This window comes from Bos grunniens, chromosome 11 (genome assembly GCF_055505025.1).
Source record: "Bos grunniens cultivar Pamir isolate PY7600 chromosome 11, Bosgru_T2T1.0, whole genome shotgun sequence".
NCBI classification, from domain to species: Eukaryota; Metazoa; Chordata; class Mammalia; order Artiodactyla; family Bovidae; genus Bos; species Bos grunniens.
Genome location: NC_141175.1, coordinates 41,385,541 through 41,457,629, shown reverse-complemented (window position 1 = coordinate 41,457,629; position 72,089 = coordinate 41,385,541). Strand labels below are relative to the sequence as shown.

At 42.1% G+C, this 72,089-nt stretch overlaps 1 long non-coding RNA gene across 1 annotated transcript; it reads right to left on the bottom strand.

Moving 5' to 3' along the window:
- Positions 1–19,509: 19,509 nt before the first annotated feature.
- LOC147362992 (uncharacterized) lies at positions 19,510–62,274 on the bottom strand. The gene is made up of 3 exons (XR_015136686.1): positions 62,137–62,274; positions 23,790–24,127; positions 19,510–19,895 (listed from the first exon to the last, which is right to left on the bottom strand). It is a non-coding gene; the product is annotated as an uncharacterized LOC147362992 (long non-coding RNA).
- Between the last annotated feature and the right edge of the window lie 9,815 nt (positions 62,275–72,089).

Below are 72,089 nucleotides of genomic sequence, written 5' to 3'. Positions count from 1 at the left end.
GATTTCATTGTGCAGCCAGCGTTTGAGCACCGTCCAACTTCTTTTGCCAGGCAATGCCCATTAGTCCTTAAAGACCCTTTCTGGATAGCCTCCCTCATCTGATCTTGACACCATTCATCCTGTACATATATGCATTGTGTACATAAAGCATACATTGGCTTTTCCAGGCGGAATTGAGAATAATTTTTCATGTCTTAAGCTCCTGGGGGACAATCGTAACATCTTACTCACTTTGAGCTGCTGGTGTTGATCGTGGTGATGTACAGCAGATGCACAATAAACATTTGTGAAACTGAATTCCCTCCCACAGCTCCCTTGAGTCAATTCATCTTCATATGGTCTCCATATCGGTCCCCACCTTTCTAAATCCAGTACCATGTCATCATCTCTACCTGGCCTACTACCATAACCTTTGAACAAGGCTTTCTTTCTCTATTATTTCTCCTCTCCACTCAGTTTTTCCCATAATCTTGCTGTATGCTAGTACAGATCATATCAATTCTGCTAAAACTTACAAAGAATCAAATTCAGGTTCACTAGGTCCTCCAAATCCATCCAGAACATTTTTCTTTTAGCTAAACAATCGGAACCTTGGAAATTAGGGAAGATTATTGACTTTTCAAAGTCATTTTGGAGCATAGTGATAAAAGTCTGCTTTGGGGTCATCCAATGTTCTGGAAAAATGTGAAGTTTTTTTCGTCTTACATTTTACCATTGATTCTGGCCCAGATTCTATAGGAAAAAAGCAAAAGTTAAAACTGTAGAGAAGAATATAAAGCAAAAGTTTCTCTTCTAGTATCCTATATTCAATAGAATATCCTGTATTCTATATAATTGGGTGAATGTGTATAAAATTGGCAAGCTACAAATGATTTTCTTTGATCCATTATAATTGCATGAATACTGTCTGATAGAAAAAATAGTTCCACCGGTTATGGCTTTATTGCTCTGCAAAATATTAACCAGATTCATATCTAACTGTACAGTCTCCTTTCAGCTTCCCTTCTTTTATTGATTATACATGCTTTGATCTCTCCAATTCTTTGAACCAATTTCCCACTCCACTGGTCCCCTAATTAATGAGTCTTTGACATGGGTTCACCATATATTTGTATGAGAATTTTCTTTAAATTTTTTTAAAAGTTATATCTTTGACATTTCAGATCAGAGGCTCAATCTCACTGCACGCTTGCCAGTGCAGTTGTGTACCTAGAAGCCTTTGCTCTTGTCAATGACACTAACCAAAAATCCCCACTTGACCCAACATCTTTCAAAATCTTATCCTCTAAGGCTCTTCCCACAGTCCCCCTGTGTGATGATGCTCCTGGTCTCTCCATCTAATTGATTTTGTCTTCTGTGTTCTCCCTGTGGCTGGCTCATCTCCATTCCTGTTGTGGCAGCTCCTGTTCTGCATTCTACCAACTCCCTTGCATCTTTCTCCTACCACAGCATCCCACTCGATGCCTCACCAATGAATGTTCACTGACTATTTGTTTAATTGGGAATAATCAGTCTTAAGCAACCCAAGATTTCAACACTTGGCCTTGGCCAACACCTAAGCAAGCCAATAGAGGATGGTTGGGATGTTTCCAAACTTTTTTTCAAAACCACAAAAGATGATTGAAATTGAACAGGCATTTATGGAGCACCTTCTAGGTGCCAAAAGCAAAGATGAATAAGACATGGAACTAGGTTATCCTCTCAGGAGTCACTGAGCTTGCTTTCCAAGCCTTCTGTGTTCTGTTTTAAAAGAAGCATTAAATCCTAAATGAGTTACTGAGAGCTGCCCAGTCTAAGTTTACCAAGTGTTTTCCTTGGCCTGCAGTGTCTTCCTGAGATGGAGGCACTGGCAGCCACAACAGTTCTGGCCAACTGTGGCCCCCAACTTCCCTGGGGTAGTTTGGCTCATGGCGGAAGGTAGCAGCTGTCCAGGCCGGGGGATGAAGGCCAGTCGGGAGCCTGGGGACAGGATCTGGGCTAAGCCCAGTCTCAGCCTGGGGGTCCTTCTGTGGAATTCTTTAGTAGCCTTGTATTCCCAGAGTTCTCTGTACACCTCAAGCCCAACTCCAAGTTTTCCTCAACTGTGCCGAAAGGTACAACTCAAGAGTCAACACCCTATCCAGCTGCATCAAAGGGATGAGCTGGAGACTTCCTCAGCCTCCCACCAACGTTGCAAAACAGCTCTCTACTTGCTGCTCTGGGCTTCAAAGGGATATTATGTTTTAATGCACTGCTGTATAATTCATCAGCCCTCACCCCTCCCAGTCGAAATTACTGATGGAAATAAGCAAACACCCCAAATTTGCTATTTCCCTTTCCCAATGCCAACAGTGAGGAAATGTTCCCATGTAAATCAAAGCTGGGTGTGGATGGGTTCTGGGCTCCAACAAGTCTGCTGTGCAACCTCATAATTCAGACTCACTGCAGAGACCTCAGCTCCTCCAGGGGGATGTCAGAGGTCATGAACCCTGCCCTCATCCATCCACATCTACTGTGCAGAGGCACGGCTCTTGGTGCTGTCTGCCTGGACAGGCTGAGGCCATTTTATTCATCTAAATTCCCAGGACCCAGCCACACAAACAAGCGAGGAACACAGGATGCCAGCAGCTTTTAATCTCAGTTCTGTGCTACACTGGGCAAGTTATTTGTCTCTCTGGGACTCAGTTTTTCCATCTGTAATAATAATAACAACAATGATAAACTCTTTTTGAGTGGCAAGATAACTAAGAGTGAGTGCTCTGGAATCAAACAGCTTCACCTGAAACATGAGACCAGGATTCCAAGCCAGGTGCTTGGATTCCAGACTGCGTCTTACCACAATGTCTCAATGTAATAGCACTCACTGGACAAACTCATTTCAGATTACAGTCTATGAGGTTTGAATAGGTACCCAAATCCATTCAATCCTTATCAGCCATCTTGAACTAAAATTGGCCTCCACATCTCTAGCTAGTTAACAAAAGTAGCTGGTTGCTACTTCCAGAGATATGCATGTTCCTCTCACCTTTCTTTTGATCAAGGCTTCCCTGGTGGCTCAGACTGTAAGGAATCTGCCTGCAGTGCAGGAGACCCAGGTTCAATCCCTGGGTCAGGAAGATCTTCCAGAGAAGGGAATAGCAACTCACACCAGTGTTCTTGCCTAGAGAATTCCATGGACAACTGAGCGACTAACACTTTCATTTCGTCATCTTCCCCTATTCTGCTTTCCAGTCTTACCTATGTAGCTGCTACCTCCTTGACTCAGAAGAAATCCGGTAAGGAGTTGCCCAGGACCAATTTCAAGAACAAAAACCAAGCCTCAGAAGGAAACTTTGCGCTTTCCCAATGGTGTCCCTGCCTTGAACCCAGCCAACTAGGATGTGCTGTTTTCCAATAAGGCAAACACTTCGGACCGACATTAGATGCCTTCATGGGGCATAGCCACATACTGACAAAAGAGAGGGCCAAAACAAGTGTGAGGCAAGAACTGGAAAACAATTATGGTTTTCATCTGATTAAACTGTTGCCCAAAAGAAAACCAGAGGGGTTTTTTAGAGCCCTATTTCTGTAATTCCAATTTCTTCCATTTTTATAGCATATAAATAATTAAAATTACACCCACAATACATTTGGCTTCATTCAACAGACATATTGAAGAATATTACATTTAGTAATTTACATACACCAGAAACATAATACATTAGATTATCCAAAAAGCTAAGAGCAGCAGGCCAATGTGGACTAATCTCTTATGTAACGTCTGCAGTAGCCGATTGCAGGCACATAAAGGGAGCCTGGATTTTCCTCGGAACCATTTTCTTGCAAATGAAACATTTAATTATGGAGCTGGGTCCATAAATAGACCGTTAACACTGGGAAGGTGGGGGGAGGGATGCAGCTATATTGCTGGATTAGCAGGGGGATATCTTACAAGAAATTCATCAATGCCATAGATAATTAATTACAGCTCACCTTCTCCCCGCATAGCCATGCCTTTATCAGCCAGCGTTGGAAAAACAGCAGATGGCCAACCAAATACAGAATGCAATTTCCTGTCAACTCATTACTTACAGAATCACAGATTAGGTACAAAATTCTTGGAAGGTCACCTAGACCATTCCCCTGTGTCCAGAACAATCTGCACCAAAATCGTCTTGGTCACACGACTACCAATCTCCCTTACTCAGAAAATGTCCCCAGAGAGAGGCCTGTCACTGTCTGCAGAAGCTTTGTGCTCCACAGGCTTTGAGGCTTCCACTGGGAAATGTTCCCTGAAGACTAAACTTCTCAGCATCTTTTCTTCATTCATCTTTGGACCAGTGTCCTCAAGTGATGTTGACAGTCCCAAATCTGCTTGACCCCCTGGGTGCTGCTGGGATGTTCTGCTTGGGGTTCCCTATTCTCTTCTTGCTGAATGCCAGCTGGATGATATGACAAGGACTCTTATTCCCAGGCTATTTTCAGAAAAGTCTCAAAAGACAACTGGAAATTTCGAAAGACTTCATGACTATTTTAAATTTGTTTATTTAAGATTAAAGTTAAGTTTATTTATTTGAAAGTTCACAGCTTTATTTTTATCCATATGTATCAGGGTTGCTCTGTTATATCACAGTTGTTCGTTCAGGGAAATGAATTTTTTTTTTCCCCAAAAAGGGACTGCTCCTAGCTAGGCAGATGGGAAATTTTAACTTGAGAGATAATAGTACAATTGATCCTTGAACTACACAAGATAGAACTGTGATTTTTTTCACTAAATACATTGGAATTATATTCTGGAAATTTGCTACAATTTGAAAAAGACTTGCTGATAAACTACATAGCTTAGAAATATCAAAAAATATATATATCAAAAAAAGAAAAGGCATGAATGCATGAATATATGTAGATATATATATAACACAAAGACATATTTTAATCAACTATGTATGTTATTGCAAGGCTTCTGGTCAAAAGTAGGCTATTAGTAGTCAAGTTTGTGTGCTGTGTGCTCAGTTGCTAAGTTGTGTCTGACTCTGCAACCTCATGAACTGTAGCCACAAGGCTCCTCTGTCCATGGGATTTCCCCAGCAAGAATACTGGAGTCAGCTGCCATTTCCTCCTCCAGGGGATCTTCCCCACCCAGGGATGGAACACACGTCTCTTATGTCTCCTGCATTGGCAGATGTATTCTTTACCACTAGCCACCTGTGAAGCCCCCATACTACACCTGGTCTCAGCCAAAAGGCCAAGAAGTTAAGTTTGGAGAGAGTCAAAAGTTAGACTTGAATTTTTGACTGCGTGGTGGGGAGTCACAGTTCCTAACCTCTGCATTGTCCACAAGTCAGCTCTATTTCAGTTCTACCCCTTAGAAAATGTCCCCTTAGGCACTCAAACTTTTCAAAATCAAATTCCCTAAGTCAGATTCATTCAGATGTTCCCTTTTGGGTGTCATTGTATCTAGACAAATTTTGGTCTCTGGCTTTTCATCTCCCCTTTGCCTTCCCTAGAGGTCATCTTATATACAAAGGGATGCTTTCAGCCTCTTGCCAGAAGGGGAGAAGCTTCTCTGGATTATCCCTGATCCCGGTTGTATACCACCCAGAGCAGATTTGAACTCTAGAGTAGTGACAGTAGACGTGGTGATGAAAATGCTGTGCTTCTTTCTTGGGGGACGGGTTGGGGGAAGCACTGTTACTTGAGGCAAACATAATGTCCCTCACCACGAGAGTGTGTAGTCCCTGCCCTGTGCAGTCTCTTCACTCTGACCACAAGCCTCTCAGCCCTCCTCCATGCCCTCACCAGGTAGGTGGGTCCTTCTGGGCTCCTTGCATGCCCCAGTCACCCTATGGTAACCCGGACCATGGCCTCTGGTCTTTCAATCTATCCTTCTTCCATTGTCTAACTTCTTCCTCACCAGACCTCCCAAGTCATGCTGGAGGTCTCCTAGAGCCTGGGACCTCTTTCTCTCTCCCTCTCCCCTCTCATACACACACACACACACACACACACACACACACATACATCCACACACCACCAACCCACCAGCTTCTCCTTCTCCATCATACTTCTCTGAGCACAGAGGATGGGGACCAAGGAGGTGAGAGAAACAGACCCTTAAGTCTGCTCCCCCCATAGCTCTTCTAGGCTATGCATTTCATTAACCCACTACTCAGCCGCATTCCCTTCCCACCTTAGCTCAGTGCAGAGGGCAAGTTTTCCCTTTTACCCCAACCTGTCTTCTCCTTAATCTACGGCTGCAACCTCATGGCCCAGCCATCATGGCAGGAGAGCACCCTCCTTTAACCTCATCCTGTGGGCCCCTTCAGTTTCACATGACACAGAGGAGCACCTCAGTGACCTGATCCTACCAATGTAATGACTCTCCAACTACAAGTTCACTTGGAACAAGGAATTACTGAGGATAAAATGAGTTGACTCACCATCTCAGAATGGACTCTAATGATGTTTAGTTTTCCTCTGTAAATTCTGTGGCTCCTAGTCAACCCCTTCATACTCACACAAAAGCACCCAGGTGTGCACACATAACAGACATACACACATACACACACTCCTTGTTACCTTGGATGAGAGAAAAGGGCAGCACCAAGATTCAGACCGTCAGATTGTCTTTGTTTACTAACAGACCAAGGAGCAGGTGCATGTGAGTCGCTCAGTCGTGTCTGACTCCTTACGACCCCATGCACTGTAGCCCACCAGGCTCCTCCATCCATGGGATTTTCCAGGCAAGAATACTGGAATGAGTTGCCATTTCCTTCTCCAAGGGATCTTCCCAATCCAGGGATCAAACCTAGGTCTCCCACATTGCAGGCAGACTCTACCGTCTGAGCCACAGGTATGAACCCATAAATCCTTTTCCAGAAAATCCATCATCATGCTGCTAAGTTGCTTCAGTCATGTCCAACTCTGTGCAACCCCATAGACGGCAGCCCACCAGGCTCCCCCGTCCCTGAGATTCTCCAGGCAAGAATACCGGAGTGGGTTGCTATTTCCTTCTCCAATGCATGAAAGTGAAAAGTGAAAGTGAAGTCGCTCAGTCGAGTCCGACTCTTAGCGACCCCATGGACTGCAGCCTACCATCATGACAGAGGCATAAAAAATCATGGAATTGGTTGGTTTATTCCATTATTATTTATTTTGAACCTTGAGAGCTTATATTTCCCTATATGTGAAAAAGTGTATCAGATGCCTCCAAGCAATGTTATCATTAAATCCCAAAATGCATACACATGTGGATAGGATTTTCCATAGCTGGATCTCAAATTGACATGTCTTCAAATTCCATTGTCTTATCGATTATGTCTTTAAACTCCCAGTTAAACCTATATACATCCCCAGCACACAGTAGACTTTTTAAAAAATGTATGATGAATGAAATCAAACCTTTCATGCAATGCCATAGTGAATGGAGGAATTGACATCACTGACAAATCTTAACTTCTCCTATAGTTTCTAGCAAAATGAGATCAAGCCACTTAATCATCGGGTATTTTGTGAGGAGTTTTTTCCTCAAGTGTTTATTTACTAGCTCACTTCTCATCATTATGGTGTGGAATATACAGCATTATAAAGAGATTTATGGGACAGATTTTAATCTCAGCTTCAGGGCATGCATCAGTGCTTATCTCTAAATTGAGGTGTGTTTTATGTGGTCATTGTTTCATGTGATCATAGGGCTCGACCAGCCAAATGACTGCATACCTTAGGCCCAGGAGAAAGAGCAACCTTGGGGGAGCAGAAGGGGCTGGAACAGAGGTCAAGGTGTCTGAGAGAATGGTGTTTGTTATGAACTCTTAAACCATGGCACATAAATTCAATCCATCTCAAGCACAGTGGGTGGAGATGGGGAAGGGGCCTGAGATGTGAAAATCTCCTTGGTGTATCAGATGCTCCCAACCATGGAGTTTCCTAGGTGTGAGCTCTCGGCGGAAGCATAGAAACTCAGAAGGCAGATTCTTTCCTGGAAACCTGATTCCCTTCACTCCCTTCCTCTGCATTCCAGGCTGAGAGAGGAGTGTCACGGATGAAACTAAAGGGACCCACAAGATGTGGTTTAAAGTTGCCACAGGGGGAGTCTCAGTGACCTCCTCCTGCCCTCTGAGGCCCAGCCAGGCTGGCTTTCTCATCAGGGCTGTGGGGAGGGGCCATGCTTGGCTCCTATTACAGGGCCAAGGAAAGCCCTACTTAATGTCCCCAGGGCCTTTGACACTTGATCCTCTGTCACTGTCTTCCACTGACCTAATGGGCCAGAATATGTCTTTTAGATTGAAAAGATATTTTTTGAACTTGAGAGTTCATCTGTTTTGTTTTGTTTTGTTTTGTTTTTCCTGGAGAAGGCCCATTTTAAGTAGCCCTTAACTCTGCTCATTCATTTATTCATTCACTCACTCATTCAGTGTCTATTAATGGCCTATTCTACCACGTAGGGTGTATGATACTAATCAAAGAACAGAACTCTCTGAAGATTTCTGCTATTTTTGCCAAAATTTATCTTCAAAGAAAATAGAAGATGATATAAGGAGACAACTGCACAAATATAAACATAAAAGCATCCTAGGCCAAGGTCACTCCACCCCTCACCCAGCTGGGCTTGGAGGCTAGGAGCATGACTAAGTGGAAAGGCAATCCAGCCATCACAGACCACTTCCCCTCCTGACCTGCCATTATAAATCAGGAAGCAGATCACAGCCTGAAGGATGCTCTGGGAAGCCAGGGGGAAGTGTTAGGGCCAGGTGGCCAGCTCTGGTCCTGCCTGCCCCTCCCTTCTGTGCTATGTGTATATGTGTGCAGTGAGTTGAATCCTATCTCCCAGAAATTCTTGTCCACCCAGAATCTCAGAATGTGACCTTATTTGGAAATAGAGTCTTTACAGAAGTAATTAGTTATGGATCTCAAGATGAAATCACCTTGAATCTAGGGTGCTGCTACTGCTGCTGCTGCTGCTGCTAAGGCGCTTCAGCTGTGTCCGACTCTGTGCAACCCCATAGACCGCAGCCCACCAGGCTCCCCCGTCCCTGGGATTCTCCAGGCAAGAACACTGGAGTGGGTTGCCATTTCCTTCTCCAATGCATGAAAGTGAAAAGTGAAAGTGAAGTCGCTCAGTCGTGTCCGACTCTTAGCGACCCCATGGACTGCAACCTACCAGGCTCCTCCATCCATGGGATTTTCCAGGCAAGGAGTGGGGTGCCATTGCCTTCTCTGGAATCTAGGGTAGGTCCACCTTAAATGCAATGACTGGTGTCCTTATAAGAAGAGGAGAAGACACAGAGGGATGCACAGGGAAGGCCATGTGAAGCTAGAGACAGAGACTGGACTATGTCTACAAACCAAGAAATGATAAGGATTGCTAGCAGTCATTAGAAGCTAGGAGAAATGTGGGATGGTTCCTCTCTTAAGAGACCCCACAAAGAACCAACTGATGGGGTTCAGGGCAGGCTGCCCAGAATGTGCTACTTGGGCATGTGAATTATTTTGAGCTGAAGACAATTATGGCCCAACAGACTGAGGAAGGGCTTTTTACCTCTCCTTTAACTGCCTGAAAGAATTTAGATAGGGGGCCTGTACAAGAAAGAGAGTTATTACCAGAGATAAAATTTTACATCAGAAAGACTTATCTGTATGGCATGGCACACGTTGTTTACCATATATTGCTCTTCCCATCTTCTGGTGAATTCTCTTCCTCCCCTTTGAAGTCTCAGACCCCCACCCCCTTCTCCTTAGCTCAGATTGGCATATAAACCTCAATCGCCTGTCTGAAGCTCCCATATATTTGGGATTCCCATACCCACAAAATCAATTTTTTTTCCTCCTGTTAATCCATCTTCAGTTCAGTTCAGTTCAGTCATTCAGTCGTGTCCAACTCTTTGCAATCCCCAAATCTGTCTTATGCCAATTTAATTATTGGGCCAGCCCAAGAACCTAGAAAAAAGGAAAAGGTTTTCCTCCTCTACACAACCCTGTCAACACGTTTTTGTCAGAAGTCGGAACTCCGGAACTGTGAAAGAATACATTTCTGTTGGTCTAAGCCACCCAGTTTGCTACAGACCTAGGACACTATACAGTCCGGGAGTCATCAGCATTTCTCAGCACTAGATCTGCTTCCCTCTTGCTACTGTCTTCTTCTATGCTTCCTGCCTTTAAGCTCCTAACATCATATTTTGGTACTAGAGGTGAGTAAAGGACAGGAAACAGGAAAGCATCCTAATTTCTTTAGCCAGCAATATGGAGGTACTGACTTACAAGAGCCAGTTACATATTTCTTCCCAAATCTATGTTCAATGACATCATCTTCAGTTCAGTTCAGTTCAGTCACTCAGTCATGTCCGACTCTTTGCAACCCCATGGACTGCAGCACACCAGGCCTCCCTGTCCATCACCAACTGCCAGAGTTTACTCAAACTCATGTCCATTGAGTCAGTGATGCCATCCAACCATTTCATCCTCTGTCATCCCCTTCTCCTCCTGCCCTCAATCTTGCCCAGCATCAGTGTCTTTTCAAATGAGTCAGCTCTTCGCATCAGGTGGCCAAAGTATTGGAGTTTCATCTTCAACATCAGTCCTTCCAATGAACACCCAGGACTGATCTTCTTTGGGATGGACTGGTTGGATCTCATTGCAGTCCAAGGTACTCTCAAGAGTCTTCTCCAACACCACAGTTCAAAAGCATCAATTCTTTGGCACTCAGCTTTCTTTATAGTCCAACTCTCACATCCATGCATGACTACTGGAAAAAGCATAGCCTTGACTAGACAACATTTGTTGGCAAAGTAATGTCTCTGCTTTTTAATATGCTTTCTAGGTTGGTCATAACTTTCCTTCCAAGGAGTGTCTTTTAATTTCATGGCTGAAGTCACCATCTACAGTGATTTTGGAGCCCAGAAAAATAAAGTCAGCCACTGTTTCCCCATCTATTTACCATGAAGTGATGGGACCAGATGCCATGATCTTAGTTTTCTGAATGTTGAGCTTTAAGCCAACTTTTTCACTCTCCACTTTCACTTTCATCAAAAGGCTCTTTAGTTCTTCTTCACTTTCTGCCATAAGGCTGGTGTCATCTGCATATCTGAGGTTATTGATATTTCTCCTGGCAGTCTTGTTTCCAGTTTGTGCTTCCTCCAGCCCAGCATTTCTCATGATGTACTCTTCATATAAGTTAAATAAGCAGGGTGACAATATACAGCCTTGACGTACCCCTTTTCCTATTTGGAACCAGTCTGTTGTTCCATGTCCAGTTCTAACTGTTGCTTCCTGACCTGTATACAGGTTTCTCAAGAGGCAGGTGAGGTGGTCTGGTATTCCTGCCACTTTCAGAATTTTCCACAGTTTACTGTGATCCACACAGTCAGAGGCTTTGGCATAATCAATAAAGCAGAAATAGATGTTTTTCTGGAACTATCTTGCTTTTTTGATGGATGTTGGCAATTTGATCTCTGGTTCCTCTGCCTTTTCTAAAACCAGCTTGAACATCTGGAAGTTCACGAGTCACGTATTGTTGAAGCCTGGCTTGGAGAATTTTGAGCATTACTTTCCTAGCAAGGCTTCAACAACACATGACTCGTGATGAGTATGAGTACAATTTTGTGGTAGTTTGAGCATTCTTTGGCATTGCCTTTCTTTGGGATTGGAATGAAAACTGAGTTTTTCCAGTCCTATGGCCACTTCTGAGTTTTCCAAATTTGCTGGCATATTGAGTGCAGTACTTTCATAGCATCATCTTTTAGGATTTGAAATAGCTCAATTGGAATTCTGTCACCTCCACTAGCTTTGTTGGGAGTGATGCTTCCTGAGGCCCACTTGACTTCACACTCCAGGATGTCTGGCTCTAGGTAAGTGATTACACCATCATTATTATCTGGGTCATGAAGATCTTTTTAATACAGTTCTTCTGTGTATTCTTGCCACCTCTTTCTTAATATCTTCTGCTTCTGTTAGGTCCATACCATTTCTGTCCTTAATTGTGCCCATCTTTGCATGAAATGTTCCCTTGATATCTCTAATTTTCTTGAAGACATCTCTAGTTTTTCCCATTCTATTGTTTTCCATCATCTTGGTACCTTGTAATTCAGGCATACTGGGGGTATTTACACCATCGAAATTGGCAAATATTGCAAATCTGGGCTTTTTTCACCAGAGAGTCAAATGCTAAACACCCTGACACTTCACTGTCCCTACTGTTTCAGCTACTTTCCCTCTCTCTTCCATTCTGTCCTACTCCTACCAGAGGATGAGGGGGTCAGGAAAATGACACTCATGTTATTGTAAGCAACACTGCACCCATCTCCTTACCAAGAAGGCCATCGTTGAGCTCCATTTCCCTCTGAGCTCTGATCATTACTCTGTGTATTATTGTATATGAGGTCAACCCCCCATGGGCATTTGATTATTTATAACTTCAGAAAGTTTCTTTTGCACAGTTATTTGCCAGGCTTTCATCTACAGCAGGCAGCATTTGATAGAAATATTGAACATGGCCTGAACCTTAAATGACAAACAGATGAGGAGGTCTGATGAAAATCACACATGTCTGAAGGCCATGTGTTTTCATGTGAAATATATATGGGATTTTTAATTGATGTTGACTTTAGCTCATGGTAACATTTTTAGTTATCTTAATTAGTGGTTTACAAGAAACAGTAAAGGAAGGAATGTGATCAAGGTGACCCTAGAGAAAATCTGGCTTTGAGTGACCTCTCTTTACCCCCATGTCCACCCCCAACCCAGTCTCCATTATCTCATTGAAAAGGAAGTGTTCTCTTGTCCAACCTGTCCTCCTGACCACAGTGCAATACTAGCAGCCCTGTCTGCCTGACTTTTCTCTCCTCCCCAGTCACAAAGGATTCTAAAAGACACTATTCCATTTGAATTTTAGGTGGTCATTAAAATACTGTTTTCCAAATATTCCAAATATTCTCCAAATATTCCCAGTTGTCTGCACTTTTGGGTAGATGGTAAGATTGTACCTTTTATTCCCACCCCCAGTCCCATGGTTCGACAGGCCCAAGGGACTAGTTCTGATTAATGAGTTAGGAGAGACTATAGCCTATGTCATTTTCTGGGCCACAGCATTTAATTTCTAGTGTTAATATCTTCCAGAGCTTTCTTTTCCATAGTCAGAGTGACCCAAAATGTTAGAGATGGCAGTTGCTTCATCAGTCTTGACTCTGGAGGACCACTGTGTCCCCAGACACCTGAAGTGGACACAGATGTACATGAGATATAGCGAATGCTGGGTTGTTAAGAGCACTGAGACTTGAAGGCTATTTGTTACCACAAGAAAACTCAGCCTACGCTGACCATTCATTCATCCCTCCTTGCCAGAACAGCTGGACTCAAATAGTGCTAAGCTGAGCTTCAATCAGAGCTCAGGAAATGAACACTGAGGATCACAGACACAGACCACTCTAAAAAACATAAGTGAGACCTGAGACGGACTTACAAATTATCCCATCCACCCTTTCATTTACCCCTGAGGAATCTCGGGCCAAGAAGGGGGCATTTCTTGCCGTATATCATCCAGCTAGATAGTGATTTTTATACAGTTCATCTCTTCCACTAAGAAACAAATCTCCCTTGTACCAATCACAATTTTTCTGCATGTCAGTATCCTCAGAGCATCATCCCACCAAGAGCCTTCATATTGGCAAGGATTTGGAGTCAGACTGGCTGATTCAGCTCTGCGACTTACCAGCTGTGAGCCTCACCCAAGTCCTTTTAAGCTCTCTTGGCTTCCTGTCCAACAGCTGCTGAGTGGGGGTGGTAATAGGCTAATTATGACAACATCTAAATGAGATCTATTTTAAATGCTTAATACAGTGCCTAGAACACACACCAGCCCAATAAGTATCAGCTATTGTTATTACATTCATGGAGTTCCTCTGTGCCCCATTCCCAGGGCAGCGAACAGGGACATTTGAGTATCCCCTAAAAGAAAGAGTGGGACTGAGTCGTTTTGGTGCATTGTTCTATTTCAGTAACTCCAACTTTTGCTGTCCATTGAGGATAGCTTGTTGTTTTGCCCATATTATTCAGACAATTACCTCAACTGTCCCTTTGCTTCATCTGTAAAGCCCAGAGGAGTGACTACTGATTTATTAGAGTTCATCATCCCAGGAGACTATAAGTTCTACTTTAGTATCAAAAAGAGGAAGACGTCTCTCAGAAAGCTGGCAAAGGCCCAGGAAAGAATGAAATTATTCCTCTGAATCCTGTTTGATCCTAAAATGCCAACTCAAGGATGGTTACTTAGGTAATGGTGCGTGGCTCTGAATGCTGTTTGAATATCAGCAGAGAACGAGTCCAAATTACAAAACACATTGTACTTTTGCAAGGAAATTTTCTTATTCACTTTCTCTCCAGTCCCCAGTGAGCTCATGACCATTTTCAGAATGTTTCTGGCAAAAGAAAAGTGCCAACATGGGGCTTCGACCACAGCAATCTAGCCACAGGTTAGCGTTTCAATGAAAAACCCCGTCCTCCCCAAAAGGCTTTCCAACTTCTAGAGAAAATTTTTTTTCTAAATAGTGAAAAGACTCACGTCCCAATTAGAAACAAGATTGAATTGTAAGACAAACTGAGAAAGGTAACATTTAAATGTTGCCTGAGTTTCAGTAGATTCTTAAAATGAGACTGGTGGAAAGTGAGAGTTGCATGTACTTTGAATGTAGGGAAGGAAGGAAGGGAAAATGGATAGAAAAGAGGTCAGGAGAGAAGGAGAGAATAAGGGCCATGGAAAGGAGTAGCCTGGGGCTAGTGTGGTAGATGAGTTTTTACCCACTTCATAATTTCCTCTGCCTCCAGCTTACAGACAAACCCAAGAGTTTCCCTAGGCTAAGACTTGAATTCAAGATCTAATTTCACTTGGCATTCTCACCAACCCAAGGACAGAAATACCAAGGAGCCATAGGCCAGATGAGATCATCATCAAACAGCCAGAGGATAAAACTGTGTCCAGCAAGCCCTGTCTGGCATCTGCTTTTCCTGACTTCTGTCCATGGCCTCTTCTTCTCCTTTGGATGGGACCCAGAGCATCACACCTACAGAGGCGGGTGAGGGAGTGTTCTTAGACCTCAAGCAGTAGTGGGATGGTGCTGGATGGTGCAGAAGGAGAAGGCAGGGGATGTATTCATCCACACTAACAAATCAGAGATTTGATGTCAGAGCATTTTGCTTTCCTCAGAAAGGGCAGTTCTTGGTCTATGAGTCAGCTGAATCAGACTTGGCTGCTCTTGGCTGGGCACATTCATGCACCGGTGCTCCTCTAGCAGGACTACTGTGATCTGGCTGGGCTAGGATGGCCTGGATTTGGTGGTCTTGACTCTGCCAGATGTGCCTCTCATATTTCTGTAGCAGGAATCCCAGAGCAAAAGACATGAAGACAGAGAGGGCATTAACTGGGACAATTAATGAAATCAATCTACTACAGCATCTATCCTTCAAGTTGAAAAACTCACTCAAAGAGCTCATGATCCTTGGCTATTTAAGTGCAAAGCACTTGAAAGCCTATGGGAAGTGCTGTGTAGGAGGACAGAGCTTGCTGACAGCCGAAGGTCACTGGTGTATAATCAGGGGACATGGTTTGGCCCCTAGTCTGAGAAGATACCATATGCCACAGGGCAACTAAGCCTGTGCTGCTGCTGCTAAGTCGCTTCAGTCATGTCTGACTCCGCGCGACCCCATAGACGGCAGTCCACCAGGCTCCCCCGTCCCTGGGATTCTCCAGGCAAGAACACTGGAGTGGGCTGCCATCTCCTTCTCCAATGCATGAAAGTGAAAAGTGAAAGTGAAGTCGCTCAGTCATGCCCGACTTCTTAGCGACCCCATGGACTGCAGCCTACCAGGCTCCTCCGTCCATGGGATTTTCCAGGCAAGAGTACTGGAGTGGGGTGCCATTGCTTTCTTCAACTAAGCCTGTAGGCCACATCCACTGAAGCCTGCATGCCCTAGAGCCCATGCTCTGCAACAAGAGAGCTCACCACAATGAGAAGACCTTGAACCACAGCTAGAGACTAGCCCCTGTTCACCACAACTAGGGAAAAGCCTGCAGCAAACACCCAACACAGACAAAATAAATATATAAATAAAAATAAGTTTTTAAAAAAGTATAGTGTCATGATTTGCTACAGGTATACTGCAAAATGATTACCATAATAAGGTTAGTTAACACATCTATCACATCACATAATTTCCTATATGTGTGTGCGCATATGTATGTGCGTTGAGAATATCTGAGATGCATTCTACTAGCAACCTTCAAGCACACATACAATACAGTATTGTTACCTATAGTTACCATGCTGTGCATTAGATTCTCAGAACTTATTCTTCTTGTAAATGGAAGTTTGCACCCTTTAACCAATACCTCTCCATTTCCCCTACTTCCATTAGACTTTCTGTTTCTATGAGTTCAACTTTTTTATATTCCATGTATAAGAGATCATACAGTATTCATCCTTCGCCCTCAAGATCCATTCATATTGTCACAAATGGCAGCATTACATTCTTTTTCATGTCTGAGTAATATGTCAGACGTGTTTTATATATATATATATACACACACACACACACACACACACACACACGCACGTGTCTGTGTCTGTGTGTGTGTATACCACATTTTCTTTGTCAGTTCATCTATTGATAGACACTTGGGTTGTTTCCATATCTTGGCTATTGTAAATAATAGTGCAGTGAACATGGAGGTATAGATGTCTCTTTGAGACAGTAATTTCATTTCCTTTGGACAAATACACAGAAGTAGAATTAAGTAGATTGTATGGTAGTTCTATTTAAAATTAAATGCCATTTTCCATAGTGGATAAACCAATTCACGTTCCCACCACCAGGATACAACCCTTGTCTCTTTTTTATAATAACCATCCTAACAGATGTGAGGCGATAGCTCATTGTGGTTTTGGTCTGCATTTCTCTGATGATTAGTGATCCTAAAGGAAATCAACCCTGAGTATTCATTGGAAGGACTGTTGCTGAAGCTCCAGTACTTTGGCCACCTGAGGCAAAGAGCTGACTCATTGGAAAAGCCCCTGATGCTGGGAAAGATTGAAGGCAAAAGGAGAAGGGGCAGGAGAGGATGAGTTGATTATATAGCATCACTGACTCAATGGACATTAATTTAAACAAACTCTGAGAGACAGGGGAGGACAGAGGAGCTTGGGCTACTACCGTCCATGAGGTCACAAAGAGTCAGACATGACTTAGTGACTGAACGATAACAACAAAGCATCTTCCTATGTATCAGTTGACCTTCTTTGGATAATGTCTATTCAAGCCCTCTGTCCACTTTTTAATCAGATTGGGCTTTTGTTCATTTTTGAGTGGTATTTGTTTTGAGTGGTATAGTGTTTTGCTATTAAGTGGTATAAGTTCCTTACATATTTTGGATATTAACCCCTTATCAGATAAATGGTTTGCAACTATTTTCTCCCATTCCATAGGTTATCTCTTCATTCTGTTGATTGTCCCCTTTGCTGGGCCACCTCAGCTTTAATAATTCTGATAGCAAGTCAGAGGGAAGGCCTGGGGTGGCACAGTTTAGTGTGTAGACATTCCCAGAACCCTCTAGTTGTCAGCCCAAGCTTCACCTCTCCCCTCTGATGCATCCAGAATCCCAGAGTCCAAAATCCTTCAGATTCCTTTTTGTCAGAGATTAAACCTCTGGACTTCTGCAGAGAGGGAGTGGAAGAGAGGGTGGTGTGAGAAGAACCATGGCAAGGAGGAGCTGCCTGACTGTGATGGATGGGTGAGGTGGCCTTGGGGAGGCCCCTGGTCCGACTGCTATGTGCTGACTTTGAACCTTCCCAGTGGAGCATGACGGTGCTAGTGCCTCCAGCGCCATGCCCACTGGAGTTCCGTGGGGAAATCGGGGCATTTCTCTATGGGATCCTCTTTCCATAAATACTGAAGCTCCAGTTTGAAAGCGATTACCTCTGGGGAACCTGAACAGGACTTGGGGAGGGAGGTGCAGATGACTCATGTTTTCTACTTTTGTACTGCTTGCTTTTAAGAGACATGCATATATTTCTATGATAAATCTAAATGTACTATTTTTTTTTTTTTTTTTTTGGCTGTGCCGCATGGCTTGCAGGATATCAGTTTCCCAACCAGAGATTGAACCCGAACCACAGCAGTGAAGGCCTAACCACTAGGTCACCAAGGCACTCCTTCTAAATTGATTATTTATGTATTTATTTACTTTTGGCTGCACTGGGCCTTCGTTGCGGCACACAGGCTCTCACTGTGGTGGTTTCTCCTGCTGTGGAGCACAGGCTCTAGGGTGCCCAGGCTGCAGTAGTTGCGGTGCACGAGTTTAGTCGCTCCGCCGCATATGGAATCATCCAGGACAAGGGATCAAACACGTGCCCCCTGCATCGGCAGGCAGACTCAACCACTGGGCCACCAGGGAAGTCTTCAATTTAAATATAAGAGAAAGGTATTATAGATAGGAGGTATTAATAGATATTGAAGTGAAGTGAAGTGAAGTCACTCAGTCGTGTCCGACTCTTTGCTACCCTGTGGACTGTAGCCTACCAGGCTCCTCTGTCCATGGGATTTTCCAGGCAATGGTACTGGAGTGGATTGCCATTTCCTTCTCCAGGGGATCTTCCCAACCCAGGGATCTAACTCGGGTCTCCTGCATTCTAGACAGATGCTTTACCGTCTGAGCCACCAGGGAAGTCCTAATAGATATTAATAGGTATTAATTAGTTAATAGATATTAAAAGGTATTGATAGATAGGTATTAATAGATATTAATTAATAGAAGAAAAGTTGTGCATTTTTGCCTGGGAGCACAGTTCTAGTTTGAATCTCTAGCTTAGGCCAGTTCACTTGGAGGCTGTTGTTGAAGAAACAATGACCCCAGTCTCCTGTCTTTGTCTATTTGCTCTTTTGGAGAAAAGGTAACATTTCCAGCCTTATTCACTTTTCCCTTATTCACTTCATGGCACACATAGAAATGGTAATATTTGTAGAGCACATTAATTACTCATGGCCAGAAGCAACTTGACTGACTGGTCCCAAACTGGCCCAGGCTTCTCCCAGCTGCCCCAACAGTCAAGGGCACAACACCTAGGCACAGCTGTAATTCAAGAATGACATGCCAGTAAGGAAGCTCTGCCTCAATCCAACTGGGTATTAAACCCACTTTTTTTTTTTCCTTTTTTTTCTAAACAATTATAGACCAAGACAGGTTTCTACTTCAAGTGACTGACACATAGCTCATGTCGTATGCCACTCACCACCCACAAGTTCAATAGCACCCAGACTGGTCCATACCCTAGTCAAGGAAACAACCCACTGATCATACAGTTGTGTGTCACAACAACGTCAAGTGGGTTTAAAAGTTTCTAAAAACTATCCCATTTCTGTATTGCTCTGACATGGACCAGGCATAAAGATTTCGAAGGCATGCACCAACGGGTACAGGTAAACAGCACTTAATTTTCTAACCATTTCCTGTGCAAGGAAAGCTGAGAACCAAAGAGTTATTTAGGTCTAGAACTAGTAATACTATTTGTCTTTTTTTTTCAAATCTATTTTATTACAGTCAGATTCACATGCCCATAGCCATGACTACAGGCTTTGGAAGATGCACTTCTGCCCTCAAGAATTAACTCAGTTAATAAACTCAAGAATTAACTTGTTTTTCAGATGATGTTGCTGAAAGCCAGAGATATAAGTGACTTTCCCAAAGTTCCAACCCATCGGTGTAGCAAATCTCCGAGACAAGCTTGATGTTTTTATTCACAACTCCAATATGACCTGAAAGTGAAAGTGAAGTGCAGTTGCTCCGTCGTGTCCGACTCTTTGTGACCCCACGGACTGTAGTCTATTAGGCTTCTCCGTCCATGGGATTTTCCAGGCAAGAGTGCCGGAGTGGATTGCCATTTCCTTCTCCATATGACCTGAAATAGAAAGTATTCTTGTTAGCAGGTCGTTTTCATCAATACCTGGCATGACTTTTGGTAATGCTAATGTCCTAACTACCAACTCTCACCTAAAGTGAGAATAGGGCTGTCAGTTTGGTATGTTTTGGTCTATTTGGGCTCCTGTAACAAAAATACCACAGGCTGGGTGACTTATAAACAACAGAATTTTCTCTCTCACAGTTCTGGAGGCTAGGAAGTCCAAGATCAAAGCACTAGCAGATCTGATGTCTGATAAGAGCTTGCTTCAGGCTCACAGATGGACATCTTCTCCCCGTGCCTTTACAAGGTGGAAAAGGCAAGGGCGTTCTCTGCATGCATGCTCAGTTGCTCAGTCATTACCAGCTCTTTGCCACACTATGCACTGCAGCCCACGAGGCTCCTCTGTCCATGGGATTTTACAGGAATTTACGTGGTATTTTACAAGAATACTAGTCTGGGTTGCCATTTCCTCCTCCAGGGGATCTGCTCCACCCAGGGATCAAACTCAGGTCTCCTGCATTGGCAGGTCGATTCTTCACCACTGAGCCACCTGGGAAGCCCAAGGGAGTTTTCTGGGGTCTCTTATAAGGGCGCTAATCCCATTCATGGGAATAATCCCACTTTCATGACCTGATCACCTCCCAAAGGATCACTTTCAAATACCATCACATGGCAATTACATTTCAACATTTAGCCTCTGAGAGGACACAAATCATCGTGTAGTAAGGAGTGTTCAGTTTTCCAGTGGCTCCTAAGTTCCACTCTGAAATCTAGCAGCACTCTTTCAGGACAGGATCTGGGCCAAAGTCTGGCTCAGGCCAGAACTTCCCTGGCACCAGAGACATAGACTTGTGGCAACAGGCACAAAGCCATGTCAGTTGGAATCATTATTCAGGCCTTCAGATCCCATCTGATTACAAAGGCTCTCAACAAGCCAGAGCACATTCACCAGCAGATCTGAAACCACACCACCTGAGGAAAAGTTGAAAGAGTAGGAGATGTTCAGGCTGGAGAACAGCAATTTCAAGGTAACACAGAGCTATCCATAGACATTTGGAGGGTTGTCACATGACAGATGAATTAGGCATATTCCAAGGGGCTCCAGAAATTCACATGAGGAGCAGGTGTATGAGACTGTCATCTTAATGTGCAGAAGAGCTTTCTAGTAATTGTCTCATGATTGCTTTGAAAGGTAGTGAGTTCCTCAGCACTACAGGTATGCAAGCATGGATGTTTAGTATAGTATCAAGTATTGCCAGGTAAAATCCAGACTGTCCCATTTGAATCTAAATGTAAACAAAATTACAAATATGTTTTCAGTAACAGTCTGTCCCAAAGATTACATAGGACATACTTGCACTAGAAAAGTATCTGAAATTTGAATTTATCTAGATGTTCCCTATTCTTATTTGCTAACTCTGGCCACCCTCAGTATTGGCAGAACAGCCTGGACTATGACTGTATCACTCTTTGTACAACTATAGGAAGGTGTGCTGAGACAAGCTGGTGTTGGGCTAAATGAAAAACATAATTTTTCTAAAGAAAAACTGTCCTCCTGAGTCTCTTAGAGTTAATACAAACTACCCAGCTGTTCCAGCCGAGGCTGTCATTACAGAGCTCAATAAAATGGATCCTTTTCAGCTCCAGGGGATTGAGAGTTGCAGGGCTTCCTCACGGAACAATAAGAACTTGTCGGTTTTGTTTAGTAAACATAATGTTTGATACCAAGCACTGCCCTCTGCTTGTTTACATCCGGCTCCACTGCCAGCCAGGGGCAAGGCCTGTGGCTCCCTGGTCAGGGATCTTGTCAGAAAGAAAGCAAAGACCATAGGTGTCCCCAGGAGAAAAGACCTAAGAGCCAATCAGGAAAGGATTCATGCAAAACCTCACTGCTTCCACCCGAGACCCACATCCCTGCCCCTGCCACCTCATGAGAAAGAGGTTTCAGCATCTGGGTCCTCCCCCAGTCCCCACCCCTGAGCACTGTGCCCTAAGCTCAAAACTCAAGCCTGTTTCTTGGCCTAGCAGCACTCTGTCAGCTGACCTTAAAGAACCCTACACTGAAACCAAAAGGATCAGGATGTGATTCTGAATTTCTGGTCTTTCATCAGTTTCAGTCAGATGCTGGTTCCTCACCAGTTCAGCCCACCAAATGGAGGCAGACCACTGCGCTCAGCCAAATCATTAATGCTGTACAAATTCCAAAGGCTGATGGTCTTAAAAAGGCAAAACAGAAAACAAAGCAAGCCTGAAAATGCCTAACCCATCACCGTCACTCTCCCTACACCTAGAGCCCTGTTTACAACTGGCCCGCTGCACAGAGCATCATTCCTCAGAGGACCCGTGGTGGGCGTGGGGGGTGATATTCAGTGTTAGGAGGTGATGACACCACCCAGCTCCTGACTGTGTGTTGGTCCAGCTCCGACCTGCTCCATGACAGAGGGCAACAGAAGAAGATGAGCCCAGCTTGGGGAGGGGGCTCAAGACAGAGTGGAGGGGAAGAGAACGCAGTTCCAACTGCAAATAACCAAATCCATTCATTAACCAGCAGAATGGGAAGTGGGTAAGGGTGGCTTGTTCTATACTTGTATCCAGAACCACCCTCGCCTGCTCCAAAGCAAGTTGATGCTGAGAAGCCAGAGTCTAAACCCATCGACCGCATGGCTTAGACCAAGCTGAAGAGCAGAGTTGAAAATAGACCTCGATTATCGCTCTATTCAAGCAGCCAGTTCAGTTGTGTTGAGACTGAGCTGGCTCTGAGTAGCCATCCCACAGCAAATAGCTTTTAGTCTGTGACTCCAGAGAGGTTAGCTAAGTCGCTTCAGTCGTGTCCAATTCTGTGTGACCCCATAGACGGCAGCCCACCAGGCTCCCCTGTCCCTGGGATTCTCCAGGCAAGAACACTGGAGTGGGTTGCCATTTCCTTCTCCAGAGAGGTTAGGGAGCCAGAATTCCTTCTTTGCTCCACCAAGCACCCAGAAGTGAAAAATAATCAGAAAGATTTTTGAAGCCTGGGCTTCTGTGCTTTTCACAGACCTGCCCTGAGCAGGTGACTTGAAAGCTCAACAGCAATCCATGTAGCTGAGTTTCCCAGAGGATGCCCCAGAGAAACATTTACGGCAAGGCCATAGCACTGCCCGTGAACTATGTTGTGTCTAGCTTCAGCAAGACCTTTCCAGCTCACTCACCAGAGAATTCTTATATCCAATAAAGACCCAGAAACCTGGGACTCCTACTCGCAGGCTATTTCTCTAGTGATGCTAGGAAGTTCCTCTCCTCTGTTCTGATTCCACATCCTCCTCCCCTCCTCTCTACCCCCACCCTCTCCAACAACAACAACAACAGCAACAAAACCGACTGTCTACTTTCCCCTCCAGAGTCATCTCAGCCACTGTGAAAATATGATTCCATTACCAAACTGGCAACCAGTGTCCCCCAGCCTCAGTTTACCACCATTTGTGCCAAAATTAAAATAAATGGCTTTGAAAAGAGAATCAAGACAGAAAAGAGTAGGGACTTCCCTGGTGGTCCAGTGGTTAAGGCTTCATGGTCCCAGTGCAAGGGAGCATGGTTCAATTCCTGGTCAGGGAACTAAGATTCCACATGCTGAATAGCTCAATAATAACAACAACAAAAAGACAGAAAGGAAGGAAGGAAGAAGTGACCAAGTGAGATAAGGGCAAGAAGAGAATGGAAGGAGAATGAAAAGAAAGGAAAGTGTAAAGGAGGAGAAAAGTGCAGGAGAAAGGATGGGGAGAGAGGATGGAAAGGGAGGCAGAAGAAAAAGAGGTAATTATAATACTGTTCTTGTTCTTCTTATCTTTCATGAGAATCAAGTTTCACTTGTAAAAGGCAGAGACACCTCCAACTCAGGAACTGTCCAGGGCTTACCTGACTCCAGGACAGGAACAAAGGGGACAGGAATTGAAGAGATAGCTTCTGTTGTAGCCCCAGGGGAAAGGGGTCATGGGGGTGGGTGCAAGGGCACCAGGGAAGCCTGAGTCCACCTCAGAGGTGACATTCACCCATGCACCCATGTGGCCCAGGATTCCGAGTAGGAGGAGCATGTCATTTCTCAAGTTCCCTCCTTCTGGGGTCTCACCCCATTTGTTGGGGAGGGTCCTTTGCTTTTTCTCTTCCCTGGCTTCCTGCCATTAGTATCGCCTGGTGGCTTCTGCTTCACTGGGACACTGCAGGAGACTCAGTCCCTTCTTGAGAGTTGTAGACAACTGCAAGAAGGAATAAAGACAAGCATCAGAGAAGGCCAGCATGGATTTGACATAAGGTTTCCAGAAGCCTCAACCCAAGCCCACTGCAAATTGCTGTGCTTAGTCAATTGCCACCCTGCCTGAAACTCCACCCTTTAACCAATCATCAGTTATTGATGCCTTAATGTGAATTGGCTTATCTGACTGCACAAAAGAAGGGGAAAAGGTATACGAGATTCTCCCCACCCAGGAAGTGCTAGGGTCTTGGGCTCTATTTGTGTGTATAAATGATCCTATACATACACATTCATAAATATCATTTATCCACACAACCTTCCCAACTACTATGGAAATTACCCCCAACTTAGCACTGAATGAAATAAGCATTTATTACACTCATGAATTCCATGGGTCAGGAATTCACAGTAGACTGGGGACAAACCTTCTGCTCCTTGATGGCTGGGTTCTCAGCTGGAAGATTTAGACACTGGGGTGGGGATCATCTGGAGCCTACTTCTGTCACATTCCTGGCAGCCGATGCTGGCTGCAGCTGAGCTTGTAGCTGGGTAATGTCAGCCACAACACCTGTGCATGGTTTCTCCATGTGGTCTGGGTTTCCACATGGTAGCTACACTTCCAGGGTGACCACTCCCTGATAGAAAGTCAGTCAGAAGCCATATCACCTTATGACCTAGCTCAGAAATCACACAGCCCCTCTCCTGCCTGACATAGAGGCTCACCCCATTGCAAAAGTGGCTGATGATTCCCAAATCTGTATCTCTCTCCCAGATTCTGGATCTGATCATCTGACAATGTAATAAATATGTCCTCCTGGTTGGTTATCAAACTTCATCCAGGCCATGCAGGCTTCACACGTCCCACACTGAACTCAGTGTCTCTGCCCTGCTTCTCTTCCTGGAAGAAAGTGGTTCTTCCAAGTCTCCGAGCTGGTTAGCTGTACTTTTTCTGGACACACATCTGTCTCTTTTTCTCCCCAAGATACATGCTTTCCCAAATATTTCGTGCAGACGGTTCATTTCTTATGTCCATATTACACATAGAAAGCTTAATTTCATCAGATAAGGATGGTGATCATATTCCAATACCAGGAATGTTTTTGTAAGGAAAAACAAAATCTATTTACAAAATTCTAAAAGCCTGAGATGCCATAGGAAACTTGACAAGATAGAAAAATGACACCGTGGAAAAGTGGAATCAGAAATGTTATGGAAGAGAAGATAAGGAATAGGAGGAGGAGCAGAAGAGAGGAAGAGAATAACCTCACTTGATAAGCTCACTCTCACAAGGAAACAGCTTCTGGGGAGCCAGCCACACCTATAAAATAACATCTCACTCAGCATCACATATTTTTCTCAAACAACCACTCTCTCCTGAATGCTACTGACCACTCCCTTCTTGAGGGGTGGTATCTGTCTCCAATCACCCCTCCCCAGAATCCTTGCTGGTGAAGCATTCAACTAGGACACCCAGGCCATCAACCAGGCATTGGCAAACCGCAGCTCAGGCCAGATCTAGCCCGCTGCCTGTGTCAGTACAGCCCCAGGCCAAGAATGACTTTTACATTTTTAAACAGTTTGTTTGAAAGTGTCTAAACAAGGACAATACATCATGACACATGAAAATTACATGAAACTGAGATTTTCATGTCCACAGAGTTTTTTTGGAACACCTCCATGCCAATTCACTTACATATGGTCCATGCACTGCAGTAGAAAAGTTGAGTAGTTACACATTGTCCACAAATTCCAAAATATTTACTATTCAGAACTTTAGAAAAGGTGTGTTGACTTCTGCCTTGAATCCGTCCAAGTTACAGCTCTTCCCTCCCCCAGCTTCCTTGGAAAGAACCGTATAACTCCTATGCTGTCTACTAGTGTCTTTTCCTATCTAGCCTCAGAATCCTTCACGGAAATATGAGTTATGTCCAAACAATTTAATTGTACGTCTCCTCTCCCCTTGCTCACAAAGCCCTTTGGCAAACTCCTGTCTGCACTGAACTTCTCCTTTCTGAGTCCACCTGTGGTACTGCCAGCTAGGGTGACGATTTACTGTGCTACAGTCTTCACATTTTGTTGTGTTACTGCTACAAATTCCTTGAAGCAGTTTCTATGTGTTACTCCAAATTATACACATGGTTTGGGCTCTTAGTACGTGCAAAGCACTAGAGAGAATTTGAAGAAGCATAAGACACAATCTCTGCCTTCATGGATTTATAATGAGGGAGGAAAAATTGTATTTTATGATGCACACACACATTATATATATATATGCAGTGTTAGAGTTCAAAAGATGGGAAAATGTCATCTATTTAGGACACAAAGTATGGGAACCAAACCAAGAACCAGCATGAGACTTTAGGGGCCAACAGAGGGCAGTGAAGTCAATAGGAATTGTGAACCCCAAGAGACAAAAATTACTCCTGAGTCAGCTATCTCTCTCTACCTAACAAGTTCCCCTCTTTTCAATAGGAGAGATGTTTTCTTGCCTTGCCATATGTATGAACCGGAACAAGGACTAAAGCCAGGGCCTGTGACTGACAGGTCTTAGGAGTGGGACAGTGGCTGCAACATGTAACGTGCAATACAATATTCAGAATCACTCAAAGATGGAACAGACTGCCTTAAGAGAATATGAGTACCTCCTACTAAGACAGGTTTAAACATGTATTAAATGCTCATCATAAGAGGATACAGGCGATGATTGGACTAGATCCTGTACCCATCTACAAGGCTTGGATGTTAGACACTATACAGCTTCTCAGCCCTAATCCAGAATTACTGGATTAGAATCTCCTAGACTCTAGTTTGGAGAAGGCAATGGCACCCCACTCCAGTACTCCTGCCTGGAGAATCCCATGGACGGAAGAGCCTGGTGGGCTGCAGTGCATGGGGTCGCACAGAGTCGGACATGACTGAAGCAAATTAGCAGCAGCAGCAGCAGCAGACTCTAGTTTATTAGAATCAACTAGTCTTCTAAGTGATTTGTACACACATTAAACTTTGAGAACCAGAAACTAGACAGTCTTCCAATTTCCTTCCAACCCTGAGAACCTCACTTTCAAAATTAGGCACAGGGATCCCTTGAGAAACTAGACATTAGTAAAGTTATTCTGGATAATATCCTTGCTGCTGCTTTAAAAGAGATTCTTTAAAATCACCCATGAGTTTTCAGATATGCAGTATCATTAGGCTTATAATGTTGTCAGGAGCATCAAGTTTAAGGGTCAAGGAGATTACACCACAAATAAGAGTTTGCAAATGATATGATGTTATAAACATTTGAATTCTCATGTGTGCTCAATTCCAAAACGCTATGCAGGCCAAAAATACCAACCAGTGCTTCCTTGGTTCACATCAAATTCATGTCACAGGCACAGTCACAGCCGAGAAGGGTGTCATGGCCTATGCTGACCCACCTACAGGAGAAAGCTGACTTCCTGGGACCCTCTGCAATCCTAACAACAGACACTGCGGGAATCATCGCGTGTCAGATACTCTCCGTGTGTAGTTCCCCACTCAACACCAAAAGGAAAAGAAAGGCAGAGGACTCGTGCGATCCCTTCTCAGCCTCCCCACCCCCGCCCATATTATATTCTGCACACATGCTGAAGTATTAGCATCGGCTGATTTGGAAGGAATATTGGAAATGAAGTGATAGCAGAGTAAATGTCAATGCATTCAGTGTGACACCGTGAGCACCAGATCTTAAACAGCTTCATCATTGTGGCATTTACTGTATCCTGAAATAATATTAATCCCACTGTTGTCTTTCTTGATGGAATCATCCATGAATATGGTTTATGGGCCTGGCCAAAGTGATAATAGGTTAAAAGAACAGCCCATCCAGTGTTCCACTAAATTAAGGTCACTTCATGGAATTTAATGAAACAAGTGCTGCATGGGGTTTTCAAAGGACGTTCTTGTAATTCATGTCTATTTAGGACTCTTGATAACCAGAAACCTAATTTCTTAGAGTAAAATAGCTTTTTGTAAAGCCTGGTCATAGAGAAGTATAAAAAAGAAAAAACTTTAAAGGGCAATAATCAGACCTCAACTGTAATATTTTGTTATTTCAGATCCAAAGTTTAAGCAAAAGAAAGTTGAGAGGGAGGCAATGAAATACTTTGAATAAAGCCAAATAGGAAAATTCATCAGATTCATATGTCATATGGCAGTTGAGAGCTGAAATAAGGATCTTGCCCTATTCGTTCCCTTTAGCCACATACCCGGGAGGTAAAAAGATCTTGGGCTAGAGAAGAAAAGATAATTAAAAGAACTCTTCAAACTTTAAGAATGGTAGGGAAAAGACAAGGACACATATCCATGGCTGCCTATTTTCATTTCACTGGCCGAGGCCAAACAGGGCTCAAGGGTTTAAACCTTCTCTAAGAAAGCCATAGTCCCAGACTCATGCCCTTGGAAGTACAGGAACAGTTCATTTGTCCTTTTTGAAGACGGAGCCAAAAACATCAGACAATCTCAAACATTTATTTTGCATCCAGTATGGATAGTAGGACATCTATGTTTTAGGGCAGAGGTAAGTCTCAAAGGGATGCTGCAAGTTCTTCCTAGACTGTGCCTTTTTCTTTTTCCTTTTTACCAAGGACTTTGTATTTTTGGTTGAGGTAAGGTCACAAACTCAAATAGCAACAGACGTCAGACAGGTCATTTACGTAGGTGAAGTGGGCTAGATAAAATAGACAATAGGGCCTGGTTGATACTGTGTTCCACAGGGGAATGTTTGTCCCCTTGAAGCAGAGAAGCTGACATTTGAGCTCAGGATAATTATCTCCATGCCAGAACACCAGACTTAGTGTTGCTAATTTTTGATTTTTCAAAGCATTCCAGAAGCTTCATCTTTATAGTCTAGCAATAGAAATAGTCTAGCTTTAAAGTGGCATCATTTTAAATTTTGTTTTTAAATGTTATGGGCCATCATGCATGTGGGCTGTGGCTCTAACTCAGCTTACAAATTGAGAATTTGTGATTGTGTGTCAGGACAACAGCTAAGGCATGTCATTTAGACTCTGAGGCACTAGATTGGAAAAGAGAGTGAGGTATTAAATATAAACCCAGAAAGTACATACAAAAATATGCAAAAAGCAATCATTTGATTTTTATCACATTAAATAAAAAGAAGTCATTTCTTTTCTATCTCACCCATTTTCTCTCTGCACTAGGCCAATTCAGTCAATTTTCAGTTAATTCTGCTTTATAGGCAAATCTTAGCAAGGTGTCTGAGATCAAAGTTATTTTCTCTGATTTCAGGCAGGGTGGTGGGGGGGGTGAAGGAGTAGGTCCTAGAGCCACCCACCACCTTGGGGACTCTTACTGTGAGTTTCCATGGATAAGTCTCTCTTCTCACCTCTGTATGGTGAATCACCAAAGTCTATTCTGAGCTGCCCCTTTTCACAAAATATGTGTCAGGATGTCTCTCCCCATAAATTTCAGTTATACCTCTCAAGACAAAACTGGGTTAATTACCCAGAAAGTTGGCTGTCTTTTAAGGGCCCAATTTACTCTGACCCAGAAGACACATATGTAATATATTCAGCACAAGCTGCCAGGCCAGTCTCTCAGATCCCCAGCTCAGTTATGGCAGGACGACCCAGTTTTTCAGCTTCTAAAAATGCTGAAGATGTAATCTGCCCACAGCAAGTGCCCAGCTGTCCTCTGAGGTGTCCCTTAGCTGGAAACCAAGTAGAGGACTTGATCGAGAGCACACACTAACCCTTGCAGTGGGCAGGGTGGAAGACGGAAATTGCAGAGGCCACTCAAGCCCTCTGGGTTGGAGCAGCGATAGCTCCAGTTGGAGCAGCGATAGCTCCAGCTGTCTGGATTTTCCAGGAGAGAGCACAGTGTGAAAAGTGCAAACCAAGAGCCACCCTCACCGCACAAGGCCAGCCTCAAGAATGCCTTTACCCTGAGACATCATTTCCCCACAGCATCCCTCCATCTCCTCCTGTGAGCTCATAGCAAGTACAGCCTGTGCTGAGTGACAACTTGTCTTGCTCTATTATTTAACTCTTTCTGTGCCTATGCCTTAACTAAATTGTGAGCATTTTAAAGTTAGGGTATATTTGTGATATCTCTTTATATTCGACATAGAGCTAACACTGAGCCTTAAGTGTTGGTGGGTGCACTTAATAATTATGGAAGGGAAATGGAGTCGGAGGTAGGGGTTAGCAGATATAAGCTATTTTATATAGAATGGATAGACAAGAAGATCCTGCTATACAGTGCAGGGAACTCTACTCAATATCCTGTGATAAACCATGTTGGAAAAGAATATTAGAACAGAATGTATATATATACACACACACATATATATATATATGTATAACTGAATCACTTTGCTGTACATTAGAAATTAACACAACATTGTAAATTGACTACACTCAATTAAAAAAAAAAAAAAGAACGTCCACAAGAAAAACAAAATTTCTGGAAGGGAGGAAAGGAATTGTCCACCAACAGATAAAAGGTAAACTCAGCCACCAAGAAGAATTCCACTTCACAGAGGACAGGAATATCAGCACAATACCCATCAGTTAACAAAGAGATTATAAAATGTGATTTTCAAGCTGGCATCTCAAGCTCCTGGTCACAAGAAACTGAAAGGAAATGGGAATGTGATTTCTACTCAATTTATGACATTGTCTTAGTAAATTCTTAGAATATTTATTTGAGTCCAGTCATTCCAGCAGGCTTCCCAGCTGGCACTAGTTGTAAAGAATCTGCCCGCCAATGCAGGAGATGCAAGAGATGAGGGTTCGATCTCTGTGTCATAAAAATCCCCTGGAGTAGGAAATGGCAACCCACTCCAGTGTTCTTGCCTTGAAGATTCCATGGACAGAGAAGGAAGTCTTCTTCCTTCTTCATGGAAGGCTACAGTCCACGGGACCACAAAGAGTCAGACGCCACAGAGTGACTGAGCACAAGAAAGCACAATCAAGCTGGCAACAGAAACCTATTCAGAGAAGACTATCCCCTGAAATATGTGTGAATAACTTCTGCTTGATGAAAATATATTTATTTTATCCAATAATTATTCATTGGTTTCTAGTGAATCTAGAAGGAAGTCAGTAATGATGTGACTTTTTTAGCTTCCCCAAATCAAAAGGATGGAATCTGATTTGGCAAATATGAGAATATGTTTTTAGCACAACACATGTCAGTAGGAACCAGCATGATCTCCAAAGGTCAGTGCTGGTTAGTTCAGGCCTGCCCTCCTCTCTGTTGGCTCAGGCTCTCTGTCCTTTGCTCCAGGTCACTGTACTAACCTTCCCAGAGGGCTCTCTCCATATATCATGGAGTTTTATACACCCATCCTGAACTAAGAAGCAGGTAAATATCTGAGGCTTCAAAAATAAAGACAATTCACAAAAGACAAGAAAAACAAAATGTTTGGTTAACAAATGTTTGCCGCACAGATAAATCTTTCCAACATAAAAATTTGTCTCTGATAATGTTCTCTTCTTGGTACAGGTCCAGATATAAATTCTTTTAGGCAGTTAAGCAGATCAAACATGGGTCTGATGGCCCACTGCACAGCAAAGCCAATTTGTGTTGTGGTGAAGGAAAATATAGCATTTACTTTAGGGCTCAGCAAGGAGTATGAGCAGCTCATGCTCAAAAGACCCAAACCCCAGTGACTTTCAGGGAAGGGCTTAGTTTTAAAGGCAACAGTTGGGATAAGGATTACAAGGGGAATGACTTAATCCTGATTGGTTGATAGTGAGGTAATAGGTTGATATTTGGGGAATCTTATTCCAACCAACCTGGGGTCTATGTGCTTGTGGTCAGCTTGGGGTCACCACCCTCCTCCTGGATGGGGTATCTTAGTTCCTGCAGAACATCTCAAAGATATGTGTCAGACTGTTCCATATATCCCTTGAGGATGAACTAAGATGCTGAAATATTATTTTCTTGACTGCTTTTACTTTATTTCTGCGTTCTCTCACTTCTGCATATTCAGCCCCCTCTCCATGGCCCATGTAAGCCAACCAAAACCCAAGCCTGCAAATGTCTCAAGGTAATGAAATCAAAATCTAAGGACCACCCATCACAAGCTATAGCCAATCAAAAGGCTCCTTTCTTTGCTTCTGCACCTTCTCTATATAAGGTGAAATGGAATATTTCCTGCTGTATCAGTAAACATAGGATGTCACAGTCATCCACCATTGCAGCCTTCCAATGTGAGCCAGTGAGCCCTGAGAAAACTCGGGGCTGAAAAGAATACCTGCCATCTAGTAGCCACCAGACTGCGGCCACTCCCTGCAAACCCCTAAGGTAAGTCCTGAGGAAACTCAGGAGGTGAAAACACAGGATTCTGGCCCCAGATAGCTGATGTGCATATCAACGGAATGATTTCAGTAATCCCAGACTCCTGCATCTTCCCATATATAGAAAAGTGCTAAATTCCTTAACCTGACATATCTGATTTCTTAAGTTAATATTTTGACATTCCTGACTACCTGCCCTTTGTTGCAAAACTCCTTTATATCCTAGCTCCTCGCCTTGCCTACCCTGAGCAGTTTCTTAGTGCTATCTGAGGTGCTGTCTCCAGGGCTGCAGTCTTCATTTTGCCCCAAATAAAACAACTCACAACTCTACAACTCTAACGTTGTGCAATTTTTGTTGTTGTTGTTTTTTTTAATCAACAAAGGCTTTCCCTGGCTCCTGCTGTTGGAGTGCTCCTACCCATTTCCAGTTTGGTGCTGCCCAAGCCAAATTGACTTTTGCTCAAATAAACTAAAATTTTTCATATGACTCAGTTTATCTCTGAACTGCAAAGACCTGACTGTGCTGCACAGAGTAAGTTCACAATCAATCAAAAACAAGTAACACAGTATTTCTTCTATACCAGGCATTGTTATCTTCTTGGGGAAAACAAAGGTGAAGAGTATTTTTGTCTTTGTATCACTTTGAGTGACCTGGGAAGACAATAGCCATACAAGCAAGGATAATGCTAGCTGTGGTCAGTGGAAGAAGCAACTCTCAGTGCACAGAGCCCTCTTCCCTCCTTCTGAATTTGAGAACAAGGTGGAGGGTGACCCTCTCTGGAATAAAAGCCAAGAGGGACAGGGCCTGCTATCTGCAGAAGAAATCCACTTAGCTCTGTCTCATTTGGCTGTTACATTTGCCTTTGAACCATAACCCCTTCCAGCTACTCTTTACCACACGCACACGCACACATACACACACACACACACCCCCTTTTTTCTGCCTCCTTCTACTTCTTTCCACTTGTTTTCTCATTTCTTCTCCTTCCTGAGCCTCTCTCCATCCTTTCCTTTCCATTGAGCTTTTCTATAGAAATAGGCCTCTAATGTGACACCCTGGTGTCCCGCAGAAAGTGTGCATTGAGGGGTGAGCAGGGGGTGGGAGGCATCAAGATTGGGTTCTTTAAATAACACTTAATGAACAATAAACACAATCCAGCCCAGCCAAACTGGTACTTAGCTCCTAAGTACCTAGTCAATGGCCCATCTGTCATATTGTTAAGACCTTTAGAAGCTGTTTAACAAAATGTTAAATGAGATGACATTCAGCAGGCAGCAAAATGCTTGACTGCCTAATGCAACCCCAAAGAGCCAGCCTGATGGCAGTGTCTGATATAATGCTCTGTATACCCCTCCCAAGAACTCAGGAGCAGAAGGTCTCCCTGCCTGTCACTTCCTATCTTGCTAAAGTGAGCCTGGGGTGGGAAGGACATGATTACCATTGCCAAGGAGGCCCCAGCCAGCTGATGAGATGCTTTTCTGAAGAAGCATGACTGAGAGGGGGCACCTGGAAATAAAGCCAGTAGAGAGAAAAAAAACAATAATTCATCCGCAGTTTCATTCTCTCCCCTTCTTCGTCGCCAGTGGACCCTACCTCTCTCTGTTGGCCTTGGGGGAGAAGGCAGGGGTGATAATGAGACACGACTTTTTCTAAGAGCTGAAATATGAAGCCAATTACTAAGGGGAAGATTTCCAGCAAATTGGCTCCTGATAGCTCACATTTATCTGCTTTAGATTTGCATAGTCGGGAGGAAAGACTAGGCTTTGGTCCAGGTAACAAAGACGGAATCTCTTCCGCAGGAGGCGAATGACTGATTCAACTTAAAACCTTCAACCCTTGTATCCAGAGTTCAACCATTAAAGGCAATAACAAACAAATCACAAATCTCACAAAGAATTGTTTAAAGGGAAAAGGAGGAAAAGTTTTTTCTAAAAAAAGTTTTTCCCCTTTGGCTAATGTTATGAATCCTAAAAGAGGCTTCTTTCTCTGCAAAGAGAAGAAAGCTCCAAAACCTTTGTAATGACAAAGTTCTTCACTGCAGAGTAAAATTCCCAAATCTTTTTTTTTTTCCTTTCTCCATTTCAACTTAGAACTCCCTGGCTTTTATCCTATTTTCAAGCATTTACGTCAAGGAAGGGAGTAAATATACAGCAAATTTAACCAGCCCTCAGAACCCTACAGAAAATAGAAGTGGTACCCTCTCCTTGATGGATTAAAAAACTAAAATCTAGTCTTACTGAAATGAATCTCCCACCTATAAAGTCATCTTGCATAACTCAACAATAAAAGAAATAACCAAATAATCCAGTTGAAAACAGGCAAAAGAGTTGAACAGACATTTCTCCAAGGAATATACTTAAATGGCCCTTAAGAACATGAAATGATGAAAGGATGCTTGATAGCATGAGTCATTAGGGAAATGCAAATTAAAACCACAATGAAATACCACTTCACATGCACTGGGATAGCTATAATCAAAAAGACAGATAATAACAAGCATTGGTGAAGATGTGGAGAAATTGGAGCCCCGTCATTGCTAATGGGAATGTAAAATGATACAACCACTTTGGGCTATAGTTCCTCAGAATATTAAGCATCATGACTCAGCAATTCCACCCCTAGACATACATGTACTCAAAAGCAATGAAAACATACATTCAAATGGAGAGTTGCACACTAATATTCACAGCAGCATTATTCATAATAGCCAAAAAGTAGAAATTGTCCAAATTTCCAACAACTGATGAAAAATAACCAAAATGCATTCACATTCTTTCAATCATTAATTCTTTTTTTAATTAATTAATTAATTTTAATTGGAGGATAATTACAATATTGTGATGGTTTCAGCTTTTCTACAAACAAGAAGCAGGCAGAGGATACTGGAAGGTGGGGGGTGTCTGTCCCAGGAAGACCCCAGAGGACCCTGCTCAGTTACTTCACTTCCACTCAATGGCCAAAGTGAGTGACATGGCCATGCCTAACCTCAAGAGCCTGGGGAAGTGCCTTTCACCAGGGGCCTGGAAGGAAAGAACCAGAAGTACTGAGGAACAGCCCTGACTGATGTCTACCACAGACAGGATCTGGGGGCTCAGAATGGCTCTTCTGCCAAAAAAGTGGATTTATCATGAACCAGTATAAATCTCTGCTTAGACATACACTTATTTTTTCTTTTTTTCACACTTACTTTTTATCATGATTTTCTGGCCTTATTTAAAGGAAAAGGCCCTGGATTAGTAGCCAGGCAACTCATCTCCTACCTCTGCTTATTACCAGAAAGTTACTTCTCATGTATTCACTCAGAAAACACTCATGAAAGGTCTTTTAAGGCCAGGCATCATGAATTTACCCTTTGTTTAGACAAAAGGCTGAATGAACCATCTAGGTTTCCTTATCTGAATCAAATAGGGGATGAGTAGCCCAATGAATAATTAAAGGTAAAAGTTGGTTTACCAACTTAAAAACAAACAAACAAACAAAAAAGCAGGGGAAAGGTTAGGGCTTCAATGGGAAAGTATGAATGGTTCTCTTGGGGGTTTTTTTTAATACTAATTGGAATGGGCAGTTGTCTGTCTCCTACCTAGACTTCAAAGAGAACATCCTTAGAGGAGAGTTAATGGCAGCTCTATTTTCTGGAAGCTCTAGTTTAGTTAAATAAGAAAAGTTCAAGTAAGATCTCAAATGTTTTCACTTTAAAATAATCTTTATGCCCAAAATAATTCTTTTACTACCAAGCCCTCACGTAATGCTGCTGGTCCATGGACCACAGTTATAAAAGCCCATGGACCATCTCAATGTCACCTTCAAGTTTCTAACACTGGGATTCTACACTGCTCTGAAAATATGTATATATACTATCATGTGTCCTGGATAGTGTAAGAAATAACAGACAGAGGTTAAGTTAGTCAGATAGAACACAGTTCTCACCCCAGTTATTCAACACCCTAAGATTCTGGGCTGCCTACACCTAACAGGCAGTATGCTATGCTAAGTCACTTCAGTCGTGTCTGACTCTGTGCGACCCCATAGACGGCAGCCCACCAGGCTCTCCCGTCCCTGGGATTCTCCAGGCAAGAACACTGGAGTGGGTTGCCATTTCCTTCTCCAATGCATGAAAGTGAAAAGTGAAAGGGAAGTCGTTCAGTCATGTCTGACTCTTCGCAACCCCATGGATTGCAGCCTAACAGGCTCCTCTGTCCATGGGATTCTCCAAGCAAGAGTACTGGAGTGGGGTGCCATTTCCCTAACTGCCATAGGAACAGGGGACAGTATATCTCATTAACCACATCCTGCTGGGGAGCTATTATGTCCCTGAATTCAGGACTCCTCAACCTATGATATCCACGTAACCTCACCCCTTCAGCCCTGCCTCATGCCAATGTGGGCTCCACAGCTTGGGCTTGTGCTGCCCACCACTGTCAGCAGTGTAATGTCCTGTTGTTGATCACAGTAAGAAAAGCCCATTTGAAATAGAGTCCCTGGGTAAAGGTTCCAAACAGACTCTTGATTAAATACTTTCTGATACCTGAATTTCTGCTCTTATACCTACCACTCCCCTTGCCAGTCAGGCATGCCTGAAACACAGCCAGATGGGAGACATTCAATAAACTTGCTCATTCTTCCCCCCATAATCCTGAGATTTACGGTGTTAATTTAAAGCCCTCAGACATCTGTGACACCATACCACCTTGGCCAATGTTTCCTCAAGGAGCTGTATGAGTTTTCTAAAGAATTCACTGTTAGATCAATATTAGCTTTAAAGGAAAAGTTGCACCCTGAAGTCAAAGCAACCACATTGCTAAACCAGACTCCAATAGTTCTGCAGGATGGGAAAAATGCTTACAGGTAAGTGCCAGTCCTGGAGGAGTTACGAAAATCACTCAAGTTGCTCCTACATTCAAAGATGGGCAAGAATAGGAGACTTTGACTTTATTCTTAAATTATTGTTAAAATATGCATTTTCCCCCTATACACAAGAATTATACATACAGATTGAGTACATAAGGTAGAGAGGGAATCTTGGTGTAATAATGGAAAGAACTTGGACCAAGAGTCTCTAGAATGGCACTATCTATAAACCTTTCTGCAGCCATGGTAATGTTCTTTCTGTGCTGTCCAATATGGTGGCCATTGGGCATTTGAAATGTGGCTAGTGAACTGAAGTTTTCATTTTATTTGACCAATTTCCATTTAAATGGCCATGTGTGGCTAATGACTACCATCTTGGGTGCTGCTGCTGCTGCTGCTAAGTCACTTCAGTCGTGTCTGACTCTGTGTGACCCCATAGACAGCAGCCCACCAGGTTCCCCCGTCCCTGGGATTCTCCAGACAAGAACACTGGAGTGGGTTGCCATTTCCTTCTCCAATGCATGAAAGTGAAAAGTGAAAGGGAAGTCGCTCAGTCATGTCTGACTCTTCATGACCCCATGGACTGCAGCCTACCAGGCTCCTCCGTCCATGGGATTTTCCAGGCAAAAGTACTGGAGTGGGGTGCCATCACCTTCTCCAACCCTCTTGGGTAGTGCAGCTCTATACCCTGTTTCAGGGGCTTCCCAGGTGGTGCCAGTGGTAAAAAACTCACCTGCCAATGCAGGAAACATAAGAGACATGGGTTTAATCCCTGGGTTAGGAAGATTCCCTGGAGGAGGGCATGGTACTCAGTATTCTTGCCTGGATAATCCCATGGACAGAGGAGCCTGGTGGGCTACAATCCATAGGGTCAAAAAGAGTCAGACACAACTGAAGCAACTTAGCATGCATACCCTGTTCCAAGGGTATGACCTTGGGCAAGTCATTAAACTTCCCTGAATCTTTAGTTCATTTTGGAGAAATTGAGAGCAAGAATAAGAGATATCTGTGGTTCCTTGGAGATGTCTGTGTTTCCTCGGAGTTGTCTCACTCTATAATACATGAGTAAATACAACAGTTGCTCTTCTCATTGTGTTCAGATCTTTGGTTAAAATTAGGAACATTCTTATTCTCTCTCTCTCCCCCTTCTCCTCCCTCTCAGCATGTTAGTGACCCTCATAGAGAGAAGCATTTTATGGCATACAATCTAAATATCAATACATAACCCAACAACCAGCTGCCTGGTCACTAGCATCGCTCCTACTTTCCTCTAAACATAAGACAAAATTAAACTTCTCTTGTTCCATTTTGACAATAATAACCCCTGGCTGACCTGCACCATGAGCTCTGTGTTACAATCAAGGCTATTTTACCTGCACACTGACCAGAATTCTCCATTATGGGGTCATAGGGCAGAGTGCAGTGGAGAGTCAGACAGCTCCACAATGCCCATGTGACCCGGCCCCCAACTGGCATGGCCCCACTCTGCAAACCTTAGTTAATTTCAGAGCTGCCTCCTCCCAGGTTTGACGGGAGCTGGGGAGAACAATTACAGAAATGATTAGCATGCAAATGGGACCGGCAGGCTATGGGCAAGAACTCTCTCAGTAAGGACTGCAGAGGCCAACTGCTCTCTGAGCAAATCATCCTACTCTAAACTGAAGAAAAGTCACTGGCTTTTTTGTCAATGGAAAATGAGTTTATCTCACTATTTTAAATGCATTATTCCTAAATATTTTAATCAAGCAATAAGAACTGGAGACTCAAAATATAACAAGATCAAAGTTTGAATACTACTTTGTCTAAAAGACACAGTGGAACTTCTGTTTAATTTATTCATTTCATCTCAATCATTTTCTTCCTTGCACTTATTGGTGTCCTTGCATGCCTCAACCATGAGGCCATGGACAGGTGCTAGTTCGTACCAACATTTTTCCCAGTTCAGGGCACATTTTAAAAAATAAGGACACTGTAATCAATTCTTTATAAGGCTAAATTTATTCAAGTTAAAGGAGAGTGCTATTATGTTTGTCCTACTTTTGATATTAAGAAGTTCTTTCTTTTGTGAAATGACTGTGATTCTAAATTAAAGTTCGTTTTTTCAGTTTGCTTTTGTTTTTTTTTGTAAATATCCTTACCAGAAAAATTAACTATTAACTGCCAAATTTGTGTGATGCCTGTTTTGCTCGGTAATAAAATCCCAGTGCCTGAGATCCTCTGGTTTAGGTATCAGCAGAGACATTATCCAGCTCTTACCAGGGCCAGGAAGGCCATGGTGCATATAAAAGGACTCAGCATGGAGGTGCTTTGATCCTCCGCTTCTCTGTGCTCCCTTAGTGGAAAAAATGGTTCACCTAATCCCAAGTAAGGGCTTCCCAGGTGGCTCAGTGGTAAAGAATTTGCCTGCCACTGCAAGAAACACAGAAGACACAGGTTCAATCCCTGGGTTGGAAAGACCCCCTGGAGGAGCAACCCACTCCAGTATTCTTGCCTGGAAAATCCCATAGACAGAGGTGCATGGCAGGCTGCAGTTTGTGGAGTCACAAAGCATAGGACACAACTGAGTGACTGAGCATGCACATGCAATCCCAGCTATGGAAGAAAGATATTTTTCTGATAGCATCACCACCCCAGTGATATCTGCTTGGCACTGAACAGCCTCAAATCAAAAAAAAAAAAAAAAAAATTAAAGTCTCTGGACCAAATTCATTGAGTTAGGGAAAAAAAAATACATATCAGTATGAGTTATGCTGATTCTAAAAGTGAAAGTGTTAGTGAGTGGCTCAGTAGTGTCTGACTCTGCAACTTCATGGACTGTAGCCCACAAGGTACCTCTATGCATGGAATTCTCCAGGCAAGAATACTGGAAAGTGTAGCCGTTCTCTTCTAAAGGGGATCTTCCTCCCCTCCCCCAGGTATCAAACCCAGGTGTCCTGCATTGCAGGCAGATTCTTTACCATCTGAGCCACCAGAGAAGCTAACTCTAGATATTGTATGAGGCTGACTCTAGACATTATATATTCCATCCATCCATGCATTCTTGACATAGATCATCCCTCTCTGGGCCACAGTATCCACAAATGAGAGTTGCCTTCACATCACCTCCACGCTTCCTAAAAGGAGAGACGGAATGAAGCCATCCGCCCATCCCAATTGTTCAAACTTCAGTTCTTGGGAAGAGCACAGTCTCATCAGGGAGAAGGACTGGTAACCAGTACTTGCGAGAAAAATGCTTTCAGGATAATCAAGAGAGTTTTTCTACCTTCAAGAAGCAATAGGAGGGTTTGTGAGGAGCAAAAGGAACATGTGAATGTGTGCAAGTGTGTGGACGGTGGATAGTGGAAGAAGCTATGGCAGAGGCTTAGGACAATGACAAGGATGGGGACTCAAGGCTCCAGAGGGGAACCAATCCGGAGCAGCCAACCTAAACAAAATGCAAAGTAAGTTTCCACACAACAAAGGGTAAAGACAGAGGCTCTGTGGTCCCCAAATCAGGAATTTGAGCATCGCTGTATCAAGCACTAGGCTGCACTCTTTGCACTGCTGCTGCTACTGCTAAGTCGCTTCAGTTGTGTCCGACTCTGTGTGACCCCATAGGCGGCAGCCCACCAGGCTCCCCTGTCCCTGGGATTCTCCAGGCAAGAACACTGGAGTCGGTTACCATTTCTTTCTCCAATGCATGAAAGTGAAAAGTGAAAGTGAAGTCGCTCACTCTTTGCACAGATTGACTCATTTAATATTCCCAGCAACCCTGGGAGACAAATGCCAGAGCTGTCCACTTCCTCCTGCAGAGGAGGAAACTGAGGCTCTGGTAGGTTAAGAGGCCAGCCAGAAGTCACAAAGCCAGTAAGATGGAATTTGAACCCAAGTGTGGCATGATACCAAAGCCCTTGATAACAGGGACAACTTTGCTACAAGAAATACCAGGGCAAGAGACCATTTCAAATGGATGCTCAAGACAGAGCAATTAGACAAGAGGACCTTGAAACTGCTATTTTCAAGACAAGTTTTAATCATTTATGTTATCACATTAAGGCCAATTTCTTACCTGCTTTCTGGAAATGAAGTAAAGTAGTTTTTGGCATTTCTTCTTTGCAGAGTTGCAAAATGGTAGAGCTACAAGGGAACTCAGAGACCATCTGGCCCAAATCCTTTGTCAGATTCTATGAGAGTCTCATGAAGATGCAATAACTGTGGTGAGCATCCATGCTGACAAGCCAGTGACTTCTGCAGAGCTCAAGAAGACACTCCAGGTAAATGAGTTCATCTATCATTTGGCATAAAGTGGGATTTCAAAGGGATTTGGAACTTGCCCACCATCCCCAAAACATGCCACTTAGGCATCTTGATTATTTTGAGGCACTTGAGAAACAGCAGGTGCAGGAAAGGCTCTGGTATGCCCTGAACCCAGAAGAAAACATCCTTATCACCAAAGACTGAGAGTCCATGCTGAAATGGATCTCCAAAGAAAATCTCCTGTAACAACCTATATCTTCCATTAGTTCCTCCCCATATATTTCCTGATCATTGTTCCACCCTTAATCCTTCTGGTCCAAACCTCTTTGTCTTGTCACATCCCCATAATTTATCACTCACTGGTAAGCTTTGGAGCCTGACAGCTTCTTCGGGTCCTCACTTTCCCTCTGAAGAATCCCACGTACATGTGAAAAGATTAAATAAATTTGTATACTTTTCTCCTGTCTCCCTCTCATATGTCAGTTTCATTTCTAGGCCAGTCACAGAACCCAGAAGGGTAGAAGGAATTTTTGTTTCCCCTACAGTTTTTCCAATAGTGTTAAAAAAATTTTATTACATTAATATTTCAATGCCAAAAAGAAACCTGGCCTCAGAAGTATGCATGCAGACAGTGGGCTCAGGGAATCCTGATGACTCAGAAAAACAGCAAAAATATAAGAGATGTGAATATAAAGTTGTGGGGTGCTGGTTAACAGATAGTCTCATTATGGTACGGTCATCAGTTTTATTTCTTAGTACATATAACCAAGTCAAGAATAAATTTGGTTAAAGAATATGAACCAGTCACAATGCATGCTTAGGTAGATTTTATGCCTATGATCAAACAGACTTTTCTTGCTCAAAAAGTAACTGGACATCCAGCTCCACCATATTTATCAAGAATTATAAATGACTCAGAACTGGCTTGAATCAAAATTAGTAACCAGATACTGTTACCTAAGACTTGGATAATTCCTTAATCTCTTCCTCCTCCTTGAGAATTCGTGTCCTAAAATTCATCATGAAAGTTAGCAAAGAAGATGAGCCACTGGATATTTCTGCAAACCTTTGATTTCACATGGATCTCTATAGTTTTAGCTAATTTCTCACAAAATCAATGGTCTTTAACATGACTAATAGGACTTAACAGTTACATAGATTGCTGCCTCATTCTGGCAATTTACATTCAGTCTCTGAAAAGGCATATTCCAGCCGCAAGCCTACAGTATTGCTTTAGATTGAAACAATAAATTCCAAGATGACAAGTAGTATCCAAAGGAAAAGAGTAAGACCCCCTAAAGTCTAATATTGTGCTAACTCACAGAAATAAATGTGTTCTTTTTGTAGAATGGTAGAGTTATGGCAGTCAATGTATCTTGAATCAAACAATGAATTCACAAGATGAGGTTGTCATTTAAAAATCAGAATTTGATCCTCAAAAGTCACAAAGCTAACTTTTCAAATAATCTTCAGCTCTCACCAAATTACATTGTCCTTTTTATACAATAAAAGGTAATCCTGGCCAACATGGTATTCTGCTACCACACAAAGGAATGGATGGCAGGGTGGGAGCTGAGCAGACTAGAGACATGGTCCCCAGCCCCTGTCACCATAGGTTAGCAGTAGGGGAGGGAAATCAGACATGAGCCTCAGTTTATAATCCAGGAGACCATCTTAAGGCTGAGAAGCAGGTGGGTTGGTTATGAAGTTTGCCAGTAAAGAGCCCACAAGAATATTTCTGGAGAGAAAACTGAAAGCTGGTAATGAAATTGAATCAGAAACCAGAAAAACAGAGTCAGGAACACAATCTGCTGGTGTTTCTAGATGTTTAATGAACAAAAGTTTCTGTGATCAAAAGCGTTTGGGTATGTGCTAGGTGAAACATGTTTTTGTTTTGTTATTTGGCCACAACATTTTCACTCTTAGTTAAACTGGTGTCTGTCATGACTCTCCAAGAGTCATATGTAGTATATAGAGTTTCCAAACTCATTTGACTAGGAATTCTGTGTTCATTAAAGCAACCATTGGGCCATGTGGTCTACAGAAACAGGTTTTGTAAATTCCCAAAATGTTTGATTTTAAAGATAAGAAAATTGAGTCCCAAGAAGTTAAAAGATCTGTCCAGCGTGCTATGGCTGCATAGATGCAGAGCTAGAGCTAGGACCATCTGAAGTGCCCAATTTGTGGTTCATCACAGAGAACCACATGGCCCATGTTTTTCTTCTCTTCTAGTTGAAGGCTGCCTTCTTTAGACACCCATGAGCTTAGGAAAATAAGTTACATTCTTCTAACAGCAGCCAAACAAACTCCAAGGTACCTGTGCCAAACCTTCCCAACAAGAGACCCACGACTATCTACCTCTGGCCCTTCTCTGCACCCACGTTCAGGAAACAACTACAATTTCAATTAGAACACAGATACTCTTCCAGAAAAGCTACAGAGAAACTCTATGGTGATTAATAGCTGATTAACTTCTCCTGCCAAACATCTGCAAGCTCCATTAATCAGACAAGATGCTAAACAGTAATCAGATGAGCAGTGAAAATACTGAGCCTATGAGAATATTTTCCCTGAGTAGGACTCAGTACCTGTTACACAGAGCCCATGGTCTGACTGGGGCTCACAGAACTCTGAGTCCTGAGGTCTACATTCTAGATCCTTCTCTTCCTGGGTCCTTCCAAATGTAGGCAGGAAGGAACCTGTTTCAGCACTATGTTTTTAAGAAACGAAGGTGGCAGGGAGGGAATTGATCCTCTATTACATGAGTGCTAAGTCGCTTCTGTTGTGTCTGACCTGGGAAGCCCTGACCGTCTATTATCTAGACTCAAACAATCTTGGCTCAAAAGACATCAGTGTCTCCTTATCACTCACTGAGCATGGTTTAAAATCCCTGGCCTGGTGTCCAGGGTCTTCTGTCTTCTGTCCCTACTTCTCCCTGATTCTCCCCCACAGAACCCTCTTTCTCACCCACACAGGAACCTTCATTTCTGGTCTAGGTTAGGCTGCCTTGCCCCATTGCTCACAGATCCCCTGTATCTTTGTCATGGTACTTGTGACACTTCCAGTTTACTTCTCTATATCCCCCACAACTTGAACTTCCTTCAGAGTTCCTTAGAGACAAGGATAATGTCTCATTCACTGTGGGTGTCTCCAGGAGATCACATGACCTGGATGTAGTAACCAGCTTATAGTTATCAATAGATGTGGTCACCAGTCTCCAAGACGGCCCGCAAATGGTCATGACCTCCAGCAGTTCATGCTTCTGTGCATACACTCTCATTGAGTATCGGTTGGACTATGTGACTTACTCCTAATGCCTAGAATAAGGAAAAAGTGACACTGTGTGACTGAGACTAGGTCATAAGAGGCAGTAAGGTACCTCTCTCCTGTGCTCTTAGATCACTTGTTCTGAGGAAGGTTAACCACCACATTGTGAGCAGCACTACGGCCCACATAGCAGGGATTGGTCCTCTGGCCTGGGAGGACCCTCAGGTGACTGCAGCCCTTCTGACACCTTGATTACAGCCTTGTGAGAAACCATGAACCAGAAGCACCCACGTAGGCTGCTCCGAGATTCCTGACCCACAGGAACTGCGAGGTAATAAAAGTTTATTATTCTAACCTGCTAAGTTTGATGATCTGTTTAATAACTAATACATATTTTGGCACCTGGAAATGAAGTTCAGCTGCAACAAAAATCTCAACTAAGGGGATCACAGGAAAGATCCAGAGAGTGATCAGAAGCTACAAAGCTATAAAATTCAGAATAGATTGTTAGTGAGAGCTTAAAGTACCTTGAACACACTGTTTGAAGAACTTTGGAATGTGAGGAGGCTACTAGCAGAGAAAAGAAAAAGCATCTTTTGGGAAAGTGGGGGAAAGGAGAGCCTTACTAAGACATGGTGGTAGAAAATTTAGCAACACTGTCCCCTGCAGTAATTTGGAAAGCAGAACATATAACTAATGAAATGGATAATCTAGCTGAGAAGATTCTCAGCCATAATATTAAAGGGGCCACTAGGTTTCTTTTTGCTGCTTACAGTAAAATGCAAAAGAAAAGAGACCAAAAGAACTATTCAAACAACGGGTACCAAGGCTTGCTGTTTTTGCACACTCCCAGCCTCTCCAGATGGAAAACAACACAAAAATTAAGAAATGGTTCTTAATCAAAGGGGTTTCCCTTGTGGCTCAGCTGGTAAAGAATCCACCTGCAATGCGGGAGATCTGGGTTTGATCCCTGGGTTGGGAAGATCCCCTGGAGAAGGGAAAGGCTACCCACTCTAGTATTCTGGCCTGGAGAATTTCATGGACAGTCCATGAAGTCTCAAAGAGTCAGACACAACGGAGCGACTTTCACTTTCACTTTCTTAATCAAAGATCAAATGAGGACATCATCATTGACTCAATGGCATCATCAGCTCAATGGACATGAGTTTGAGCAAATTCTGGGAGATGGTGAAGGACAGGGAAGCCTGGCGTGCTTCAGTCCTTGGGGTCGCAAAGAGTCGAGCACAACTGAGCAACTGGACAACAAATGAGGGCATTCAGAAAAGCATGTCCTAAAGGTAAAACCAATAACTTAACTCTTTTGTTAAGACTTCAGATCCTAACACATGAATCCTTTAAGAGAACCTAAAAGATGGAGTCCTTTTGGCTTAGAGCACTGATGGGAGAATCATGCTCTGCCTTCTTCAATAACATTAATGCTATAGCTCATATTGATAAAGCACCATGTTTTAAAACACTTTTACCTGCATTTCCCAAATTTGACAATCAAAATAACACTGAGAATTAGGGCAGATATGAGTAAACAATGGACCTGGAGAGATGGGCTATTTGCCCAATAGCTCATAAGTAAGTCATACAAGGATCGAACTCTCAGTCAAGTGTTCTTTGTCCATCATCAAGCCACTTTGTAAATAGACACTTGAAAGTGTGTCTAAAATTTGTGGCGAGTAGAAAAGTTAAAAAGAGAGTTGTATACAGATATTTTAACATCTTCTTTTTAGATCACACTTTTCTTTTCAGCCAAAATCTGTAATATCTATACAACTTAGGTCTCTCAGCTAATTCTTCATCAGCCAAGTCCTGGGTCCACACGTGTTGTGACTTTTCACTTTGCTTAAACCCTGGTCAGAACAGTGTGTCCGTGGTTTCCTCTAGGATGAATCTACTCACACAAACATTAGTGACCAAGGCACATGCTTGTGCAAGAGGCAGAACGTACTACAGCAAGCTGTGTTAAAATCCCTATTCAATACTTCTTCCCGTTGAAATAATGCCATTTGCAGCAACACGCATAGACCTAGAGATTATCATACTAAGTGAAGTATGTCAGCAAAAGAAAGACAAATACCATATGATATCACTTATATGTGGAATCTAAAATATGACACAAATGAATTTATCTACCAAACAGAAACAGACTCACTGACATAAAGAACAGACTTGCAGTTACCAAGGGGGAGGGACGGATTGGGAGTTTGGGGTTAGCAAATGCAAACTATTGTGTATAGAATGATTAAATAACAAGGTCCTACTATATAGTACAGACATCTATATTCAATATCCTGTGATAAACCAAGATGAAAAAGAATATATGTATAAATCTGCATCACTTTGCTGTACAGCAGAAATTAACACAACACTGAAAATCAACTATGTTTCAATAAAATAAATTTTTAAAAAATACTTCTTTCCTTCCAAGTTCCCCTTGGATCTGCTTCAGAATAAAAAGAGAGAGGGGAGGGTTTCCCTGGTGGTTCAATGGTAAAGAATCTGCCTGCCAATGTGGGAAACACGGATTTGATCCCTGGTCCAGGAAGATTCCACAAACCCCGGGGGCATCTAAGCCCGTGTGCCACAAATATTGAGCCTGTGCTGTAGAGCCTGGGAGCCGCAACTGCTGAGCCCACACTTCGCAACTACTGAAGCCCATGCTCCCTAGAGCCCGAGGTCCGCAACAAGAGAAGCCACTGCAAAGAGAAGACAGGCACTGCAACTGGAGAGTAGCCCCCACTCGTCGCAACTAGAGAACAGCCCACGCAGCCATGACGACCGCCCAGCATTAAAAAAAAAAAAAAAAAAAAAGTACATTTAAAGAAAAAGAGAGAGAGGAAGAAGTACATAGAAGATACAGATGAAAAGGAAACTGTCCATGCATAGTGATGGGTACCTGGAGATTCATTATACTATTTTGTCTACTTTTAAATATGTTTCAAAATTTTGTAATTAAAATATTAAACAAATAAACTCAGTCCCCCCACCCACCCTAGCTGTGAAGCCTGTGGCATTTCATTTTGCCGTCTCCTCTCTCCTTTTCTCAGATTCTCTCCCCTCCACACCCTGCAACTCGAACTTCCTCTTCTCTCAGGCCTCCAGTTCTTCCCTCCTCTTCTTCCATGCTGGCTTACTAAACCCCACTGAATTCAGCAAAACTCCACCGAATTCAGCAAAACAAAGGACTCTCCAAGTAACAGGACCCACCCTCCTTCCGAGGCAGTGGAGTGACTGTCTTTTGTTACTTGAGCATCTTTTGGGGGCTTAATCCCCAGCCGAAGTGGCTTATCAAAGTAGTTCTCCCAAACGCCTACGGTGTTTTCTTCAAGAATACTGGTGAATAAAATTTTCTCCATCTTGTTACACTTATTATTCTGAATTCCTTTGCACTTTGTTCAAAAGAAACCAGTCATTGAAACTTGATTTTGAGAACCAAAGCTTGTATTCAGCAACTTCTGAAAAGAGTAGTTAATTCTATTTGAGTTTCTCTCCATAGCCCCATTCAAAACAGGTTGTGTGTATCTAAGAATAAGTGGAGTCACCACACAAGAGGTTTATTATCAGGGCGAAGCTTCGGAAAGCAACTCCCACTACTTAATGCTGAAAGGAAGGGAGAAAAAGAAAAGGGAATCCAAGCTGCCATGAATGGAAGGAGGCAGTTAAAGAGGAATGAGGGGATGGAGAAACAGAAGGAACGGGAGATGACAAGATGGGAAATATTTGAGAAACCACTATCACAGCATATAGCTGTCTGTTGTTCTGGTTCAAAAGAAGGAAAAAAAAAACTATCTATACAAACCAGAAAGTCAACTCTGATTTGCTTTCCCAAAGCCTTTGCTCTTCTTTGAGTATCTTTATTGAGACAGTATTTGGTTTTCTACTAGTTTTTGTGTTTTTTTTGGGGGGGGGAGGGGGGCGGGTTGTAATATTTTCACTGCCTCTTTTGGTTAAAAAGATAAACTTAGTCCCAAGGACCCTGAAGGCCTGTACAGTGACCTGTGGCCCCTTATTCTGCCTGCACGGGGTAGGCATTTGATGTTTAAATCACTCTGAGCCTTTTTTGTTGTTGTTATTCTCGTCAGTTTTTGTGAAACTCCCCGGTTTTCTTGCTGCTGCACCTGCCAAGCAAAAAAAAAGAAGAAGAAGAAGCCTGAGAAGCAGAGAAACTGGTCTCTCTGAAGGGGAACAGAGGCCAGATTATGTCAACAATCCCCCTCACCCTGAAAGGAGCTGGCCTGACGGCTCTCGTGTTGTCGAATGACAATTGTGACTCCCTGCATTTCAAGAGTCACGCACAAATGGTTCCATCTGAAGCCCTCTGGGTAATAGTAGCCTTTTGAGGTTATGATATCTCTGGATGGAATTCAATAAGAGAAATTCACTTTCAATTGAGCCCCTGGAACAGAGCCAAGCAAGCCAAACAATACAATATGCTTCCCAAGAAAATTGGACCCATCCTCTTTCTTTCTCTCCTTCCTTTCACTTTCTGCTTCTAACCTTGTTCACAAGTTACCTCTTCCTGCTTCTACTCCCTCCTTCTACCAGGGGACAGCAGAGCTTTTAAAAATAAAACCCAGCACATAAATAGGAGCAGTTTGTATAGAATGACACAGCTGCCACGTGACAGCCTTGAGAATTTACTCTCTCCTCAGCTGACCTTTGCGACTTCTGCCAGGAAAATGGCAGAGAGCCACTGTAAAGGGGACATCAGGATTAGTACAATCACTAGTTTTCCATTGCAGGTTCATACAAACAGTTTGACTCTTTTCTGTTTTTTACTTTTAAACTGAGAGAAGGTGAAACATACAAAGCCTGCCCAAACAGAGACCCAACTGTTGGCTTTTTTTCTCTCAATATCTGTCTCTCCCATCTCTGTGTGTGTGTGTGTGTGTGTGTGTGTGTGTGTGTGTGTGTGTGCATGTGTGTGTCTTTTTTTCTCTCTCTCCCGTCCTCTTTTTGCTTGGTTTATTCATTTTGCCAAGATTTTCCTCTGAATAATTATTATTTCTTGGACTGGAAAAGGTTGTAATTCTCTTTGTCTTTTGCATTTGATCATCCAAGTGGATTAATGTGGGTGTTAAATGGGTGGAAGAAGTCGTTTTCTTTGTCAAATTCTCTTAATCATCCTTTGGATTTCACACTCTCCTTCTCTCCACCCACACACAACCCTCCCGCCCCAACAGGAATGGTGTGGGTGTGTTCCCTCTTGCAAGTTGTTTCCTTTTTGGAGAGCAGTCCATCTGAAAGCCAGGAATGAGTAGATGCACAAAAGAGAACCACACACCAGTGTATGGCTTTGTACCAACCAGGCAGGCATGTGTGCAGGGCATGGAGGTGCTGCGGGGCAGGGTGCACTTTGCTTCAGATCTATTTGTAACAGATCAAATTTGCTCCTCTGAAGAATCTCTCTGGTTCTAATGTCACAGGGTTCAGGGGCCAACTTTGGATTCTGTTTGTTTTTCTCTCAGAGAAAGCATAGAGGAGGCAGCCGTTGAAAGTGAAAGTGAAGTCGTTCAGTCGTGTCCAACTCTTTGCCGACCGCATGGACTGTAGCCTACCAGGCTCCTCGGTCCATGGGATTTTCCAGGCATGAGTACTGAAGTGGGTTGCCATTTCCTTCTCCAGGGGATCTTCCCAACCCAGGTCTACCACATTGTAGGCAGATGCTTTACAGTGTGAGCTATCAGAGAAGCCCAGACAGCCATTACATAATATTTAAATAAACACCAGTGGAAGGACAACTATCCCAAGCCCAAAGCTCTCATCCTCTTGTGAGTTCAAAATCATGCCTTCTTCTAACCTCAGGAGCAGTACCTTTGACTCTTCGCAAAAGATTCCACCAGTCCACCAGCCATAGGCCCTTCCTCCCCCACCCTCTCTCCCCTGCATGGAATCTTATGTAATTATGCGTCTGTAAACTGGGTATGATGGTTTAGAAGCTATCATGGGTGGGTGAATGGGAAATTACTCTATAGACTTAAGGATCAGCTACTTTAAAGGGCTTGGTCCACCCCTTCTGTAGGTAGTCTCCTGGAGAGAAGAGTGCATGGAAAGCAAGCAGCCCAGCAAAGAAATTCACAAACATTTGACGAATCAGTAATAAAGTAGTTAATAGAACTAAGAATTTGGTTGGTTTCTGAAAGTTGCAGTCGTTGAAATCAAGTGCATTTGAGAACATACCCGTGATGCATCCCCTTGTAGCCCAAACAGTTCCATAATGATCCTACAATCATCAGGACTTAATCCTCATCCCCCCAAGGTTCCTACTCTGCTAATGATGAACTTTTAGATAAACATACTAGCTTCCACAGGGTCACTGAAGCCCTTCTACACCAACCCTGTCCATGAAGCTCCATGCACCAATGGGGGAATCACTGTATATCAACAGAGAAAACTGATGCATGTCGCTGCCTGCATGTGACCATATGGACACCCAGCCATCAAGATGACTGATCTCAGCAATTTCACTCCTGGGTATATATCAAAAAAACACTAATTCAAAAAGATACATGCACCCCAATGTTCATAGCAGCATTATTTACAATAACCAGGGTATGGAATTGACCTAAGATGTATAGGAAATGACATACATGTGTGTGTGTATATACATATATATGGACTTGTACGGCATTACGCTAGTGAAATAAGTTGGATAGAGAGAGGCAAATACTGTATGATATCACTACATGTGAAATCTAAAAAACACAAAGAATTGGTGCATATAACAAAAAAAAGAAGCTGACTCACAGATATAGACAGCAAACTAGCGGTTACCAGTGGGTAGGCTTGGGCGGCAATGTAAGGGTGAGGAAATGGGAGGTACAAAGCATCGAGGTATGATAGGCTACAGGGGTGGATTCTACAACATGGGGAATATAGCCTATATTTTGTAATAACTGTAAATGGAAAGTAGCCTTTAAAATTGTATAAAAATAAAAAAGATAACTGGTCATCTTAATAGATCTGTTATCTATCTAGTTAAAGACAAAAAAAAATAGATTTTTACCTCAAGTTCCAATTTTGATTAATTCTTAATGGTTATCTTTAAAATTATACTGAAAAAGATCCTTCAGCCACATTCAAATCTAGCAAATGAGAATACTGAGATTAACAGATTAAAAAACAAGGACCTACTATATAGCACAGGGAACCATATTTAATTATTCAATATCTTATAATAACCTAAAATGGAAAAGAATCTGAGAAAGAATGTATATATGTACATGTACATATATGTCACTAAATCACTTTGCTGTATATTTGAAACTAACACATTATAAATCAATTGCACTTCAATTTTTCAAAAAACTAATACAGGTATATGCATATATATGTATAACTGAATCACTTTGCTGTACACCTGAAACTAACAAAACATTGTAAATCACCTACACTTCAATTAAAAAAAAAATGAATACTGAGATCAATGAGCTATGTCTTCCATGGGTGAGAGTGGGAAATAGGTGTTGCCTATTAGCTATTCCTAACAAGCAGATTCCAAAGGCTAGAACAGAAGACTTCACATCAGTGTTTCAAATTCTGTCAAGTGGAAAGGCCCTATATTTTTCCAGAATAGTGTTTTAACCATAAAGTGTTGTTTCTCTCTAATAGCTGCCACTGATCAAATAGCTACAGTATCCCAGGCACTATGCTGTGATCATCACCTATTTATTTTATTCAATCTTTATTATTATACCTCAAGGCAGGTGTTATCCCCATTTTGCAGCTGACAAAATATCAGAATGGTTAAATAATTTGTCCAAGGTCTCATCGGCAATAAGTGGTGAAGTCAAGACCTGAAGGAGGTCTGCAGTGAAGTCTAAAGCCAAGGATTCTGCCATAAATCCTGCTGTCTCCTTGGGATTAGAAGACAAGAAGGCAGAATCAGGGAGCGGGAATCCTTGGCAGTTTGCTGCCAAGCCTTACAGCAAAATCTTCAAGCTGCCCATCATTCTTTTTGGCTCCTGACAGCTCCAGCTAATTGTCTGCCATTAGGCAGTTGAGATTTTTAATTACAGTTATATTCAGCTGAGCTGAAATTTCAGCTAATTATAATTGAAATTGAGGGCTAAAAGCAAGTTTCAAAGGTCATCCAGCAGTTTTCTTTGTGTGTATATATGTCTTTTTTTAATGCAGTGTAAGTAATATGTGTATATGGTTTAAAAAATCAAATACTATATGAAATGACTTACATTGAAAATTGGTGACCCTCTCCTGTGCCCCACTCATTCCTTCTTCCCAGAACCAAGCACTTTTAATCATTTCTATTTTTATTTCTTCTAGTGGTTACTTCCAATCTCTCTATAATAGATATATAGCTCTATTTCTTGATTTATTATACTTAGACATTATCTACTGACTTCCACTATGATGGATAAAAATTTAACTCGTCTCCATCACCTCTACCTTGCTTCCTCCCCACCCACCCCAATTTAGTTACACTCCCATTTTCAATTCTTCCTCTCAACATCAGGAACTTCAAGTGGCAGATTAAAGCCCACCTCTTGTTCCATCAACTATTTACAGCTATTTCCTTCTTCCTCTCTTCCACTCCCCAACCTCTGTCAGCTATACCTGTAATGCTTACATTATCAAGATACATAATATTTATATTCTGTTTGAAACCAGTTAAGTCCTTCATGATTTATATGAGTAAATATTAAAAGTTGAAAAACATGAAAATAACGTAATATTTCTGGCACCTATTCAAAAGAAGTCTTCTCTTCACATTCCATCAGTTGGTCAAAATCATGCCTCACGTGTGTTGGCTTTATATTTGGACCTAGATTTTCTTGTACACTTGTGTTATAATTGTTTTCCTGAAGCCTCTGATTCATTTTTCCTTTTTCCTATTTTCTGCAGTATTATAACAACCTCATAATTTTCAAAGTTCTCAGTATACAATTCATCCTATAATATCCCCTGTCCTCCACATGGCCATGACCTCTTTCACAGCATCCCCTGTCTTTGCTCTCCCATCAGGACTAGTTTCTCCTGAGATTTGAGACACAGCTTCAGGATGGGATTTTTGTTTGTTGCTCTTCTAGCTTGGAGTCTTTGTTTCCCATAGCTTCCTCTTTCTTAGTTCATACCTTTGATTTTTTTTTTTTTTTTTTTAACGTTTGGAGTATAACAGATTAACACTGTTGTGATAGTTTCAGGTGGACAGCAAAGGGACTCAGCCATACATACACATGAATCCATTCTTTCCCAAACTCCCCTCTCCACTTTTTTCTAAAACATATTCTCTAATAGTTCCTAATACAGTGGGCATGGTCTTAATCTTTCTGAGCCCTTGAAAAAAAATGATTTTTATTCTGACCTCAAACTTGATTGATAGATTAGCTAGGTACAGAATTTTACAAAAGCCATCTTTACTCAGAACTTTAAAAGAATTGCTCAAAGTCTTCTAGCACTCAGTGCTGCTATTAAGAACTTTAATGTTAGATCAATTGCTATGGTCTAAATGTTTGTGTCTCTGAGCTGAGACTCCAGTACTTTGGCCACCTCATGCAAAGAATTGACTCGTTGGAAAAGACTCTGATGCTGGGAGGGATTGGGGGCAGGAGGAGAAGGGGACGACAGAGGATGAGATGGCTGGATGGCATCACTGACTCAATGGATGTAAATCTGAGTGAACTCCGGGAGTTGGTGATGGACCGGGAGGCCTGGCATGCTGCGATTCATGGGGTCGCAAAGAGTCGGACACAACTGAGTGACTGAACTGAACTGAACTGAACTGAAATGTTTGTGTCTCCCTCAAATTCATATATTGAAATTAGAATGCCCAATGTGATATTATTTGGAGGTGGAGACTTTGGGAGTTGCTTCAGTCATGAGGGTTGGAGCCCTAATAAATAGAATTAGTGCATTTAGCCCCCTACCACCACTTTGGAAATACAATGAGTAGGGGCCAACTATGACCCTGGAAGAGAGTCTCACCAAATGTGACCATACCAGCCCCTTGATCTTGGGCTTCCAGCCTCTATAACTGTGAGAAATAAATGTTTGTTTTTATAAGCCACCCTAGTTTCTTGCATTTTGTTATAGTAGCATGAACAATGGGCTTCCCCAGTGGCACTAGTGGTAAAGAACCTCCCTGCCAACGCAGGTAGACGTAAGAGACATGAGTTCAATCCCTGGGTTGAGAAGATTCCCTGGAGGAGGGCACATCAACGCGCTCCAGTGTTCTTGCCTGGAAAATCCCATGGACAGAGGAACGTGGTGGGCTACAGTCCACAACAGCTCAAGTGACTTAGCATGAACAAACTAAGACACTGACCCTTGTTCCTTTCTAAATTGCCTGCTTTTGTCTCAGGAAACTTTTAAGACCCTGTCTTTATTTCCAATAAAACAGAATTTTATGATTATTTGTCTTGGTGAGGATCTTTTTAAATTTATTATACTCAATGCTTAGAAGGTCATTTTAGTCTGAAGACTTGTATCTTTCTCCTGTTCTGGGTAATTTTCTTTTCTTATTTATTTAATAATTTCCTCTTCTCTGGTTTTCTCTGTAAATTCAGAAGCCCCTATTAAAGCCAGTGTATTATTCAGAGGATACTATTCCTGTATTAATCCTCCTAAGTTTTCATTCTCTTTCTAATTATTTCTTTCTCTCCTCCCTTTCTTTCTTTCTCTTTTTCATTTTTATACTCTTAAGTTCTTAGAGATTTCCTTCATTCCCCCTCCCAATCTTTACATCTATATATATATATCTTTATATATATAGTTTATTTTGTTGGCAATCATCACTTATGTTTCACAAGCTCTTTCTTATTTTATCTCTTTTTTCCTTTTTATAACATTCTCTTTTGTTTTATGAATACCAAAGTTTCTCAAATCCCTGTGAAGAAGCTAATTTTTTAAGTTTTCCTCTGTCTCTTGAGTTATTTCTATTTCTTGTTGTTTCTCTTAGCCATTCCCTTTCAAGTTACTGGCTTTGCTCAAGACTTTGATAATCATCAAGTATCTTTTCATGTTTAAGAAGGAAACAGTAGAACAGCTGACCAGGTCTGTGAATAAGGTTTGTCTTATCAACCAGCAGGTTTTGCTTTACTTGAACCAGTGGGGAACCTGCCATTACATCTGGAGACTCCTCAATTCCATAATGAAGAGAGCTTTGACCTAGGGCAGTAATCCTAACATCAATTCTCTTCCAAAGACTGTATTCAGTTTCTTTAGAGAATGTTCATCTTGAGAAAAGGGGCTATTCTGAGTTGCACAGGGAAGATAGCAGGAGTGATATCAACAGTTGCATGGAGCTCCAATTTGTCTTCCATTTTCAGTCCTACTGACATGAATGCTACCTTCAAGGACAGAGCCTCCCTATAAATTTGGGGGGCAATGGATGTTTTCCTTTTACTAAAATCCAAGTACACGTTAGTATGCTAAACTTTATTCACTCTGTTTTACTAGCCAAGTCTCAAAATGTTTTCTGCCTTTTAGAGATTTGTTGAGATTTATGAACCATCACTACTCACTTACACACTTATTAATTTTAGTTTTTATACATTTTTAGTTTTTAACTCTTTACATAATTTAATGCTGTCTGAGAAAGAGAGAACAATTCTGCCATTTAGAACTAAAGTCCATGAAATGGTTTTCAGGTAGTGCTCCACAAGGTCAAGCTTATGAAGAGAAAGAGCAAGGATGCGACACCAAAATAAGAGCTGATCAAGTGACACTTCCCAGCTAGAGCTTGCTGCTTTTATTGATAGTGCTTTGATATACTTCATTTGATTAGATTTTCCTACATGAAAGAACAAGAAAGAATCAAAGAATAATTCAAGACAAATTATAATCAAGTACTGATATAAGTGAGCTCTCAGGTGTGGGCTAGAATAGTCAGAGAAGGGTAATTGGGAAGAGGTAGAACTTCTAGTAATGCTCAAAATTCTCCAAGCCAGGCTTCAGCAATATGTGAACCGTGAACTTCCAGATGTTCAAGCTGGTTTTAGAAAAGGCAGAGGAACCAGAGATCAAATTGCCAACATCTGCTGGATCATAGAAAAAGCAAAAGAGTTCCAGAAAAACATCTATTTCTGCTTTATTGACTATGCCAAAGCCTTTGACTGTGTGGATCACAATAAACTGTGGAAAATTCTGAAAGAGATGGGAATACCAGACCACCCGACCTGCCTCTTGAGAAATTTGTATGCAGGTCAGGAAGCAACAGTTAGAACTGGACATGGAACAACAGACTGGTTCCAAATAGGAAAAGGAGTTCGTCAAGGCTGTATACTGTCACCCTGCTTATTTAACTTATATGCAGAGTACATCATGAGAAACGCTGGACTAGAAGAAACACAAGCTGGAATCAAGATTGCCAGGAGAAATATCAATACCCTCAGATAAGCAGATGACACCACCCTTATGGCAGAAAGTGAAGAGGAACTCAAAAGCCTCTTGATGAAAGTGAAAGTGGAGAGTGAAAAAGTTGGCTTAAAGCTCAACATTCAGAAAACTAAGATCATGGCATCCGGTCCCGTCACTTCATGGGAAATAGATGGGGAAACAGTGGAAACAGTGTCAGACTTTATTTTGGGGGGCTCCAAAATCACTGCAGATGGTGACTGCAGCCATGAAATTAAAAGATGCTTATTCCTTGGAAGGAAAGTTATGACCAACCTAGATAGCATATTCAAAAGCAGAGACATTACTTTGCCAACAAAGGTCCATCTAGTCAAGGCTATGGTTTTTCCTGTGGTCATGTATGGATGTGAGAGTTGGACTGTGAAGAAGGCTGAGCACCGAAGAATTGATGCTTTTGAACTGTGGTGTTGGAGAAGACTCTTGAGAGTCCCTTGGACTGCAAGGAGATCCAACCAGTCCATTCTGAAGGAGATCAGCCCTGGGTGTTCTTTGGAAGGAATGATGCTAAAGCTGAAACTCCAGTACTTTGGCCATCTCATGCAAAGAGTTGACTCATTGGAAAAGACTCTGATGCTGAAAGGGATTGGGGGCAGGAGGAGAAGGGGACGACAGAGGATGAGATGGCTGGATGGCATCACTGACTCAGTGGACATGAGTCTCAGTGAACTCCAGGAGTTGGTGATGGACAGGGGGCCTGGCATGCTGCAATTCATGCGGTTGCAAAGAGTCAGACACAACTGAGCAACTGAACTGAACTGAGAACTTCTAGAGAAATCTGGCTCTGAAAATGTATGTTGGGGCCAGATTCTACAGGAGTTTTAAGCTATGTTGACAAGTCTGGGCTTTATCCTAAATATGAAGGAGCAATTAAATGGTTTAAAAGAAGGAAGTAAAAGGATTTGAAGTATGTTTTTGAAAGGTCACCCTGACTTTAGATGCATAGAGGTGATCATCAGCAAGCAGGCAAGGACCGCTCATGTTTCCCTTCCCTCAATCTTTACCACACCCTCCACAGGTAGGATAGGCAAGTATTGTTGTTATTCCTAATTCACAAGTGGGGAATAGGCTCAGAGAGATTTTCTGAGTTGTTTGAATTTACATGAGTCATAAATGATCAGAGCCATGCCAGAACTCTCTTTTAACTCCTTCTGGACAGGGATAAATGAACCATAGTGAATCACTGAAGTTTGGTCAAAACCAGCTAGTCAATGTCACTGCCCATCCTGGACACCTGCCCTCCTGGGCCCATTCCCTACATGCCAGTGATCTTATATCACCAACTCCCTAACTCTTTAGAGCCTAGCTTTACAGCCACCTCAGGAAATCTAGAGTTCAGAGAGATAAAAAGCAGAAGACAAACAATAATGTGAATTCATCATCTACTATGACCCTTCTTTCTTTCCCAAAATCCCTTTATGATTACTGAAATGGGCTAAAGAATGTCCCCTTAAATTGATATCTATGTGGAACCTCAGAAAGCAACCTTATTTGGAAATAGTCTTTGTAGAAATAACTAGTTCTGTTAAAATGAGTTCAGACTGGATTGGGATGAGTCCTAAATCCAATGACTGGAATTCTTGTATTAATAAGATGGCCATGTGATCACAGAGATACACAGGGAAGAAGTTCATGTGATAAGAAGGCAAATATTTGAGTGATGCACCTACAAACCAAGGAATCTCATGGACTGTCAAGAGCCCCCAGAAGTTGCAAGGAAGAGACATGACCCTTTAAGCTTCCAGAACTGTGAGAAAATAAATTTCTGTCATTTTAAACCACTCACTATTTGGTACTTTATAACAGAACCAACCAGTCCATCCTAAAGGAAATCAGTCCAGGGTGTTCATTGGAAGGACTGATGTTGAAGCTGAAACTCCAATATTTTGGCCACCTGATGCAAAGAGCTGACTCATTTGAAAAGACCCTGATGTTGGGAAAGATTGAGGGCAGGAGGAGAAGCGGTCGACAAAGGATGAGATGGTTAGATGGCATCACCGACTCAAGGGACATGAGTTTGGGTAAACTCTGGGAGTTGGTGATGGACAGGGAGGCCTGGCATGCTGCAGTTCATGGGGTCACAAAGAGTTGGACACGACTGAGTGACTGAACTGAACTGAACTGAACAGATAAACTGGGAAACTAAAAGAAATGCTAAATTCAAAACCAATTTTAAAAGGAAAAAGAAGTAGTGATTCCATTTAAAATAATCACCAAAGGAAAAATTTCAAAACACAGAAAAGGTTTAACAGAAAAATTAAAAACTGGATCTGGGTTTTGGAGCAATTCCAGCTGTTTCCCGGGCGCTAAGTTTGTAAAAGAACGATGATATTAGCTGAAAACCTGGGCTTTGAGAGAGAAGGGAATCTTCAGAGCTGAAGTCCTGGGAAATTGACCCTCTCCAACCCGAATATCTTGAACACCAAGTTTCTCAGCCTCCAGAAGCACCCTCCACACAGAAACTACCACTTCTGAACTGAGTGTCTCCACTTTGCTAGGCACTTGGCTAGTTTGGCCTCACTCTTTCCTCGCCACATGCCTGTCCGGCAAATACTAAGCTCTCAATTGCTATTTGTTGACCAACGGACTAGCCCTGAGAAGCACATCCCAGCCTGCGTGAGGAAGCCACGTGCTGTCATGGAAAGCTTTACACCAGGTGACCTCTAAGGTCTCCTCATTCTCTCTCTGTATCTCTCCTCTAAAGTAGTACACAGCCAACACCCAAAAAAGGGCTTTCCTAGTCAATGAAACACTCCCCATTTCCTGATCTCCAGCTAGACCCAGAAATAAAAACACTTTAGGGCAAAGTAAAATTCTTTGTGCTGGCTTTTTGCCCATGTCAAGTTGACTTAACAAAATTCCAAAGGTGATTCACAGTTGGCCTCAGTACAGAGACATCAAGCAGAGGCGCACGTACGCAAATCCTTCTCTCTCACACACACATACCTCCAGACAGACACATGCCTGTTCCCAAAGCCTTACTGGCTCAGACCTGCTGGTATCCTAATGGATAAAAGAGGGTAGAAGAAAAGCAAGAGTAAACCTATTCACAAAGCTGGTAGAAAAGCAAAGTTTAGAAACCCTTTGTAATATAAAGAGAGGAAGAAAAATCTTAATGAACTAAGAACCAAGAGATTGGGACTGAAATCCACCCTACTGCCAACTGCCAGCCATGTGACCTTGGACAGTTCACAGCTCCAGCTCTCAAAGGATTAATTTATCTACACGGCTCCTCAACTATCCCTCATCCAATGGGCAAATCAATCCCTGCACTCTCTTTCCCCATTTCCTTGGACTCTGCTCTGCTCTCAGACTGCTGTCCACACATACACTGATGTTTGCTCACTTCTGCTTTTGCACAGACTGTACCCTTCCTCTGGAAAGTTCTTCCCAGCCCAACCTCTGAATGTTCAAATCCAATCCTCCCTTCAAGTTAAATCCAAAGGACTCTACAAAGCCTTCCTGGATCCTTAATATGGAAATAAGCTCCTTCTTAAGCTCCTCTAGCACTCGACCTGTGATGAAATTTGACTCTTTCTTTCTCAGGCTTTAGTTATTTGGGGTATATTTGTTAACACGCTCCTCCATTGGTCTGTGAGCTTCTGGAAGGCATGGCCTGTATCTGGCTCATCTTTCAATCACCTGTCACTCCAGTACATGCTCAGAAAGCCTCCTTAAGCTGAGCAAGGACACAGAGCTCCTAAGTTATATTTCTTGTCACTGTGGTTCTCATTTGGGGCCAGAGTCCCAGGAAACTAATAAAGTTGGTTCATGCAAATAACTCCATGCCATGTGACAAAATTTTACATGCCTGTTACAAACTTGAGAATGTATGAATGACTGTATGTTTTACAAAAGTCAATTGCAAGGAAACCCCACCTTCACTGGTTTTGTTGAGCCCCATTCCAGGGGACAGATATGGCGTGGATGACTGCTGTCATCACAGGAACCTAAACCTAAAATACTTCAGCTTGAGCAGGTGGACCAGGACTGGGCCCGGGGTCTGGATTCCATGTATACTCTCCAGAAAGACATTTGTGGGTTGCTTTGGAAGCTGATTATCATGGGGAGAAGGAAATATTTGCTCAGCAGTAGTTGTTGTTTTTTAAAAAGTCCCCTCCCCCAGTGCACCCCTTATCCACACAGCCTGACCTCAGGCTGGAGGATTAGAGCATTTCTTGAAGAATAATGGATCTGTTTGCCTTCAGAGTCATGACCTGTTTCTTCTAATTAAGACAAACATTCTATTTTGGTATAACACAAAGAAGTGAGGAAAGTGAGAAGGTTTTGAAAAATGAAGCACTTTTGTAAATTACCTAATCCTATTTGTTTTCTTTCCCAGGTGTCACCAGCTGATTCTACTTGAAGACTGACATAGCAAACACCAACCATTTGTCCTCTAATGACAAACTGAAATTATTTTTAAGGCCGTCTCTATGATGAAAAGCACAAGAAACAGCCATAAATTACCAGGCAGAGCCATCTATTTACAAATATCATAAATAATCATAAACATTATATATAACCGTAAATAAATATCACAGTGTTCACCCTTTTCCAGCAATCAGATAAAGCCAGATAAAAGGTCAAATGGCCCCATTTTGCTGACCCTCACCTGCCTGGAGAATGAGAAATTCTATCTCTGCTGCCAGAGCCTGGCAACTCTCTCCAGGCTCCTGAGAAAAATCAGCTTGGTACACAATCCCGTGCTAATACTTGCCCATTAAATGTTGGCAATCAAACCCCATTCATCACCCCCACAAGGCCTAATATTGATTTGCATCTGGGGTTTTTCATATTTAAGAGTTCTGCTCTGACATCAGACAATGGAATCAGATGTCCTCCCAGCTTCACTATTCTCCAGCTAAGCTACTTAAAGAAAGTTGATAACATTCCCTCAGCCTCAGTTTCTCTGAGTAGAAACAATAATAGCACCTTCCCCATAGGATTTAGTGAAAAAAGTAAGTAAAATCATGCATATAAACCACTTACAACAGCGCTTAACCGATAAGGACCAATCCAAAGAATGTTCATTGCTGCTATTCCTCCAATGTCTGTCTTCTTCAAAATAAAACTTGACCTCCTTTGCCTTGTTTTATGTAGCTTAGAAAACAAGTGAGAACACAGAAGGACACACACACACACACCGTGGAGACTGCATGCTAACAATATACTTCTAGGTAACATCTGACTGGGTAGATAACACATGCCTTATCATGTTACAGAATATAGGCTCGTTTCCCCAAAAGCAGAGCCTGAGACAAACACTCGCATGCAAGTTGTTTATCCAGAGGTGTGACCTCAAGAGGCAGAAGTTGGAAGCAATCGGAAAGGAAGAAAGAACAGGAAAGAGCCAACATAAGGATGCATTACTGAGTTGGCCCCTGTTATATAAGACTGTGTGTGGGATCATGTGTGATGCCCATGTTGTCCACCAAGGGGCAAGAGATAAAGCATTGCTCCACCAGCTCCTGTTGCCCATTGGTCTAGAGTTGCCGCATCCACATGCTTGAGAGCCAAGCAATTCCTGAAGGACCTCCACACTGCAGCAGAGGAAAAGATGCACAATGGGGAGCATAGCACTGGCCTGAGAGTTGTACCCATGACACTGCTAGAAATCTTTACTGACCTGGTCACCACAGAAGTGATTGGAATAAGAGATAAAGCCCAAATGACATTAGGTTGTGAACGGCATTCACCAAGAGATAACCTGAAGAGGCTGAAATGTTCTCAAAGTAGACTTCCAAGAATGAACTCTTTTTCTGACAGACATACTTTCTCTACTCTGTTTAAGTTCATGCCATTAGATGACGGGGACTTGGGTACTTCTTGGCTTCTGATTAAAAATAAACACCTGAAAGTATTTTTCCAAAGTTGACATCCCAGTGTCACCAGCTTGAGTCTTCTTCACCCTGTTTCCAAATCGGAAGATATTATGGTTGACAGTTCCAACTCCCTCCATCAGAAACATGGCTCCTTTCTGCAATGGCCATGACAAGAAGCACCTGGTTTATGCTGGGACTCTCCCAGTGAAGGAAATTCCCATTCCTCGGGAGGCAGCTGTTTCCTCTTCCCACAGCTCTATTAGAAAACCGATCTGACTTTCAGCTAAACAGGGTAGACTGAACACACATTAATCAATACACTTTCCACCAAACAGCCCAGGTCTCTTTTGACTATACTATGTCAGAGACTGGAGGAGTTAACAGAGTTCCAGGGTGAGACTGCAGATGTACACTGTTGTCCACTGAAAGTGAATATCAACTGGCTTTGATCCTCTCCTTTTCAAGAGGAATGGAAAAGAATGAACTTGCCAGATAAATGACTTCATACCATGCATCCAACCTTGTGTCACAGTAGCAATTGTAGCTGCTATTTGGGTGAGTTTCCAATAGTCTACTATCATCCGTCAGGATTTTCCTGGATTTTGCAGGAATCAGTCTGATGAATACAACAGGAATATGATGGGGATCATCCTGAATCTTTAGGTCTTGAATCTGCTGCTGTTGCTGCTAAGTCTCTTCAGTCGTGTCCGACTCTGTGTAACCCCGTCCCTAGGATTCTCCAGGCAAGAACACTGGAGTGGGTTGTCATTTCTTTCTCCAATGCATGAAAGTGAAAAATGAAAGGGAAGTCACTCAGTCATGTCTGACTCTTAGCGACCCCATGGACTGCAGCCCACCAGGCTCCTCCGTCCATGGGATTTTCCAGGCAAGTGTACTGGAAGAGGCGGGGTGGTGCTATTTCCTTCTCCGTAGGTCTTAAAGAGTGGCACTGATTTCTGCCAGTGCAGTCTTCAGTGTGGTCTATTTTCTGTATCACTTGGGATGACCAATTTATCCCAGTCTGCTTGGGCTTTCCTGGTTTGAAAACTGAATATCCCCACATATTGGGAACCTCCTAAGTCCCAAGTAAACTAGGATAGTTGGTCACCCTAATGCTGCCTCCCTTCACTTATCCCTGAAAGAGATTAAAATCTTTCTGTATGATATCAAGAAGGCCCTCTAGTTTTCCTACTTAGCTTTTAATTGCTGACTAATCACCTGCTTCTTATTATACTTTTCCAGAGCATCAGTTAACAATAGCCACACAATTCCATCTTCTTATAGTTATTAATACCCCAGTAATTCTCACCACCTGATTGATCAAATCACATCTGGTAACTACATTCTTCTTTTTTCAATTGTGCCTGTGGCACGTGAGATCTTATTTCCCTGACCAGGGATTGAACCCACTTTCCCTGCTATGGAAGTGATGATTCTGAACCACTGGACTGCTAGGGAAGTGCCTAACTGCATTCTTTTCCACCAGGATACAATTCTAATTCACTGTCAGAGTTTTAACTATGGAACTGCTATGTTGTTATTTGTGCCAGGAATTATTTGTTCTCTACCTTCTACTGGTGATGGGCTTTTTGTTAGCATCTGGGTGGAGAGGGCACCCTCCTGCCATATGGGCTTTCCAGGTGGCTCAGTAGTAAAGAATCCGCCTGCCAAGCAGGAGACATGGGTTCGATCCCTGGGTTGGGATGATCCCCTGGAGAATTATATGGCAACCCACTCTAACATTCTTCCTTGAGAAATCCCATGGATAGAGGAGCCTGGCAGGCTATAGTCCATGGGGTCACAAAGAGTTGGACACAGCTTAGCAACTAAACAGCAACAGGGCAGCCAGAGATCTAGCTCTAAAATCTCACTTCAGCATCTGCTTTCTTGACCACTTGTGATGGCAACTGTTGTAAATTGGGTTCCCTTTGAAGTGGATCCTGAGGTGGAGAATAGTATGCTAATGAATTATTAAGAACTGATCCTCAACTTAACTACAGAAGGAAAGAGAGGAAAAACAGGATTGGGTAGAGGGACAAGTTTTGCTGCACTGCAATCTCAAAGGAGGATTCAACTCACCCTACAGTGAAATCTGAAACTAGTAGGAACCTTCAAAATTGTCCTAAATTGGGGAAGGGGGTCTTTATGTCTTGTGTGGTAAAAAAAAAAAAAAAAAAATTAACCTGGTTCAAAGAGAAATCTTGCCTTTGTCCTCAGTTCCTGGAAGGTCATAACTAAGCCCTTGTAATGTCCTGCCTGATAAAAGTTTTTGTTTACCTAAGAGCCTTAGGCCACAGCAGATGGTCTCACAATGTGATTTATGGTAGGTTTTTTGGGTTAAAAGGTATCAATTTGATCTCAAAAGGAGCTGGAGACTGATGCCAGCCATATAGGCAGCCAACCACATCTATGTTATGGAGTCCCCAGTAAAAACTCTGAACACAAAGGCTCAGGTACGCTTACCTATCTGGCAGTACTCCCTGTGCTTTGTCGCATATTGCTAGGGAATTTCGTGCTGTCTGCAATTCTACTGAGAGAGGGTGATTGGAAACTTCATACATGGAACTTCCCTGGACTCTGTCCATGATTCTCTATCCTGAATGATTTTAATCATTTCACTCTAATAAACTGTAAAAAAAACCTTTCTCTCTAATAAACTGTAACCGTGATCATAATAGCTTTCGAGAAGTTCTGTGAGCCCTTCTAGTGATTGTTAAACTTGAGACTGGTCTTACAGATGCCCAAACTCTGCAATTAGTCTCAAGAATGAAGGTGGTTTTGGAGAATTTTCTATATCCTGACTTTGATGGATATCATGGATATGATATTGGATATGATCTGTATCGCCCCTGGAAGGATGGTAACTTTGGGTGTAGTTTGGGTGTAGTAGTAGCCACTAAGACAAACCCAGGAGGGGGCTGTCAACTGGGGGTTTTCTGCTATTAATGGTCTCACAAACTAGAAAATGAAGCTTTCATTCCTAAAGAAGGCAAGTACATCACAGCATCCACCACAATGGGACAGGCTTTTGTTGTTAGATTTATATTTAAAATGGATAACCAACAAGGACCTATTGTATAGCACATGGATCTCTGCTCAGTGTTATGTGGCAGCCTGGATGGCAGAGGATTTGGGGGAGAGAATGTATACATGTATGTACACGGCTGAGTCCCTTCACCTTTCACCTGAAACTATCACAGCATTGTTAATTGGCTATATCCCAATAAAAAAATTAAAAGTTTAAAAAAAGAAAAAGGTATGCTTATTTCATGGACAGAATCTGTGTCACTGTGTGTCTATCCATGACTTTCTGTGACTGTTATTGATAGTGCCCCTAGTGGATTTAGTCATTCAATGCTGATTTCTAATGACCAAAAGCATTATTATAATCAACATCCATGGTTCCTTGCTGGAACCTCTCTCAGCAAGTATCCACATATTGACTTCAACAGTGCTCCTAAAATGTAAAATCTAAATGTAAAAGTCAAAAGCTAAAGCATTGCTATGTGGCACTTATTCTGAGGCAGACAACCTCTTTTGTGATTTGCATCATAGTGAACAGGGCCAAAGAAATAATCTGGAGCCATGGTTGAGTGTCAAGATTGCATTAACCCATAGAACACAATTCTAACAGTAAACACCAATTAGCTGTAATAAGTAATGACCATACAATATACACACAATTTCACGTCAATCTTGTTCAGATCTTTTGCTATGGGTCTGCAGCCCCTGATTAAAGTTCTGTTGGAGATTTCAAAAGGTCTTCAAGTTTTCACTTGTCTTCCTTACCATCTATCTCTGCCTCACTCCAAAGTTGGAATGACTTTCTCCTATCTAGAAATTTTTTTTTGGTATTTTATTAAACATCTCTATACTGTTTCCACAGCTTCCCTGGGTTAACCCTTCCCCTTTCTTTAATCCTAAAGTTTGAGTGAAAAAAAAATTAAAACATCTCCTTCTGTCAGACTGTCAATGAAAATAGATACAAGTTATTCTGCTCTGGTTTGAGTTTTAAATCTTTAGTAAATATGAAAATTCTTTTTCTCTTCCTCTTACCTTTTCAGACTCTTACCAAGCTATCACATTAGCATCCTACTAACGCTAGCAAAGTGAATAGCAGCTACGTTCATTGATGGCTCTCCTAAATCAAATGATTTATCATGGCTACACAAAAGAGCTGAGTTTCAACTCAGGAACCACAGAAGGATGGATTCATGCCAAAATCTAAATTCTCTTCCAGAAAGGGCTCTGGTAAAGAAGAGTCCTCTTCCAAAACAAATCCATTTGTAAATCCTAAATAGAGTCAGCATTAAGTCCACAATTGAAGGATAGCCTTCTTTTTCAAAGCTTAGTGCAAGATAGAGAATTTTTTTCTCTAATTAAACAGTTAGCTGACTTCTCTTCCATCTTTATCATGACAGATGGATGCTTAAATATAAGTTTGGGGATTTAATGTTCATTTTAAACTGTATTACTTTATAGCTTTAAAAGGTATTCCAGTCATTACTATAATTGCTATACATGCAAAATAGATTATAATAATGCGAACTGAACTTGAATTTTAGAAGATAAAAGTGGAAGAAACAATAACTTTTAGGCATCTTTTGACACTCAAAAACAGACTATAAGATGATCTGTCTCTCAATTCTACAAACACAAATGCTCACAGTGAGCAGACAGGAAGGAAGGCCAGTAACGCAATCAGGAGTGCTGAGGACTCTGAACACTTGAGAGCAAAGGCCCACATGAAGAAGGTAGATGCTACGAAGAAACGTAAGACTGCAGTCTTATAGGAGGCCGACCCAGTGTCTCCAGATTTTCTGATTTTCCCAGAGAAGCTGGAAATTCAGGTTTCATGTAAAATTTCATCTTTGTTAAAACTTACATTCCCACCAATAGTGCAGGAGTTTTCCTTTTCTTCACACCCTCTCTACCATTCGTTATATGTAAAGTTTTCCATGATGGCCTTTCTACCTGGTATGAGGTGGCACCTCATTATAGTTGTGGTTTGGGTCTGTTTGTTTTTTGCATTTCACCAATAGTTAGTGATATTGAACATTTTTTCATGTGCCTGTTGGCCATCTTATCATCTATTCTTTCCATTTTTATCATATTGTGGAGGAAGATGATATGGACTTTTTTAAACTGGATTCCCTTTGCAGATTTTTAGAATATATTGCAGGGTCAGTGACTAATTTGACAGGCATTTTATTTGCTGATAACACACCCTGAGTGCTTAAGAAGGGTAACCTGCAAACAAAATCATGACCCAACCAGAGTACAAGGAATTCTCATTCCAGTCTCATGATGGTGCTGGATTATTTTGAGCAAATAAACACCCTTTGGAAATAACTGCCTGCTCTGGAGTCTTGAAAAAAATCCACCAGTCTATAGGTTTTAGAGAAAGGCAACAAGAAATTCTGGGTAGTTGCGTAAGGAGGGAAATGATCCTACAGTGCTTATCTGCCTTAAGTTGAAGGAGCCTCTTAGTATCTGCATGTGTTATAAATAATATAATCGCCTCTGTGCAATTGGATAGTGCTAATGGAGCCAGTGAAGCCCACAATATATAATATTTATTTGAAAGAGAAAATGATTTCATTTTCATTTTATTTCTAGTACAGCCAAGCATTCGAGTAGCACACGATGAGCCTTTCAATTACATGTTTAATTCATTCAGATGATTTGAACACAGCAAGAATATCTTAATCCCAGGGATTCTTAGTGAGAACATCATTAGGTTAATATCATTCTCAAAGGCTTCTTGGATTGGATTTTACTTAACACCATCTCACAGACTGAACCATAGAGGCAAAAAAAAACCCAGCAAGCAATAGCAAAACTTTTCTCCACTATGTCAGTTCTTCAGAGATGGCTGCTCAAACCTCCCAGGTCAGACAAGCTCTCAAGCTGAGCATACACTAGAATCTTGTATCTCTCACATATCTTTAAAAAAAAATATTAGTACAGTTTTATTTGACCAATAAACAAATCCAGAATTATAATGAGAACGTTCAATACAGCTTTATCGGTAATTGATTAATTTTGTATACAAAAAAAAATTAATACGCAATACGGAAGATTTTAATAACATGACTAGCAGACCTGATGAAATTGTCATGATTATAATACTATAAGCCAAAACTATAGTAAAGAGTGCATAGAACATTTGAAAAACAAGATTATGTTCTTATCTGTAAGACAAATCACAAACTTCAAAAAATATTATGTGGAATATTTTTTTCTGATTACAGTAAAATGCAACCATAAGTCAGTTTAAAGATGTTTTTAAAGTGCACATATCATAGACAGCTTTTTGTAAGGTAAAATAAACTTTATTATTTAATTTTTATTAATGCTATAAAATCTTTTTAATCATGTAACAAAATCATTTGTACCTTTTTTTTAGATTCCACATTTAAGTGGTATATGATCACATTTGTAACTAAAGAGTCTTTTGTATCATCATTTGTAATTGTGTAGTGTTTACACACTAGAATGTAAAACCCAATGTTGTCAGAGAATGCCTCTGGCTTATCATCAGTGCCCAACACAATGCCTGACTCCTGATCAGTGCTTGATACAACTTGGTGAATAGTCTGCAATACAGCACTGTTTATTCTGGAAAAACAAATTAGAATTATAATTTCTGATATAGATACATTTTTACTTACATAAAAAGGAATCCATGGATTTGTTTTCCAAAACACGTATAAAACAATACATATACCTATGGTAGTACTAGAATGTAGAGCTTAAAAGTGTTAGACAAGGGACTCCCCTGGTGCTCCAGAGGTAAGACTTCGCACTTCCACTGCAAGTGTTGCAGGTCTGATACCTGGTCAAGCAACTGAGATTCTGAATGCTTCCCAAATGCTGTGTGACATAGCCAAAAAACAATTTTTTTAAAGTGGGGATCTTAGATGAACATGGGCAAGTTACTTACCTCAGTGAACATTAAAAGAGGAGCTATGAATAATCTCAAGTGTGAAGGGCTGTTAAAAGGATGAGTGAGAAAATTGACTAAATAAAATAACTAAAAATAATTTTTAAAATCTCAGCAAACTGTCTGAGATATATACTAACTGCATGATAAATATTAGCTGTACTGAAGACTACAACCTCATTTTATGGAGAAAAATATATCTGTGTATATATAAACAACTCAAAACTATTCAGATCAAATTATTAACATGAATATGTTTGATATTAGGATTTTAGAGTTTTTTAATTTTCTTTTTATACTTTTTTTTTATTTCTGAACAATAAGGCCATTTTAATTTGTGGGTGGGGATAATAACTGAGTTTTCTACTGTAGCTTTAGCTGTCTGACCCTTTATTACAAAGCAGAAAATTCTGGAGATGGTTTTCCCAGAAAATGATCTCAGACACATTTAAGTGAGTGAGGAAGATCAAATGAAGGTTTCAAATGGCTGACTGAAGTAAAGTGTTTGCCTGGTCACATTCTCCAAATTCCATTGATGTGACTGAGAAATGCACAAACATAATAAATTTTAGCAGAGCTGAAAAACCAAGAGAGTGGCCACTAACACATCAGAACTTTGAGAATTTTCTAGAAAAAGCAAGTGGAAACAGATCTGAAGAATTCAGAATTCCATAAAGGCAGTGAGAAGTCCTCCAAGGAATAACTGTAAACAACTGTATGATCAGAGGCAGTAGGGGCAGAAGGACTTGGACGAGGCCTGGGCCCCGTTTGAGACTGTGGAGAACTGTGTTCCTGCCCAGGTAGAATGCCGGATGCTGGCTTTGACCTCAAGTACAGCTCCATAACATGGACATTTTGACACTGGAGATTCTCAGAGTAGATACTGGGGCTGGAACAAAGCAATTTCCTAAATACTGTGGACTACCCCAAGGGAAAACTGTAACCTTCATCTGAAGACAAACTACTGGTTGACCTAAAAGGGAAGTCTAGTCCGCTGGGACCCATAACTGTTCTTCATTCCAAAAGAAGCACCAACACCTCCAACCAGAACTGTAGTGATCCCAAGAGAAACAGGGAGTTCATTTGCGCTAGGAAAACGTATCCGAGCTATCAAGTGTGTCTGTTCATGTGCACTTATCCAAAATTACATAGTGCCGTGAAGTATTGTCAAACATTCTATGGAAATTGATAGCTGACAGAGTGAAGGGAAGGTGAATGAGAAAGAGGGAAGGAGGGAGAAAGGAAAGAGGGAAAAAAGATGGCTGTCAATTGGAAATTAATTTGCGTAGAAATTAATATTGACCTCTCTATCTTTTTTTGGTCATAAATTGTCTGATATAACTGTTTCCATCCTTTGTTTGCAATGTTTATGTGTCATTTTCTGTGACTCTTGTATACATCAAATAACTGGAATTTATTCTCTAACTTAATGTAAGTGTCACTACACTTAATAGACTATTTTGATATAACCACCTTTATTTTGATTACTGCTATTTGATAACATCCTCATTCCTGTTACCCTTTTTTTCTATGAGCTATCATTGTGCTGTTTTTCTTTTTTCTTCTTCTTTTACTTTTGTTGATTAAAGAAGTTTTTTGTTTCCTTTTTTGCTCTACTGAAATAACATGTTATAGTTCACTTTTCTCAAGATTAAATGTATGCTGAACACAAGTATTTAAAATGTTTTAATTAAATATTTTTTAAGATTGAAAAACAATTTATACATAGAAGCTCCTCTTGAACAAGGCAAGATGCCTATCATGCTTTTGCCTCCTCCTATGTTTGTTGAACAGAGAAGGCAATGGCACCCCACTCCGGTACTCTTGCCTGGAAAATCCCATAGACAGAGAAGCCTGGTGGGCTGCAGTCCATGGGGTCGCTGAGAGTTGGGCATGACTGAGTGACTTCACTTTCACTTTTCACTTTCATGCATTGGAGAAGGAAATGGCAACCCACTCCAGTGTTCTTGCCTGGAGAATCCCAGGGACGGGGGAGCCTGGTGGGCTGCCGTCTATGGGGTCGCAGAGTGGGACACGACTGAAGACTGAAGTGACTTAGCAGCAGCAGCAGGAGCATGTTTGTTGAAAACATTTGATTTCCTGTTTCCTGTTTTTATTATTACTGCTACTGCTAAGTCGCTTCAGTCGTGTCCGACTCTATGGGACTCCATAGA